We start from the raw sequence: 56742 nt of genomic DNA on the forward strand, positions 1-56742 counted from the left end.
AACAGAAAGGACGGCATAGACAATTATGTTTCTTACTGCTGCAAAGTGAGTTGATACAAGCACAGTGCAAGGTGTGAGCATGTGGATTAAGCTATGAGGAGTTATATAAGAGGTTCACTGTCAGGACATAACTGCTGTGATTGTCGTAAAATGGCAAAAGACTTTTAATTTGATGGTAGATGCAGAACTGTAAACAAACACTTTAAAAAATGAGGCTAAATTAAAAAATGTCAATGAAATGGAAATAAGTGAAAAAAAAAAAAGACAACTGAAAGGTAAACTTTTTTTTTTTTATTCCAAATCATTAATGATACAAATATGAAACAACAAAATGGGAAAAGGAACAAAAGAAAAAGAACAGACTGACAACAGGAACGGGTGATGTAAAGATGTTATCTGATGAATGCGACTGAGTGAGTGTGTGTCAATATGTCTGTCGCCAAAACAAAAAATGTGTATGTATGTAAGTGTGTGTAAGTGTATGTAAGTGTGTGTGTGTGTGTGTGTGTGTGTGTGTGTGTGTGTGTGTGTGTGGGCATCTCAGTTCATCAGTAACTCCATCTGCACCAGTCTTGCGTTTGTGTCTCCGGCCATGTTGTAGGGAATCATACCAGCAAAGGTGATGAGTGCTCTGGCCTGGCTGCGCAGTTGCTGTTGTAAGAAGAAGAAGAAGAGGACATGTGGAACGTTAACACACTGCCGACACACACGATGACCCTGTTACTGTGCATCCTGATGAGATCCAAATGTGCTGGAGAGAATTTATGGTGGAAAGTCGGCCTGTAAATAACAAGCTGCTGCTTCTCTGTGTTTGATTGTGACAACAAAGACTGATGCAAGATCATAGAACTGGTTTCCTTTAATTATCAAGAGACACTGAAAACACCAATGTTGGTAATAATGATCATATATCTATTTATATACCAGCTCAGAGTATGTATATGTCAGCCAGTAAGTAGCAACTAATTACATATAAAAAGACAAAACTATATTTCAGGTATTTATAAAAGTGTCACCATTACATATTTTATGATATCGATGACAACCTTATTTTTTATTAAGAAATGTCCCACTCTGTATGTACAGTATTTTGGTCATTATTCCTAAATTACCTAATTAATGTGTCCTTATTAATAATGTGTTGTTCATTTTATGGGTTTCATTTAAAAAAAGCCCAGATTTAATCAGATTTAAGGGTCAGTGACAAATTAGGTTTGGTAAAATTAGTAATCCAAAAATATCTTTAAAAATAGTTTTAAAAGCAGCATCAGGTTTGTTAAAATGTACATTTAGTCATTTTGTTGGTTTTATATCATTTGAAATGACATTTGCAACATTTTTTTAACCAAAAGTAAGACTGAATGCTCAAATGCTGAAAATGTCAAATGGTGTAACCACAAAAGAATGATAAATATTAAATACTTTATCCACCTACAGTGTATTTAAGTGGACTTATACTAATAATGACTTCATTTTAAAACATCAAATGAAAAGACTTATTTTTTTGAGTATTTCTACATTTAAATTTGAATGTGCTCTGTGAGCATTTACACCTTAGTGTCTAAATAATTGTGACAAATTATGTTAAATGTATTGAAACACAGTGTTGCATTGAAAAAGTGGATTATATTTATTCCATATTTTTGTTCATATTTTTGTTTCTGTATATAATCTGATTTTTATGAAATAATACTAACTAGACTAATTAACACTGGGTTGCATCACGTCATTGACACTTAATATCAATACTGGTGCTGACCTTATAAATAATATCTATTAGGCTTTGCACCTTACCTGTCTTTGCATTTCTTACAGTAGTTTATCTTTTGTGTTGAATGTTTTAGTTCATCCTGCTGTAACCAAAATGATTTCCTCACCATATCTCTGTCCTCTATGGTCCTCTGTGGTCGTCCTGGTGTTCCTGCTGGCGCCCCCTTCAGGCGCTTGTACTGGGTGAACAGGATGTTCATGGTGGCCAGCAGCACCTCTGACAGGTTGTGACGCACCTGAGGACACAAGGGAAGTTTTTTTATTTTTATGACTATATTTTTAGAAAGAGTAAAAGAAATAATAAGGAAGTCTCAAAATCTTGATCGGTGTTGGGAGCTTGATCGTACCTCATCGCTGAAGTTCCTGAAGGCAGCCACTCTCTCCTCCACGCTCTCCTGACTGAGAGGAAGAAGCTTCAGACGCTCCATCACCTGACAGAGAAGCACAGAGAGGGAAAAGGTTAACAGAGGAGCTGTACTACGATCATGACTGACACCTTGACTTGACTTGTACTCACATCGTAGGCTCTGTCCACGTGACCGCCGTGGTACTCGTCAAAGAACGTCATCAGGTCTAACAGCAAGTAGAATGTACTATTAACAGATTTCTCTCCTGCTACACCCTGAGAGCGATACCTGCAGAGGAAAGAGAAAACTATGAGCTTGACTAGGTTTTAAATAGTGCTTGGTGTGTGTTTGTGTTTTTTTAGGGTTTTTTTTTACCTCTCAGCGATGGCCACAGCTGTGTTTTTTAGCCTCTCCTTGTTGGACTGAGGAGCGCTGACCTGAGCGATGACCGGACTCAACAACCTGTTCATCAGCTCCAACACCTTATCTGGGTTCTACACAGAGACGGAGAGCGCAGGGAAAGGGAAACAGATTTTTAAAACCGGACCATCAGATGCAAATTGGAGCAGTCCTTGCAGGGAAACGGTGTGGAAACACAGAGAGAGATCTGCTCACCTTGGCCAGCTCGTAGAGTCTGACTGCTTCCTCAAACAAACCCTTGTTCTCAGCCTCTACAGCCACTTTACTGATGATGGCTCTGGTGTCACCTGCAAATTTATCTATGACTCCAGGCTGGAGAGAGGAGGAGAGAGGAGGAGAGAGGAGGAGAGAGGAGGAGAGAGGAGGAGAGAAGAGGAGAATGAGTGTATTACAGAGCTGATCACCAGATGAGTGAATGACTAAACTTAAGTTGATGGTTTGATTCCAGAAACTTAACATGAGAAACATACAGCAGTGTGGGGGTTTCATGTATTTGACATCCAGACAGTGAAAAGGAAAAGTACTGCATGAATAATGCTATAAATAATGGTAGTGGACATTTTAATACACTGTTTATTCATAAGCGTGAAATGGGATCCTGTTAGCCTTTAGGCAGAATTACATGCTGATGAATTACTGTATGTCAGAGGAAGCATTTACATTAGCTAAGCAATTATAATTGACTTTGAATATACTTGATTTAGTGACTAATAACCCTTTAAGCTTATTTCCTACACATTTTTGTGATAAAAGTAAAACTATTAGAACAACCACCAATATTTTTATGGTTAACAAAAATATGCATTGTTTGAATTATTTGAACCAATCATGATTCTCTCTGTTTCATATAATGTTGGGGTGCAAAATGCATCAGGAAGCTTTATCATAGCACTCAATATTCAGTCTGTCAGTCTCACTGATTGTTTTATTTTGAAGATACATCAAAGCTACCCTTCATGTAGCAGATTATAATCAGAGCACAGACAAAGAATCTGTCATCAGGTTTCTCCCTTTAAACAAAGATTCTGACAAAATATGATTCTTGCTCCATGATTATGCCTATTTTGTCATAATCTATTCAGAAGAATAAATATATATTTTTAAGTTCATCCCAGTTTCTGCATCACCCATTTAACCCAAGAAATATTCAAATATCTTTTATGTAGTTTCTTTCTGTATGAAATTCACTCTTTTTTTAAATCTGTAGTGTTGTAAGCAAGATTATATTCATACTGTAAGTAACCAACACTGTCATATATAATTAACATAGCATGAGCTCAGAAGTTAATATAATGCAGCATTAACTTCACAGTGTGTAGACTTGGACAATGTTACACAGTGTGGCTGCCATGTGGGTGGGAGGAAACATGTAGCAGTGTGAATTTGAAGAGGGGAGGGGTAGGGTGTGTGTGTTTGTGTGTGTGGTGGGTGGGGTTGCAGACACTGTGGGAAACTTCAAGAAACTTTGGAAACTACACTGAAGCGCCGTGGTGAGTGTTTTCTGATCCATAACAGTGGAACAGAGCGCTGCTAAACAGGGGAGGGGAGTGTCAAAACTTGTCTGTGGATGTTTTGAAGGGAGTTCTGACCGTGTCTGGCAGACTGAAACTATCACACTGAGCAGAGAGGAGAAGACAAACAGTGGCTAAGAGAGCCAGAATAAGAATGAGCAGGAGAAACAGAGAGACGTGACTAGAGATGAAACTGGAGCTGAGGAAGCTCAAAGAGTTGCTCGTACCTTCCTGCTGCCGTCCTTCTCTAATCTCCCCAACAACATGTCAAACTGGAAAGAGACAAAATTAAAAATACTACATCAAGAACGCTGGCACACTTGTTATATAATGACAACAACCTTGAAATAAATATAAAACTATCACAATCAATCAAAAAGTACAGACATAGTAGTTTAAGTCCAGTTCAAAAAGATTTCAGATTAAAGTTTTAATAAATCAATGAATTAATTCTGTCCAAAAAGTTAATAATGCAATTTTTAGTTACATGTTTAATGGCTAGCTTTAACTGTTTTATAAGTAGAGGAAAGTTCAGTTTATTTTCTAGTTTCTATCTCGTTAGATGAAAATACAGAATAGGTTTGACATTGATCAGGATCTCTCAGACGAGGTCGCTTCTTAATGATATGATGATATAATGAGGTAATATCAGCTTGATATTAACAGTACCGACAGAAGACGACACAGTCTGTGGAAAATGGGGTCACTCACCTCTCGGCTCTCGATGACGAGTTCACTGACACAACGCATGAACATGTTCTCTCCCTGGCTGTCCTTCTCATTCCTGTAGAAACACATCAACACCAGTTAGTGAATATCAGATATAATATTTGTTATATTCTCTCTCTCTCTGGATCCTAGACTGCAGGGTTTACTCACCGTAAGAAGTAGAAGTACTGCAGGGCTTCTCGTGGATCAGTGGACTCAAACTTGCGAGTGTATAGCATGAGCAGACGGATGAAGTTGAGGCGACGCACCGTTGGAGGATCACCAGGTTCCTGACTCACTGCACACAGAAGAGACCGACACCTTTAAAAACTTAAACCCTCTCCCTGATAGTTTCTCTCCGCAAAACGAAGGAGATCATACTCACGCAGCTGAGCGCTTTGACCGGAAGACTTCAACAGCAGCCGTAGCTCGTACAGGACCAGAGCCACGTGCACGGCGTGACTCCTCAGTCTTTCCACGCGAAACAAGAAAGCCACGGCCGCTTCGAACTGAGCTGTGAGGAACAACACCTGGAAATACAGGAAGGGCTGCTGGCTGGCTGAGAAATGAGACTCTCCTGTTGGATGACAAATGAAAGAAGAGGGGTGGATTAGATGAAACAGTTTGTAGCTTTAAAGTTCAACAAAGTATTTTTTGTATTATTTAAACCTGCAGGGAAATTCAGAATAGAGATCACCTTCCACACATTCCACATATACCTTCCTTATATTTCAGTTTTTAATTCTACACATATTTGACTTCAAGTACATTTGTCCTCTTTAACCCTTAAATACCGTTCATAGTCTGATTCATAATTAGTCTCTACACCAATTCACATTCATAAATTCCCCATCAGTAATTAATAAATAATGAAGTTGTCAGAGAGCAAACTGATTATTTTCTATTTGTTTATGGGTGGAAAACACATTCACCATCATTATTTTATGATCTTTATAGAATATGATGAATTTGAAATCAAATTTGTACATTGTACATTTCCAAATACAGAAATGTGCATCAGCTGCCCAAACATTTTTAAAAATATGCATTTTATTTCCATTTTTGTATACTGTAGTCACATTAGGAATAGTCCAGCTAATAGAAATGTGCATATGGTGTTTTCTCCATCTCTCAAATATAAAAAAAATGGGTCATCTGAACAGTATGTAAGGGTTAATCAATAATGCTACATTGTAAACTATTGGTGAAGAATTTCTGTCATTAAGTGCTTGCTGATGTGGGAATGTTGGGTCTTTTTTAACCCTTTCACACATAGTGGTCACTACAGTGGACAGCTATTCAAAAGCTGTGGTAACTTTTTTGGTTGTAAATCAGTTGATTCATATTATTATAATGTAATGTAGTTCAACATTTTTTTGCCATGTGTAATGAGAAATAAAAACATCATAAATCATGCATCCAGGAGGACGGTCTAGACCTGCTCTATGTGTAAAGTGCCTTGAGATGATTTGACGCTATATAAAAATAAAGATTGATTGACTGAAGCTCTGCAGAGAAAAAATGTACTCTTTAAATATTTTCAAGATTTTTTGTGTGTGTGTCTCTGAGCTGCAGCTGTTTCCTGTGAACTGATCAACCCTGCAGTAGTATAAAGCGTACAGTGCTTATTAAATGTACTGCTATACTGTGGTGTTATGAACAAAAGCTCACCCACACAGGTGTTTCTCGCTGGAATAAACATATTCTAATAAGAATAATAATATGTATAATTTGTCCCACGCAAACAGCGGTGACAAAGCTCACGGGAGAGCTGTCAATCAAACAGTGTGCACGGTTCTGAGTGGACAGTCAAACTAAAGAACTGTGTAAGACTTCCTTATATTCATGTTTAATCAGAAATAAACTGATAAATATTTCATGGTTGACAAAGAAACTTGGGTCACCGGTCAACTTTACCACAGTTGCTATGGCAACGTGCAGGAATTTTTCCAAAAACATTTTGTCGAGCACAGGTACTTAGTCATCAAGTTTACTTTTTAATTATAATCCTTAATCCTCTTGCTGGCTGAAAGTTTGAGGAGTAGAACAGGGTGGACCATGTCAGCCGTTTTATAGCCTTATCTCACACTTACAGCACTTTAGTTCAAAAAGCAAGCGTGTATGAGAGAAGAAAAGAGAGAGAGAGAGAGGGAGAGAGGGAGAGAGGGAGAGAGGGATGAAGAGAAGGAAAAAAGGATGAGGGAGGAGAGATAAGAGTGTGGGTGTGAGGGGGGGGTTGCAAACAAGAAACGAGAAAGAACAAATGCACATGTGACGAGAGGACACGTAAGAAGAAGAAAAAAAGGAGGTTGGAAATCAGTGGGAGGAGGGGAAACAGTGCAGGTGTGAGGAGAGAGAGAGAGAGAGAGACTGAGAAGGAGGATAAAAGAGGAGGATGGAGATGTGGCGAAGGAGTGACGGGGGACAGAGAAACGGAGGGGAGGACAGACAGAGCAGGCAGGAGAGTGCTGGCAGTACGTGAGAGAAAAGAGAGAGAGGGGGGGGGGGGTTTCTGGGCTTTACATCCCGCTGTGAAGCAAGATGGAGGACAACGAGGAGCACTGTGCCAGCCGAGCCGCAGAGAGAGAGAGAGAGAGAGAAAACAGAACGAAGCTTCAGGCTGCACTTCCCCACCGAGAAAGAGAGAGGGGTGAGAGAGGAGAGGAGAGGAGAAGAGAGGAAGAGGAAGAGGAAGAGGAGAGGAGTGCAGCCTTATCTGAACCGAGCAGCATCGGCCTGTGGAGAAGGACACACCCAGGGGAGAAAACTGTGCTTTCTGAACTGTGGGAGAGAAAACCCTAATGCCCCCCATGCCCCCCCCCCCCCTTTTTTGTGTGTGTGTGTGTGCTGTTGCGCATGCTGTTTATTCATTTAGAAATGGGTTTGGGGGGTGATCTGAAATTGATGGAGCAAGCTTTGAAGAGCACACGATAGAAGAATGGTATTGATATTAAAAAAAAACTCTGCTCAGAAATGTTGAACTACTCCTTTAAAATAAGGTCAGCATCATTAAATCATAATCTGATTATAACCATCACCGTCGCTCCTAATTCTGACATGTTTGTATCTGTTGCCATGGGAAACAAATTAATGAATTCAAGCTGCAGCTGTTCTTTTAACTTTGAAGACATTTGATAAATCTTATAGAGACAAAGTGAGAGGCGTTGTTTCATTTTGGGCACAGACAGCAGGTGACTGGCAGGTTTGTAGCGCTTCCAAAGGCTGAGATGGGTGAGAAACTCTCCTGGCTGAATCATCAGTAAAAAAAAAAAAAAAAGAAAAAAAAGATGAGCGACTGTGTTGCTATTTCTACATTTGGCAGCTTTAAAATCAATTCACCTTCAGATTCTGGGTTGGTTTTCCTTCATCTCGTGAACTTTTGTTTCTGCTCACAATGACAAAGTGTTCTGAGCTTGCTTCTGCTTCTGGTCGGTTCTTGTTCATAGCTACAGCTGCTGAGCCTCGTGGGTATTGTAAGTGTTTAAAAGTACCAAAAGCATGATGATCTTAAAGATGAAATATTATATGAAGCTGTTGAATCATCCAGGAGACGTACACACTTCAAACCAGACTTTACTTTAGATGAAATAAAAAAAAAAAAGCAGTTTACAAAAACAACTGTCTGTTTATTAGTGTTACTTTAGATAAAGTAATCCAGTGGGATTACATCAGACATGGTGCACCTGTGAGTGCAGCAATTTCCTCAAACAATTCAGGATTCATGTGAAAATGTGTCAAGTCCCGTGTGGTGAAACACACTAAAAAAATAATTTTAAAAAAGCTTTGAAAAGAAGGATTGATTGTTTGGCTTTTAGAATTGGCTTCTCTGCAGTCCAGCGTAGGTGTGGATAACTTTCCTGTTAGTACAACCACACAATAAAAAGATACAATTTCTATTTAGATCACTACTATGACTTTGCCCAAGAGATACTGCTGTGATTTGTTTGCTAGTTCCCAATAAAAATAATAATAGTAATAATTGTTATGTTCACTTTTCTGCCTGTCAGCAAACAAATATTGCATCTACAAACACTTTGCTGCTTTTTGCAATTCACGACCAAGAAAAATAACTAAGGGATTGACATTTTTATTAAAAAATAAATTAAAAAAAACATCTGACTGGCTTTAATGTGTGTTGGCTCACAGCTGTTTAAACACACACAAAAAAAGACAGCATAGTCCAAAATCTTTGTCACCTTGACCCAGAATCAAGAGCTCAATGTTCATCTCTCAACAATTGCTCTGCTCTGGTGGGACACTAATTGGTGAATGTGTGCAGTCTTTAAGAACGCTCTGATTTCACAGCGGTCCACAGTGGTCCTCAGCCCCCCAGCCCCGCCACCCCCGACAGCTCAGGGTGCTACGCATCAATTCTATCGTATGAATAACTGGTTTTCCTTTTTCGGTAAAAACTCATTAACTCCTGCTGTTTTCGGAGGTTCCTTTTTTTAATCAAGCGCTGACATGAGATATTCTAATAAATGGCCTTCATCCAATCACGGTAGAAAATCTGATCAATCAGTGCTGACGCTCGTCTTCGGTTGTCTCTCTCTTAGTTTACAGTAAGTAGGACAATGGATGATGGAAAAATACAAGGTCAGAGCACATTTTGGAAAAAAGGTTTCAAAACTGTTTTCTCAAGTACTACAGGGGAAAAGAGGTGGGATGGGGAGATGAAGGGTTTTTTAATATATCCAAAATTAGAGTTGGGAGAGACAGAGACAGATAGATAAAGACAGGCAGGTACACACCATAGTCCTCCAGCAGCTGTTTCTGTAGCTGTGGCAGGGTCAGTCTGTCCTGGGGAGAGCTGCTGCCGTCATCATCAAAACACACCTGGTTCAACTGCAGAGAACAGATGAAAACAAGGAACGCAGGATGTTAAAATAATGACAAGAAATTCAATGGCTTTGACCAGTGTTTGTAATCATGGGTTTCTAAATTGGGAGAAAAGACCAGCTTCTAATACCAAATAAAAGCTACAAAAGAAAAGCATCAAAAAGGAATATATATATATACCTTAAGCCAAAGGTAGTCTTCGGTCTTGTCCGCCACCTCTCCGTGATTATCGCTGATGTCGCATTTCCCGATCAGGCAGTAGACGGCTCTCTTGTAGGGGTCAGCGCTGTTCCTCAGCACTCTGCGGTAGTGGAGGCGAAGTTTGTTCTCTGAAATTGGGGAGAGGCTGAAGGGAAGAGACGGAAAAAAAAGACGAAGCGGATTACGACGATTACGATACGGTTTATAACTTCCTTAACTTATTTGGAAGTCTCAGCAGAATAAATATGGGGGGGCTTCTCACCGTCTGTCGGGGCTGTTCATGTACTCCTGAAACCATGTTTTGAAGTCTCCGAGCTGGTGCTGCACTCTGTTCACCACCTGCATGGCTGCGTTCAGGTCTCCACAGCGAAGGCAGTAATAGATCACAGCCCACACTGGGTGGCCCTCTATCTCACCGTCCTGTCACACACACACACACACACATTTGAAAACACTGTGGGTTTTTTTGGGGCTGTGTGTAGTCAATGTCGATTATCATAACATCAGTCACACGCTTTGGTAAGTCACGTGATCATAGTGATTACCTGCATGCCAGGCAGCGGCCCTGGTAGTTTGATGTTGAGGAAGCTGCGGACTAGTTGGTACGTTCCTGGCACCCCTCCTAGATGAGCCTGATGGAGGTTTCCAAACACGGTCACCATGGTGTAGTTTTTATAACTGTGAGAGAGGACAAAAACATAGGAGTTCATCACCATTAGCTCAGATCTAATATGCTTTCCTTAGATCCAGTAAAAGTTGAATCCTAAAAGAGTAAATCCTTCTAAATGCAGACTTGGCATTGGATGCTTACCTGTTCTCAAGGAAGCTGAGCCCCTGACGCACAAAGGCCATCTGCATTTCTACAGAAGTGCGACTCTTGAGGGTGTCTTTGGCTGGAACCAGCAAAACATCTGTCATCTGCTTCACCATCAGCCACATGTCTGATACATTCTGGTGGAAAGAGAGAGACAGTGATGGAAATTGATATAGAAAACAGGATGTATATGAGCAGTCACAGGGAGTAAAATAAACTAAACACTTGAGAATGATGCTAGCACATATGATATTAATGTTCTTACCTTGTCATCCAGGCTTTCTGCTACTGAAGCACATAAGTCTCCTAGATTAGGGTGAATGTGTCCATTCACTATCTTCTCATTGAAAATATAGATCTGACAGAGGAAGAGGTGGTTGTAAAGGGAGAGAAAGAGAAAAAAAGGAAGAAAAAAAGGTTATAAACTCTCCAAATGTACAAAAGCTATTACATTTGTATTAAGAAAAAATGTAAATCTGCCTACAACTCCATCCTCAACTCCATCACCAGTAAAAGCAAAACACTACGCCCACCGAGTGAAATGGTTCACGACGAAAAACAACAAAAAAAGAAGCAAAATATTTAGGAGGTCGTCGAAAAAGATGAAAAAAACTAGACAGATGACTCCGCATGCAATGTGTCGACACATGGTCGGACCAAATGCGTCATACAGCAGATCAGACAAAACAAACAAAGAGGGAAAGAGAGAAGGTCACACAGGATGATGAGGGAGGAGGGATGGTGGAGAGACATAGAGACAAAGGGAGAGAGCGAGAATTACCCAGAATCCCCCTCTACCGACACCGATCAATCGATATGTTTGATCTGCCTGCTGTGACCTAATTTTAACTGAATGATCAGGCATCACAGACTCAAACTGCATTCATGTTAGAATTCACACATCTGAGTTCAATTCACTTTAACTACAGTCAGGTCAGAAAGAGAAGTATTAAAACAGTCAAAACTTTATGTTCAGTAGAAACATTTGATTATTGTACAGCCAATTCATTTCATAGATGAAAGAGAATCTATCACAGGCAGACATATAATCCCTACATATAGCTACATAAACAATGGTAAGGTCTTCCCTCAATATCAGCCTTTTATTGCAGAATTGGAACTAAAATTATTATTTTTTGAGTTAGTTGTAATAGTGGACTGATAAACAGGCAGGTCAATATTAGCGGCTGATATTAACTTACTGGTTGACATGTGTGCTGATGCCAATATACGTCTACAAAGTTAGAAGAAATTGCGATATAGAAATACCAAAAACATGCATACAATAATTTAGAATGTGTCTCTATTACACAGTTTGTCCAGCAGGGGGATCTGAAAAAACTAATATAATCATCCAAAAATGTTTCTTTATGTGTTTATGTTAAATATATAAATATTTGCAGATATTTGTTTGACTCTTAATATTGATATCATCATCAGAAACCCAACATGGTTCAGGCTTTAGTTCATATTTATTCAAGTTTATTTTATACTTACATTTTAGGCATTTTAAGCCAAAATAAACTTTTTAGCACTTTTTAAAACTAGGATTAAAAAAACAGCAAAACAAAACATGGTTACAGACCAATGCTACAAACAAAGGCCACTTCGACCCCCCCGCCCCCTCCCTCCCCATTTGAGTATAATGAAAAGCCAGTGTGATACTACTATGATTACACTCATTATGACTCACCTGTCGTCCGTAGGCCACCTCCACGCTGTCGAGGGCGCTCCTTCCTGGAGCGGTCACTTCACTCACAAAGCTCGGCTACAACACACACGGAGGACACAAATGACTTCATACGTTGCACACGAGAAAGAGTGTTTTTAAAAGAAATGCTAATCATGTACCACTGATATTGTCATTGTGACTAATGTGATATTATCAGTTAACATCTCATATAAATGCTCTTTTATTCATGCTGAATATTCTGTGTTTCGAGGACCTTTCAACCCATAACAGACTGACAACCTGACCACATTCCTCTCCCTTGATGAAAGTCTTAGGATATTATACAGTTATTCTAGTTAGTGGGTGGACAGCTAAAATATATTAAAATATAGAAGTTTTTTTTTACTGCGTTTGCTTTCTTCAGTTCCTTTCCTGTTATAGTTCTTCAGGTCATTAGTCATTGTGTCCTTGTACAGTCTGTAGTGAAGTGTAGAGAAGACTGGAGCATTGCTAAGATACCACTGGGTTTTCACTTGAACTCATGTTGTGACTCATTAGCTGAAGCTCTGCTTGGGTAAACACTTTTTGTTCATAATTGTACTTGCAACTGAAAAATTGCCCGCTGTGTTATCGTGTTGTCGCTCATGGTAAGACTTCTCAAGACTTCACAATGTTAGCAGCAGAGATAATCAATGTAGCCTAAAAATCTTCTTTAATCTACCTATAAAAAGCACAGTTAGATGAAATATATTCTGGATTTATATTCCGAGCATCTCTTTGTTTGAATCATATTCACAGCGGAAAATAAAAATGTTTGCCTACTTTGGCCTTATTCGCTTTTCTGTGTTGTCTTTTTAGATCAGGAACACACATTATTGACTAGATTGACCTTTCGAGTAGAAGGAGGCGGGTGCGTAACAGGAGGCCTGTAGCCTTTGTGGTGTGTTCAAGTGCAGCATTTAACAGCAGACGAGGCGATGCATCCTTGTGTCTTTGTTCTGGTTCTTTATTGTCAGTGTGCAGGAGGAGATGCGCTCTGATCCATGTGTGAGGATTTCTTTCTCTACACACATCTTTATTAACAAAGAGCATAGTATGTGAACATTTCTAATGGCTAATAGAATATGTTGTAATCTTGATCTGGTGTAATAAAAGAAAACAGTGCTATAATATTCCAGACGTCTGCTGTTGAATTTTTTGTATAGTCACAAATAAACTGAAACTGGTGTTAAATTATATAGAATTGAATTCTTTAACTGTAAAATATCAGATGAGTGAGTTGAGAGCGGACTGGCTTTAGGAATGAATTCTACCAAACACTGACAGAGGCCAAAAATAGACATTTCTTCTGACTTCTTCATTATTAAAAAGCAACAGCAGTGGACCTGCCGTTTTCTTTCAGCCTTGTATTCATTTTTTATGACAGATCTTGTCAAACAGAGGGGCCAGTGCAGAGTTGGGTGAATTCCACAACCTCAAATTAACCTATACAACATATACTGTCAGTGACATACTTTTAACTTCACCATGAGCAAAGGATTTCACTCTCGATAGTGTCAGCGCTAAGTGCTTTGCAAAATTGAAAAGCTCCTTGCCTTTAAGGAAGTATTACACTAGCATCTGATGTGTGTAGCAGGCTTTTTTCTGTTAAAGCAGCTGTGTTGTGTGTTTTTGTACCTCCACGTCTTGACTGAAGTCCAGAGCGTCCTCTCCTGCTCCGAGCAGTGTGTGCAGGACTCTCTGCTTCACCTGCTCCCATTGGACCAGCATGGACTCACGATGGTACTCTTCAGCCAACAGGAAAGTCTGAAACATACATTATTACCAATGTTAACAGCGTCGGTAGAACATTACAGTAGATTTATTCAGTATAGCCTAAGAAACACATTCATTGTACATGTAAAGAACATAAAGATGAGCCCAACAAGGGCACACACACACCCACACACACATACCCACACACACCTTGACTCATGTGGAGATTGTGCTGCTCCACCAGGACAAGCTGCCGTCTATTTTAACTCTCCACAGAGACTCAAAGTGAGATAATGGGAACATGAGATAATTGAATCCTTCCAGCTCAGGGAGATGCAAATCTAGACTAGAGTCACCATTTACTGGTTAAAATTGGTCACTGCCTGGATTCCCTAAGCTCTTACTTTTTAACATTTTGAAATGTATTCCCGTTAATATGTCAGTACAGCTGAGAGATTTGAGGTTATTTAGAAATAGTGTCTCCGTTATTTATGCAGTTTTATTCACCAGAGAGCACTGACAAGTTTATTTTGTAACTGATAAAATGTGCTGCTTGGTACTCATGATTCTTTATAGACAATAATGAATTTTAAAAAGATCCTCATCTAAAAAGGTTTGAGTATTATGTAATCACAAAAATATAAAATGAATTGCCTCAAAAATGGAGCATCATTTGAGCTCTACTGAAAATGTAAAGAAGAAGCAGTAAAAAAATAAACAGGCACAAATTGACATGAGATCATACTCATGTTAAGCAGTTGATGTTGACTGGACAAGGAGAGTGAAGTGTCATTTAACAGCCTGTTAGCACACATTTATTATAATGCAGAGCTATAGAAATCACACCTGTCAATCAAACCTGCAAGAACATTTTAACATCTGTGCTCTTTTTAATCTTTAGTGTATTTGGTTTTTTCCATCCTTGCGCACGAGTCCTTTATTTCCTCCCTCTCTCTCTCCCTCTCTCTCTCCCTCTCTCCCTCTCTCTCTCTCTCAGGGAGCAGAGAAGATAATGGGAACAGCAGCTAATTAAACGCAGGCCCTATTAGCTCCGCACAACAGGGAAGCCATTTCGAAAGCATTCCCTAAAGGTTCACACCAGAAGGACTTTTAGATCACAGCGAGCAGAAATTAAGAAAATTTAGTTTTTTAAAAGTGCTCTCGTATTGTGATGTAAATGCTCGAGTGCTGAAAACTCGTTTGATTTTTGTTAACTGAGCCACTTGTCTCCGTCAAGGGTGAGACAAGGACAGATTTAGAGATGAGACAGAAGAAAAATAATCAACGTGATAATACATTATGTCAAAAGATAAAAGCTGGTATAATGAAAGTTATTGTTTCTATGACTACAGAGTCTAATTATGTGTATCCTGTGCTTTAAAAGTGATACTACTTCACTGATAGAGAATGGAAAATAATGGAACTAATACTGAGATACTGAGCATGTCTGATTCTGGAGATGCTTTTAAACCGGTTTCCCACACTGCTGGATCATCCATGTGTAGCTCGTTTTTTTTTTTTTGGACCTGAGAAGCAGTCAGACACTGCTGGACAGATACTGACCCTGCGGCGTGATTCCTCGATGGCTGACAGGAGAGCGTTGTCCCTCTCGTTCTTCAAGAAGCCCTGTAGAGAGACACCAAAAAAGAGACGGACAGACACAGAGAGAGAGAGAGAGAGAGGATGAGAGAGAAAAGAGAGAAACAGGGAGAGATATTAGCTGGACTGGACAAAATGAGGCTTGAGATATATATAAAAAAAAAGAATGCAGAGTTCTAAGGGGACAGATTTAACAGGCGCACCATCATTTGCTCTACGGGAAATAGAAGCTGCAGCTCAATTTTTCCATCCTAATTTGTCTGCCCCTCTCTCATGTGCGCTCTCATGCGCTGCCAAGATTAGTGAAACGTACGCTGGCACTTTCATACAGACGCACAGAGAAGAGAAGCGTACGCACTTTAACTTTATCCTGATTCTTCACACGTCATCTTGCTATGACACAGCAGGCAGCGCAGCCTCCATTTTGGTGTCATCTCAAGATGGCTGCCCCTGCATACATCTATCCATCCATCCATCCATCCATTCCCCCCTCCTACCGACTCTCCCTATGAAAACGCTAATTACTCACATCCCACTCAAATATAACAAAACTACTTATCTTATACGCAGAATCGGAGCAATCAAGTGATGAAGCGCTACTTATGTAACGACTGGGGAGTGCGGGAGTGTGTGTGTGCGTGACGGCAGCCATCTTGAGAAAACACAGCAAAATGGCAGCTGTGCTTTATGTGCTTTGTCCTCTAAAAAGCAAAAGACGAGAGAGGCTCACCGTCTGAGTTGCTGTTATGATAAATGTGAGTTTACAGAGGAAAAGCTTCTTCTTTCCTCAGCAGAATGATTGTGATAGAGGTTTTTCATTGCGAGCGTATTAAGCAGTAAATGAGTCCCGAAACCAATGACAAACATTCTCTGGTCTCTTTATTTAGAAATAGTGAGGGAAGAGCTTTTCCTGCTGTCAGACTGGAGATGTGACAATGCTCCTGGTTATGTATTTATAGCTGTGTCTGGTGTCATAGCCAGGAGGAGACATCAATGACATGGTCAAACTAAAACTTTCCAAAAAGCTGAAATAAAGACACGACTGATTGTCTTGTATCATAAGCCGTCAATCAGACTTACCTAACACAATGACATGATCGGCATGATGAGTCATTGTAAGAAAAAGTGCCGTACTGTTTAGTGATTTAGTACCATTTAAACCATTTTAGTCTCAAGTGGGCCAAACCAGTAAAAACATTGCATAATAACCTAGAACTAATATACAACATATATAATAATAAAGCAGATAAACAGCCTGAGATGTCTGAAGAAGAATGAGTGCAATTTCAACAGTATTAAATCTGTATCTAAGTCTGTTACAGATGATTTTGCACAGAAACTACTGATTGATGTTCAATATGTGAATGATGACCACAATATGTAATAACTGTTATTTTCAGAGGACTGTATTGTGGTCAGGGTGGGAGAGAGTTAGTTATCCTGTAGGCCAGATTGGACTCATTGGCTGGTCAGTTCTGTCCTGCGGGCCATATGTTTGACATCCCTAATCTAAACAAACAGATTCATCTATTCTGGGGTTTTTCTTCCAATTAACCATCAAATCCATAATATGTCAAAAATACTCCATATAATATGCAACTACTAGTAGCTTTCGGTATTTACCAGAGCCTTAATGGATGTGTTAGTGACTTATCAACACAAAAAACAACTTGTTTAATTTACAATATGAGCTAGAAGAAACCAATAATAGAACCAAGAAATGATTGTTTATCAATTAGCTAAATTTTCTTTTTTTGCCATCATCTAAATCTTAAAATGAATAAACATATAAATGTTCTCTACTGTGGCGCAAAGAGCAACAGCATCATTTAGGGCTGGGTGATATGGCCAGAATCAAATATCACCATATTTTTGACCAAATACCATATTTTGAAATTGGTGCTTTCACAAAATATTTGGATATAAATGACTAAGTGGATAAAGGCAGATAATAAAACAGTCTTTTAAGCTCAGAAAATGATGATTTTTTTTGTAATGAAGTCTTTAAATTCCATATCACCATATTACGATATTCAAAATCTAAGATGATATCTATAAAATATCATGAAAAGAATATATCGATTTATTTCCCAAACATAGCATCATTTTATTTTAAGTTTACAGGGTTACTCTCAACTCTCTACAATTATTTGGAGGGTTAGGGTTATTTGGAGGGGTAGGGTTATTTGGAGGGTTAGGGTTAGGGTTATTTGGAGGGGTTAGGGTTATTTGGAGGGTTAGTGTTATTTGGAGGGTTAGGGTTATTTGGAGGGTTAGGGTTATTTGGAGGGTTGGGGTTATTTGGAGTCAGTCGTTGGTTATAAAAATCAAGTGGGTTAGCCATTTTAAAAAGAACAATCACTGAGGAAAACGTTGACTTTTCAGTTCACCTTATCAATGAAAGTTTCAATTAACTTCAATATTGATCCGTCATCATTCTTCTTAATTATTAAAAATAGCAGAAGTGAGGAGACAATCTGTACATGCTGAAATCATTTGAGTGTCTATGCTCGACCTCCATTCTTTATCAGTTGTGTTGCCTTGGAGGTCAATACATCTGCAGCTGAGATGTGCTGGGTGGAACATTTGCATTCCTGGGATGTAAAGTAGTGCTGCTTATTATTTATGCCTTGAACATCATGAGAAAAGGCTGCGTTCTCACCCTTTATGTAACCACAGGCCTTACTTCTCTGACATAACAGCATCTCAAGTTGGTGGAACGTTGCTTCACCTCCGTCAGATAATGGCATATTCATTTGCTGATGACATTTTTTGGCTCTATCTGCTTTCATCTCAGTGCACCTGGTGAGAGAAAGTGCTTTTTTTTTCAAAGCCGGCTAGAGATTATTCTTCTGTATGAGGATGTGGGTGCTCTTGGCTTCCCTCCATCTTTTCTTTCCTTTCCTCTCTCTCTCATCACCTCTCTTGTGTCCCCTATAACCCCCATCTGCTGGCTGCCTTTCCTACTCCTTCCTCATTTCTTTCTTTCCGAGCTCTCTCTCTCTCTCTCTCTCTCTGGCAATGTATTCCTCTCCTCCTCCTTTCTCACTCTCATCCCTCTGTTCTTACGAAAGACAGCACGTTGGAAGCACAATAGTTCGTGCTGCGAGTGAAAAACTTGAAACCATGTCAATACCAAAATTCAATAGAGTGACTGATAATGACTGCATCAAAAACTCATTCTTTCTTCCTAATGACGCAGCAGAGCTAGAAAAGAGAAGATGGGTCCTGGTTGACTAACATGGCCTCCATGTATCGTGCTATTACTATGGTAATTAAAAAGTTGTTCAGCGATGAAATAATGAAGGTTTAAATACTGTGGTGCTTACCAAAGAAAATCTATCCTAACATGCTTTACTTAGCAGGAAGCAATGTGTTAAATCTAAACCATATTGCTGCTGCAGTGGCAGAAACCGGTGAAGAGGTCTGATCAGAATATTAAACGCAGTGTAATGAAGTAAAGTGGCTCCTTGGCCTTTTGTGTGTTATTTCACTTGATTAAAACAACTGAAGAGGATGTCACTACTCTTTTTTAATACTATATAATAAAAAAAGGTAGGACTGTGGCTCGTACTGGTCCAGCAAGGTGATTTTTTTTTTTTTAAATCTCAAGGATGAGTTCAAGCTTGGTCTGTCGCTTGACAAGAGAAGAAGTCAAAGTACAGTGGCTGGGATGTGCCACACAAAAGAAGGGGAAGCAGACAGAAGTCCTCTTCGGAAAATAGGACAGAGGTATATTTTGTTGCGGCACGGCTGCTGCAGGTGTGTGTGTGTGTGTGGGGGGGGGGGGGTTTACATGGAAAATAACTGGAGGCTGTTTTGTGTGTTTAAGAGCAGCATCATTTAACTTTAAAACCATGACATAGGGGGGTGCAAAACTTTAAACTTCAACGTTGATTCATGTTTCAATCAGCTTTTTCTAAATGGGTCAGTAATTAAAGTAACAGCGATCATTCAGGTCACTAAGCAGCGTTAACAGTGGAGAGATGGGTAAACATGTTTTTGCTTGTAAACCAAAGCAGAATATGTCATTATATGCAATAAGCTAATCCTTCCAGTGTCCTTACACATGATCTGTTTCCTGGTGAGCTGCTGACGACACGGCAGAAACCGAGAAATGTCTCGTGAATGGTTTACGTTCAGTTGTGTGGGTTTTGCGTTGAGTGACATCATCTGGTATTATGCAGCTAAAAAACTAAAAAAGGTCTGATACCAAGAGTCTATTTGAATCCATTACGGAGGAAAATAAGTTCCTCTCGCCCCACCCTGCCCGTTTACCCTCCTGCTCCTTTCTCCATGCCCTTGGTTTCTCCACGCTCCCTCCCTCCCTTGCCTTCCCTCTCTCCTTTCTTTCTTTCTCCATCTCACTTTTTTCCCCCAGGAGAGGCTGAGAATAGATCTATATTTAACAACTCTAACCAGACCACACAATAGAAGAGAAGATAATAGAAATAATAAAATAGAGTAGTTTTAACAGGGTTTATTGGATATAGAGACTATATTGTTCATAGTGAAAAATGAGACGGACATCTTTTCCAAAAAACGGGCAGGGCTTCTCTTTCCAAAAGCATCTTAAACAACGGTGACACATTGGGCAACTCTGGATGACTGCCGGGCAGTCGCCTCAGCATTTTTTTTTTTTTTTTTTGCCTCAGCTGAAATACGGCAGCAGGCGAAGATGTTTCATTGCTGTCATTCTGTTGCCTGTTGCCAGCTGCGCTCGCTCTGCCAAGCACTTTGCCTATATGACAGTTTTTGTGCCAAATGTAAATTGACATCTTAGGCTACAGTTGGGGCCAACATCATCCCCCTTGAAGAGAAAGTCTTTTTAACTCAAAATGTGTCTGGATGACATTACTAATAATAAAACATTATATAGACACAGTAGAAAAGCTTATTAGTTTTACTACATTTTGAGAAGATTTCACAGCTTTACCAAGGACAGCCACCATTGTAGCTAAAATCACTACTGCTCATTCTGATTGGTTGTAGATGGCTGAAAGAGTTGCCGTGTTATTCAGTCTGAGACACGCTGTACCCGGCACTTCACACAGACTAAACACTGCCAACGCTTCAATTCCTCCTCACACTCATTCCCAAATGATAAAAATACATAACAGGAGAGAAAAAACCTGAAAACTGAGGCGACGTGCACACACATTAAGAGCCATAGAGTAAACAAAGACATTTTAACTTTACTGCTTGCTTCGATGGAATGAGTTACTGGGTTATAGGTGTTTCCAAAAGATGTACAGTATGGTTTCTGTTGCCCCACCCCTGTATTGTGTATCCTGAGAGATCTGCAACCCACTGTGAACACTCACAGCCTGCTGGCCAGACAGCTCAGAAGCTTCTAGAGGAACAGAACCAGCCCCGGAAAAGAATTTCACAACTGGAAGATAAATAAGGAAATACTCCATCGCTGTTAAAACGCTAAAAGGGAGGCGTGTGTTCGAGAAATAGGATGCAGGTAGAACTGAGGATTCATCTGATGGAAGCTTTTCTGCTAAGATGCGCAGATGTTAAGAAAGATCAGTGGACGTGCGTCTCTAAAAATACACCTTATTGTAAACCGAGGAACAAACATGTTTTTTTGGGAATCGTATGACAAAGCACTCCTTTAACTGCATGTATGTGATGAGCCTGTGTCTTTAAATACGCATGTTAACATGCACACATGGGCCGGCACACACAAGGCCCTCTGTATGAGCCTCAGTCATGATAGTCACACTGTCTGCGCCTGAGTGAAAAGCCTCACTGCGTGTTTGGGGCGAAATCAGCCGGCCCCGATTTTTCACTGGCTTCATGCTTATCACACACACTGAGATGTGTTGCAGGGATATATATGGACTGGAGATATCTATTAAGATACATACAGACACGATCAAAGAGCAGTTAAAGGGGAAATGAGCCTCGCTCTCTGTGCCAGGCATCGTGAAAGTAAGAGTAGGAGGTTTTCTGTCCTCGTTTGCCATGACACAATGAGCAGACCAGTGCCCGAGTGTGTGTGTGTCTGTGTGTGTCTGTGTGTGCGTGCGTAAGTAGCCCCACCCTTCACTCCTTCACTTCCTGTGTAGAAAAAATATATACATTAAAAACTACTGCATATATTCACATATATGTATTCGAGACGATAACAATTGCTTCCTATAATTAAAAATCGGTTTATACGATCATCGTCGTCATTTCATGTTCTCCTTACAGCCATGGACGATGTAGAATGACAAGAGAGGACATGGAGAAAGACAGACAGATGACAAAAGTGTGACAGACAAAGCACATGCCTGTCTGATACAGTTATGTGTGTGAGTATAATGTGTGTGCGTGTGCATATAGGTAATACTCACTCATGCTCAGCACCTGCCTGTTTTTTCAGACGGACAAGAAGACAGGATGAGATGAAGAAGAGTAAAAAAAATAGTTTTTGGTTTCTTTGTCTAGCCAGGTATCTGAGCTTTGACAGCCCAGACCGACCTGTGTTGCACCCCTCCACCTCTCTCCATCCCTCTGTGTCGCTGTGCCAGGGCAGCAGCAGCAGCAGTGGCCGCCATGCTGGGGCGTGTTCCCTGTGCCCCTGTCGAGCCGGCACGGCGGTCCGCTTGCAGCCTTCGCCCCCCCCATTTCGAAAAAAGCAGGCCAGTGACTGTTGCGCGTGAGCCGGAGAACCGAGTGGAAGTGCCACATCAAGACTCACTGGAGGTGGTTTTATTGTCGGAGGGACGTACCAACTGAGCATTCAGAAACGGGGGGGGATCCACGAGAAGGAGCTATGGATTCATATAGAGACTCAGTTCCCACCATCAGCTGACACCCCCCCCCCCCCCCTCTCTCTCTCTCAGCCCTTCTCCTCCATCCTCCCTCTCTCCCTCTCTCTCTCTCCTTCACTTCATCCCAGCATCTCTGATGGCCCTCCGCCTCCTCCCTCCCTCTCTCCCTCCCTCAGTCCCACTCATTTTCTTCCTTTTTATCCATCTATGCATCCTTTCTTCCATCCCTCTCTCCTCCCTCCCTCAGCTCAATGCAATTATAGTAATGGATTTTTTCCCCCTCAGTTGATGGCTTCCGACATCCTGTCTTGAAATGAGGCTAATCATGTTCTTAAGGGTCATGTTTAGTTAATGAAGGGTTTGGGAAGCACATGGGGCGAGGGGTGGTGGGGGGGGGGCATTCCCATTCCTATATGCAGGCTGACTACCACAGCACGCACAAAGCACACACACACACACACCTCCACTAGTGTAGTCTTGTGCAGATGGCACACACTCATTTACACACGGCCACATGACATACACCCACCGTCATATGTGCAAGCCGGCTCAGACGAGAGTGAAAATGCCTGCGCCCACGTGCTGCTAAATCTACGTTACACACACACACACACAGAGACTGTATACGCAATTGATTGCGACTGACACAGATACAGGCATGCAAACACAGCACACAGACCCTGTGCATAATACACATACACACACACACACCCTGTGAAGCGATGTCAGTAGTGTTCGTCTATCTCAGCAGATGCTCTGGGCTTAGCCAACTGCATCCACTGAACGCATGCCATCACTGCTGAAGGATATGTGTATGTGTATGTGTGTGTGTGTGTGTGTGTGTGTGTGTGTGTGTGAATGTAAGGGGTTGGGGAGGGCAGAGGAAGAGAAAAGATGTAAATGGGAGAGGGAAGAGAAGAGGGGGGGGGAAGAAATCAGAGAGCAGACAAGGTGAAGTAAAAGAAGAGTAAGCAGAAGGAGCATGTGAAAGAGAGTAAAAGAGGTAAAGAAAAGGAGAGACAGAGCCCTGGCAGAGAAAGATGGAACATGGGGGGAAAAAAGTGCCATGAGGACACAGAGACAGGAAGGAAAAAAAAAAAAAAAAAATGCAGCCGGTCGCCATTTTTCCCACCGGCACCGCTCTTCGCCTTCCACTTCTTATGTTTCATGTTTGTGTCCATTGTTTGTGAGATCTCCATGTTACTCTCCCTCCTCCTTTCTCTTGTGTATACATTAGAGTTTGTCTCCCTCCTTTGTTTACCGTTGTGTGCGTTATTTGATGGCGCAGAGGACAAAATACCCCCAAAATGCTAAATACCGACCGACCCACAGCAGTTCATTGTTAATCATGACAATTGCCAACACACACAGCGTACAGTGCAAACACCACACTGAGATCATGAAACAAGGATTTCATTGTAAAGACGGCTATTATGTGACAGGCTGCTGCTGAACCTGTATGTGTCTGTATGTAACATTCAAACTGAGTGATCAGACAATCAGCTCCGATTTGTTAAGAAACATGACTTTTATTTACATGTTCAGATTCTTGATGTTGGGACATTCTCATTAATGTATGCATCCAAGTGTGTGTGTGTACTAGAGCACACTAGAGACATATATATCGGTCCGCTGATATTGACCTATCACAGATATATCAGTATCGGTGTATATGTTGTCCAATATGGGTCAATATTTTAAAAAATTCTTTAAAGTTATATAGGCGGAATTTTATATATATTTGATTTTTCTTCTTAATTCAAGTTTGATATATGTATGCAATCTAAAAATATCTTTAAAAATAGTTTTAAAGCAGCATCAGGTTTGTTAAAATGTACATTTAGTATTTTTGTTGGTTTTATATCATTTGAAATGATATTTACACCATTTTTTTTACCAGAAGTAAGACTGAATGCTCCTGAAAATGTCAAATGGTGTAACCACAAAAGAATGATAAATATTAAATATTTATCCACCTACAGTATATTTAAGTGTAATTTTTTTGGGGAGTATTTCTACATTTCAATATTGAGCAGGACATATCCTCAAAACAACCTTTTTTTTCCTAAATAACACATTTTGGTTCACATTTATTTTCCTTGACACTGGCTTACACCACGTCATTGACCCATATACGTAGGCTGTTTATAATTATTGGTAATTATTAAATTCTCTGTTTATCATAATAATAATAATAATAATAATAATAATAATAAGGTTTATGTTTCCATTACATATCTTTGTCACAATTGATAACCACACTTGATGGATCGTTCAAAAAATGTGTATTCATGAACATATTCCATAAGTATATATCAGCCAACATATCCATATTGGAATTGTTTTACTCCCTAATTTTGGTATCAGCATTGGTCTCAACAATCCGTTATCAGTCAGGCCCTAGTGTGCACTATAACAACCTATAAGTATAATCCAATCAGTCAAACCTACTCAACCATACAGTATATGGCATTCTGCACAAAAGAGCCCAACAAACAGAACATCTGCCAATAATGATAGTTCCATCTCTTTGCACACCTTTGCATGTAATGTTAATAATTACAACATAATTGTGATATCATGATTAGTTAGATTTGCAAAAATCCTATGAAATTACAGCTGCAGATGAGAGACAATCACACTACATTTTACATTTTCTAATATTAAATGGAAAGTTTGTGCTTCAGTATCATGGAATCAACTCTGTTTCTTCTTTGCTTGCACAGAATAATCTGAATATCTGATTTAGTAATAGACTGAGAGGGAAAATGATGCTACATTAACAAACCAAAATCCATCTTGTTAAATCTGAGGAAGCCCACTACACATGGCCCACATTTATTAAGCCCTAAATCTAGGACTCTGTCTATAGGCATCTATAGTGAAGTCCTTACTGATGTGTGTTCAGCCATACATGCAGACACATCATTCACACACCAATTCCCTCGATATCTGTGTGTGTGTGTGTGTGTGTGTGTGTGTGTGTGTGTGTGTGTGTGTGTGTATGCCACACAAGAACCACAGAGGCATGCTCGTTCAAAGCTCGCTAATGCTAAACACACACACACACATTTATAGACACACATTCACATAAACTGACAGTTTCCATTGCCTTTGTGTCCCATATATCAACCTTCAGCGCTTCCTCCAATCCCAAGGCACTGTTATGTTAAAAGCAAAATTCAACCATTATAAATCTGTTTTTTTCATTATTCCAGTGATCTTAGATGCACCTCAGAATCTGTCAATCTTTCATCAGACACACCCTGGAGCTGCTACACACTCTTTCACTGCAGATAATGTATGGATTCAGATCATTTTCTCCTCCATTTCTGCGTTTCACAGATGAATAACGCTCTCAGACATCATGCTACATTGTGCCTGCAGGTGCTCCATTTTTTAGTGTTGTGAAGTATGTAATGCTGAGCTGTCTTTCAGCCCTGAGGCCCTACATCTAAACACCAGAATCTGTACCGCTGCACCTTTGATAAGCAGCAATGTCATTGGAGACATCTGGAGGACAGTCAACACAAATAGATGAGAATGAAATCCATTAAAGAGTGTGGAGCATGTGGATGTATGTATTGGTTAAAAGACCAAGATTAGAATGAAAGTCATTTCAAAGATGGTAACAATGAGCCTCTACCTCTTTTTTTGACTAGATATTTATTCATATCCGATTACTTTCCAACTAGCATTAATCAGTATGATACACTGCATGCATTTCCTTTGATGTCAACTATTTAGATAGATGAAATAATCTTACAATGTCTAACGTTAAGTCTACTGTTTTTAAGTGATGCTGTTGCCTGGGTCTTACACTGATTATGTGAATCCTGTGTTGTGTTAATGTTTTCTTATATCTTAGCACCAATTAACCTGCTTTCTTCACATTGTATTTGGTGAAGTGAGGTGTCTGCAAGTGTCACAGCAGGATGTTAAATCATGATCCGTAGGAGGAGGAAAAGTGGGCTGCAGTGCAGCTTGATGCTGATCAGAACTTGGCTCTGTTTTCTTTCAGCAGTTTTACTTTGAAACCACAAGCTTTCCTCTGTTGTTTTGTTATTTCTGGCTGAACGTGCCTCCTGAGTCTGCTTAATTTTTGTTGGCTCGTTGTCACGGAGCCAAACACACCCAGTTAGATTAGAGTCATTAGTCACAATTTGAAATTAGAATCAAGTGTGCATATGCTCTCATGATCCGAGTCGAAACACAAGTTGTACCAGCAGCTGGCTACATGGTCGACTGCTCACCTCTGTGTGGTCAACACACAAATCTCTGTACTTTTGTAATGCAGCCTACTACAACTACCAAAACTATTATTTTTTATTTGTTGTTGACGGCGTGCCACAAGATTGTCGGCTCAACTCCGAGGTCCTTTTTGGAGGATGTAGTTTGTGGAATTGTTTTAATGGAGTATGGTTTTTAAAATACAAAGTGAAGCCACAGAACTGAACTTTTATATTTTAAAGACCGTGTAAAGTGAATTCAAACATTTTCTTCTAAACACATTAAATAGCTCATAAATGTATTTCTAAAAAATGTGTAAAAAGCATTTCAACCATTTAGATTTGAATTGTGGAGCTAGGCTTCAGGGTTTAGTGGGCAGGTCTGAAAATGATTAGCATAAACCCGCCCCTGCTGCTGTAGAGGTATAAATACATTCAGCACACACACTACTACTACTACTACTACAGTCTACAGTTAGCCAGTTAGCTCAGTTAGCCAGTTAGCCGCCAAGTTATCTGCCAAGCTAGCCACCTAGCTAGCAGCTGAGTTATTAGCAGAAAGCTCTCAGACGTAGGGTCCATGTTTCTGGTAGAGGTGGTGACTTTGATTGACAGGCGACACTTGGTAGGGGGCGGGGTTTCAGTGAACTCGGTGGGCACTCCCACAGCGTTTGGGAGCAGAGAAAGAGACTATAGTTGGCGATTTTTTTAATCATTCAAATTTGGCAGAGTGGTTAACAACACACTTTTCTGTGGTATGTCAAACTCAGAACATATATTTATTCTTACTTTACACAGACAGAAGGAATACTGTTCTGCACTGTTTTTTGTACATTAAATTCGTATTGTTTGAGTTACTAGAGGTGGATATCTACCTACTGATTGATAGTAAGACAATGTGATGTTACTCAGATTTACAGTTCTGTGCAAAGGTTTTAGGCATTTTAGATATTAAGATGTCTGATCAGTCCCAAATTTATTCTGCAGCATGAAAACGACCAGAAGCATCCAACCAGAGTCATAAAGAACCATCTTCACTGACAAGAAGAACAAGGCTGCTGTTTTTAAAGGCAAAGCACCAAATATTGATTTCATCTAGGTCTTTGTCTGTTTACTGAACTTTGTATGAAAGTGATAAATAAAAACTGTTCATGGCATTATTCTTTTGAAAGCATCCTCACTTTACTTTTAGTGCCTAAAACTTTCCCATTGTACTGCACATGTGATCCAATGAAGAGTTAATTTGTTACAACAGATAAAAGCCGTTCTTAAAAATGAATAAACAAACACCTGTGTGACTGATACTCCCTGGAGCACACACACACACACACACACAAAAACATGTTTTAGGATAATAAATGCATTCATTAATAATAAATGCATTTATTACCCTAAATCATTGTTTGTGTGTGTGTGTGTGTGTGTGTGTGTGTGTGTGTGTGTGTGTGTGTGTGTGTGTGTGTGTGTGTGTGAAGGCACTCCAGGGAGTATCAGTCACACAGGTGTTTGTTTATTCATTTTTAAGAACGCCTTTCATCCGTTTTTGCAAATTAACACTTCATTCTTAACATTGCATTTCAATCCAAGCTGCTACATTACATTCATTTGGCAGACATGGTTTTCCAGGTGTCGCTTGGTAATTAGTGTCTTTGCTCAGCGACACTGACATGAGGACAGGATTGAGCTGCAGATGCTTTGATTAATGGCCAACCCGCTCTACAACTTAAGCTACTGCTAACCTGTTAACTGATTAAAGTTTAAACTAGTTTGATAAACCAACCCGTACTTCATTTACTGCTCACTACAATCACAGAGAGAGAGAGAAGAAGGAGAGAAGAAAGAGGGAAGAAGGAGGAGGGAGATTTTGGATGGCATGCAAAAACGCTCCTTTATGTAGCTGTTATTGAATATTGCTGAGTAAGCCTAGTGTGTAAGTAGTTCTTTTTAAAAGTCAAATATTATTTGTCACATACACAATCATACACAGCACAATACACAGTGAAATGATCTATTTCACAAGAGTAAGAGCCTCATTTATTAGTTAGGTTTTTGCCTACTTATCCACTCCACTAGCCTAAGAAACATTCAAATTAAATATTATATACTGGTCTTTATATGACTGCTAATACAATGTTAACACTAATGTTCAGCACCTTCTTGGAATCGAGCTGTAGTTAGTCTCTGACACAGAGGAGGAATTATTCCACTGAAGTGAAACTTTATAACTTTTTAATGCAATGCTTTCTTATAAACCAATAAAGGGGAAAGTGCAAGAACAGTGTGTGTGTGTGTGTGTGTGTGTGTGTGTGTGTGTGTGTGTGTGTGTGTGTGTGTGTGTGCGTGTGCACCCCCACGCTGCCAGAAGCTAAGTGCTCTTCCAGTTAGTCAGTCAAACCCACCCAGGCTAGCACACATCCGGCTGGCCGAGAAAGAATCAAAGACATTTAGATTTTTAAAAAGTCCAGTTCATGTGAAAGACTGAAAACTGATCGGAGGGGGCGGGAAAAAAAGAAGAGAAGATGAATAAGCAGGTGTAAAAGAGTGAGTTAGACTAGACTGCAGTCGCATCTACAGCTGAACAAGCTTAGAGAGAACAGAGGTGGTGGAGAGAGATAAATGAACAGAGGATGAAGAAGGATGGAGGGACGGAGAGACAGATGGAGCTCAGAAAAAGGCAGCAACTTCCCATACAACCTGGAAAATAAAATATTCAAAGGAAATACTAGTGTGTATCAATCTTTATATACACTGTAGCTGATCATAACTGCAACTGCCTCTAATGGAGTCTACTTATTTACTATAAAAAGGTAAAATAACATTGCCAACACAAATTATTAAATGCTTAAACTGCAATCCCAAAACCAATTTGGGAAGCTACGACTCGATTGTTGAATTTTATGACAATATGATGCAAAATGATTCCTCTCAGAAATATACTGTACAGCTAATAGAAGCCATATAACAGTGTAGAGTATAAGCACATTTTACAACTGTACTTCCATGTCGTTATGGCTTTACTGCCTCCTGCAGCTGAGTACTCTAAAGAGTCTCATTGATTGTGGTTCTAAATCAACTCTTGCTTCACATTCTCTGTATATTATTAAAGCCAGAGACCAAAATATGTTGAAAGCAAATGCCACCTCGCCAGGGTTACACGTTACAGTGTGAGTGTTTCTCCTGCCGCATCTCCACCCAGCACCCATTTACCTCCATCAGTAACCAGATAATATGACCACAGCAAAACTCAGTATCTTCCCACTCTGTAGTGAAGATGGGGCAGTTAAGCTTCTGTTAATGGAAAAATGACTTCTGCTTCACCATTTCAGACTTTTTGCAGATCCATTCTGAACCAATTCTCAATGTTCAACTGAATACATGGGACAAAGTACAATGCACGCACCCACAACAAATACTCCAGATTTTTGTTTTTTTCTCTTCATGTAAACAGGGGTGTCAAACATGCGGCCCGTGGGCCAGAACCGGCCCACAGAGGGGTCCAATCCGGTCCACTTTCCTTCCTGTCTTCTTTTCCTTCCTTTTTTCATTCCTCTCTTCCTTCCTTCCATCTCTCTTTCCTTTCTTCTTGTCCTTTTTCCGTCCTTCCTTCCTTCCTTCCTCCTCCCTCCCTCCCTCCCTTCCATCTATCTTTCCTGTTTTCTTTACCTTTTTCCATCCTTCCTTCCTGTCTTATTTTCCTTTCTTCCGTCCTCCCTTCCTTCCTTCCTTTCGTTTGTCCCTCCTTCCTTCCTTCCTTCTATTCGTCTATCCTTCCTTCCTTCCATCTTTCCTTCCTTCCTTTCCTCTTTTTAATGATCCGGCCCACATGAGATCAAATCGGGCTATATGTGGCCCTTGAATGAAATAAGTTTGACACCCCTGATGTATATACTGATTATGGTCTGCAGTCTTACACTCTCCTACAGGTGTAAGCAGAGATCACCTTGCTTGAATATTTTCCCGTCATTGACTGAATTTTTTAAATAATGACGGAAAAATCTGAAGGCCGTCCATCATTTTGAGAGATTACACTGAGGGTTATGAACCATAACTAAGTTATTCACACCCCTGTCCAGTTGGTGGGTTATTATCTAGTCTTGTCTATTGTCTCAAGTGCAAGACCTGATTGCTAGGTCAAAATTTGGTATAGACACTTTATGATGGGATTCTTAGAGCAGGTCAAAATTCACCTGGAAAATACTGCGATGGTGTAGAATATGAATGGTATGTAAGGGTTAAGAAGCCCAAAAATCACTGATAAACGAGGTGAAAAAGAGGGACTGATGTGGTGGAGGATAAATGCAAGAACTTGTAACATGTGGCCAGAGAGGACTAGATGAATGTTCTGGTGCTGACAGCATGTTGAAAAGTACAGTAGCAGACATGATGCTTACGTAAGTGTTTTTTTACTACTGTGGCTCACAGAGGGATGCAGCTGTACCGACTATTACAAAATGAACATGGATGAAGGAAAACAAAAGCTAATAAATATGTCTTATCATCATTAAAAAATTAAAATGAAGATGATGGGTAATATTAAATGATGACGGAATATCTATGAGCCTGTCTAAATCACGGACAATGAGAAAGTCTAACGCAACCACTGGGTGTTAAGTAGGGATCGACCAATATGGTTTTTTAAGGGCCGATACCGATACCGATTATTAGTAATCAAGGAAACCGATAACCGATATTTAGAACCGATATTAATTTGCAGTAAAAATTTAAATTTTGGTGTCAAAATGTAGAATAACACACTTGGGATTAGACTGAATACAGTATACTGTTTGTTTGTTTTTGTACACTGTGAAAATCTGTTATAAAAAAAACTTTTGTAGAATAACACAACTCTGATGCAAATCTGGGTTGAAATGGTTCAAGCAATTGTTTTATTATATAAAAACAAAAAGTGCAGAGATCTCTTGAAGTTCAACAGGTTCAGCTCTCTTAATCTGTAGGCTACTTGCTGTACCCATATGTTGCTATGTCTTCTTTTTATTAAATAAAGGAGCTCCAGGTCATGTTCACTTGATCATTCTTTTTTTCTTTTTTTTTTTTTGCAGTGGTGCTATTTATTTTTAGAAGCGTTTCATTTAAGCTATTTGCAAAATCGTGTCGCACTTGATTTTACAGCTGTAGTTAATTAACATTACAGGCCCAAAAACTAATTTAAATCGTTGTTTGTTATCTGGTCAATCTGGTCTCTGCATGGCAGTGTTTAAACACCACAGCCAAAGATGTTCTCTTAGACAAAGATTCATCACTCTGTATTGTTATGATATCTGAAACAGTGGACTGTGTTTTTTTGCAGTTCACAAAAAACGTCACACAAAAGTCTTTCTCTAGTGAAACAACCTATATATGTGTCACATGAGTGCATTAGCAGCTAGCCGGACTCATGGCCTGATGTCGTTCATACCTGTATGTCTGTGTCTTTGACTGGCTCCAGGGGCTCGAAGGTGGTGGCGGCGCTTAGACTTTCCAACCTCTGAGAAATGTGGAAGATGTCTAAACCTCTGGAACCGAGGAGGATTGACCTATGAGTGCAACAGAGTGGTGAATGAATGAATGGGATGGAGGAATTCAACTGTAGTTTTACTTTATATCCACTAGAGGGCACAAGAGATGTTGCTATAATGACAGTGCTATCCAGTGGTTAAAGATCACATCCGGTCAGTTCTCATGATTTGTTGTTTGTAAGGGGGAAAAAAGAACAAATAATACAATAAATGGCACTTATAATACATTTAATTTTTTAAATGGACACGGCCCAATTAAACATGCTTACAAATTTCTTACAAGAATAATCCTAGAATAGTATCTAGATCTTTTTTATGGGCTCAGTGAAAATTTTCAAAGTGCTTTTGCATTTAATGTTTTACAAAAAGTAGTTATATTGACAATTTGGCCAATTTGTACACTACGTACTACATTTTATATAGTTACTTTAAGGTTCTAAAGATCAAGGCTGTGTCCAGAATCACTCCCTTAGTCACCCATTCACTACACCCTATGTAATAAACACTAAATCGTTCACTCAGTAGTGAGCAGCAAATCAAGATTTCATACACTAACTATACAGTGGATATATTGACACACTCAGCATTCAGACACTGAAATAAAATAGAGGAGGGTAAATGTATGCACTGTATAGTAAATACGGAGTGATTTTGGACACGGCATAAGTCTTCAAACAATAAACAGGAGCTAGGTGAAAATTGGAAAGCTTTAAGAAATATCTGGAAGAGATTATCATTAATGCATTAAATCAAATGGTGTTGAATATCATCACTTTAAAGATACAAGTTACTAAAGTAAAGATCGTATCAAAGTGTCAGGTGAAGAGAATCTGAAATTGCAGAAATCTAATGAGATATTTTTATGCTTATGTAAACACGGGGCATATTCCTTACGCTTTTACGTCAGCAGCATCTTGCGAGGTACGGGTCAGGGTACGAGATCGAAGTCTCTCTCCCGCCTGCTGGATCTCCTGAAGGTTCCTCTCAACGTGTGGCAGCTCTGACACTGCCTCTGTCTCTGCAGCTAGCTGCTCAGCCTGCTGCAGAAGCTCCCCGAAACCCTCTGCATCCATACCTGTAGAAAGAGAGAGAGGGTGATTATGAGTGAATATAAAGACAGTATATGTCAGGGGTATTCAGTTAAAATTCACTGAAAATGTAGCTTTATGTTCATTCCTGATTAAAAGCCCTACTTTCATTGTCCACTTTACTTTTCTTCAAGCACACCATGTGAAATAGCTTCCTCTTATCTGCCACCTCTCTGTCTCTCCTCTTTTCCCCGTGTGTATCTCACTGACAGTCATGTCTCTCCGTGTGTCCGAATGTACGGATTTGACTGGCTGATTAGCCTCACACTCCACTTTCATCATAATAGCTGGAGAAGCTGTGTCCATTAAAATAGAAACGCTCAGACAAAATTTAACAATCCTCAATATGTCATAAGTTACAGGTCTGGGTCTGGATAGAACAGCATCTAGGTTCGGATCTGGATCCCGGTCTGCCTATTAGTGACCTCTGGTGCTATCCACTAAATATAAGTGTAAGGCAATGTTGACCAATGTTCCTGATCCACAGGCAGGAGACCTTTATGGAAATGTGGTATTTTACAGGATTATTACATCAATGTGTTACATGATTTGTCAGATATCTAATTCCCTGGATTAATTGTTTTTTTTTCTGTCAATTGTTTTTCAGTTGAATTTGGCAGACACTTTATTGCACACAATATATAGCTGCTGCAACATTACATACAGTATAGTGTGATATGAAAGAGTTATCCTTATTTCATTCAGCGTTTATTTGGTTTGTCAAAGTCCATGATTTGGCACAATGTAAGCCAAGAACACAACAGAGCTCAGAAATTGTGAACAATCTGGTATACTAAGATAACTGTGTAGTAAATAACTTGGATAGTTGATCATGCAACAGCACAAAGACATGAAAACAAACAGCCACTGGATTTTAGGGTTAAAAAGTGCAACGTTCTTAACAGGTCAAGTGACTTCAATCCAAATGATTAATTACACCAGAATGAAGGCAAAAAGCCCTGAAAACAAACCAAGTGAAGGTGGCTGCAGTACACAGTTACATTACTCTAAACAAACTGTTAATAGTTAACACAACACCCCAGAAAGAGAAAATGTGCTTGGATACATAAGACAGAACACAACTTCACATGTGTATTTTAATCAAAAGGAACATTGATTAATTGAGTTTAATAGCTGTTTTTATCTAACTCAATCATCCCCATTCCATCTTCAGTTTCATTTCAAGTTTTACAATTTCTCTAATTTACTGCCACAAATCTTCAACGTATTAAACAGAGCTCATGTCATACAGACTGTGACTAACATAACATTTATAAAACACATACACAAGCCTGCCAAACATCTTCTGACAGCTGACACCAACAGACTGAACCCATGGTGTGGTTGTCAAGTTAGCTCAATGTTAACACGATGCTAACCTCCTGGCCAGCTAGTTTGTAAAAAAGAGACAGCTGGAGCGGTTATTAAACTACCTATGAAGGCAAACTAGATACCAAATATACATTAATGATAAAAACCTCGTGTTAACCTCGTGTTTGTTAGTATGCTACTTTAACCTGGCTAGCTTCATGTCAAAATGAATGGCGCTCTACGGCAGCTAACAGGCTAAGCGGCTAACATACGCTGGCAGTTCAGTTAACTTTAAAACATCAATATTGAGAATAACTATACGTTGTTACAGACAGCTTCATACCTGCTGTGTAGGATGAATGTAGGTGCAGAACTGTCTGTACTCCTCAGTTAATTAGCGCTGGTAGAGTTTAGCTCAGAGGTGCAACATGAACACAAATGTGTTGTTTCGCATATTTTCCCCGGCTCTTCTGAGGAGCACGCTGATTGGATGACACGCTGCTCCGTACAGGATATGACATCATGCTTGCTCGCTCTCCTCAGGATGTGATGCGCGCTGCTGTGCCAACAGGTCAGGAGGACTTTGACAGAGGCTGACAGACAAAAACTGGTTAAAATTGACTGAAAAACAGTCCAGTGTCACTATCAAACCTAAAAGAAAAAACATCAATCAACACAAAGTTGCCCATATTAACTCACCTAGAGCTCTACTGGTTCTTTAAAGTATAAATTCAGGACAAGGCATGTTTTATTTAAGTGGTTTAATCCTTCAACTCTTCTTTTCATTGCCAATGCCTTAAATGACAGGTTCACAATTTTTCACGTCTGTCTTAAAACAACAGTCAAGTGTCCTTATGAACACTGAATTGCTCACTGTAATCATTCCTCCTGTTCATACTGACTATTAAAAGTCTGCTTCAAATGTGCTTTTAATGAAAGTGATGGAGGACAAAATCCCCACACACAGTCTTTTTGTTCAAAAATGCACTTGAAGCTTCAGAACGCTGAGTTAGTCATATCAACTGTATATTCACTACATTTACAGTCTTTTTAGCATTACATTCTCTCTTTCTGTTTCCTCAGACAGTGTTTCCATGTAGTCAAACATGCATTTAATTTATGCAAAAATGCATTAATGAAATAAAAAGAGGGACTTCAACACTAAAAAGACATATAACATTTAACAACACCTAGTTGATTTGACACTTTTTGCACAGAAGGAGGACTGTGGATTCTGTCAATTGTAATTTTGATTTAATTTAGACAGGGACAGTGCACAATAAAACATTAACTTTGTATAAAACAAGGAGAGATGCATTGCACCTTGCAAGTTGCTATTTTCTGCTCGTAGACCCTGGAGCAAGTTTCGGGACAATCCGCCACCCTTCGTTGTTTTGCCCATTTTTGGTCACCAGGTGGAACAATAGATCCACACACACAGTCCATGTACGTGGATTATGGCCCCCATCACTTGATTGTGAGTGCATAATGAAGGAATCTTCTAATGGTCAGTATGAACAGGAGGAATAATTATGGGAATAAAAACCTATTTACCAACTCTGTCTTAAAACTGCTGTTTTAAGACAGAGTTGAAAATTGTGAACCTGTCCCTTAAACATCCAGTCAGCACAAACCACATCTCATTTTACTTCCACTTTATATGGTTTAATAATACTCATCTTCTCACTGCTGACACCTTATGTAAAAGTAGGTTACACATGAGAAAGTCAGGTGACAGGTTTACTAGGTAAAATACACTTTGCCTTAAGGATTGATTACAAGCACATGGGTAATATTGTCCATATGAGTAACATCATTGGTTTTAAATGTTTTTCATCCATCCTCTACAGCTGACCAGCATTCAGTGGTCTAGAGTTAGGAAAAATGACGGTCTGTTTGCACACTCACTTTTAACTGTAAAAAATGACAGAATCTCATCTGTTTTGAAATTTAATGGGGACAAAGGGCATGTAAGTCAGTAAATAAGTAAACTGACTATCTATGTTTAACTTGTTGACTGCTGACAAACAGCAACCTTCATTGATTAAAAATGTTATATCATCATCTGAGAATAATCTAGAACAATTTATATTGCCTATGTCCTTCTATAAATATCAGTTTGACTGCTGTCTGAAATCTGCATAGCTCATAATGAATCGATACATTTGCTTTTTACACATACACACAAATTAAATCATATATTATATTTATGGATGTCTCTTTTATCTTTGTTGGTGTCATTTAAAAGTGATCACTGTTTTAACACTCTAGAAACATTTTAACAGGTCATTTATTCTTTTAAAGGACTGATTCAACATTTTTACTTCAGTCTAATATAGTCTGTGAAGCACCTCAAAATGATTTACTGCTATGTCACCAAAGTGTCTCCCACCCAGTCACCCCACATGGAGAAAAGGCCAGTCATACCATGATCAGGCCTGAATTAAAAAATGTTAACGTCCTTTACTTTTGTTTCGTTTGTCGATTTGACCCTTGCCGTTGCCTCCTGAGAAGAACCCACTGGCTATAACTTGAATCACAAAGCTGAGATGTTTAATGAATGGCTGTATCCAGGCTAGTCTGCTGCTTTCTTGGGACAGATCTGGTCATGTGAAGTAACAAACAAAACAAAAAACAACCCAGAGCTACGTCATTATATAATGAAATATGCACAACTGTTTCTCTATTTTACAACACAGACAGTACAGCAGTGTTTCTAAGACCGTTTACTACAAAACACATATTTAACCTGACCTGAGTGGATCTCTGTTTCCAGGGCCTCTGTGATGATCATTATCAGGTGACCTTTGATACTGGAGGCGTATATATGGGGTTGTTATTGTGGTGTAAAATCAGAGAAGAAAATACACTTGAACATGCCAAAAGATATAAAAGTGTCTAATTCAATATAATAATTAAAAAAGAAAGCAGCAAATTTGTAACCCACATGCATTTCATTTTAGTATCTCAACTTGAATCATTTTGTAATTAGACCTATACATCTCAATGAAATGAAAATGATCATTTTGCTCTCCTAAGCAAAAAGTACATGAATAAATAATAACATTTCTAATTGCAATCAGGTTTTATGACACTGCTATTGTGCATTACTGTGCATTAGTGCAGTTTCCTGTGACACACTTCCATGGAACTGAGCCATCGCTAATGTTATTATTTCCACCTGGGCGTTTCATGTCTTCGTCATTTAAAATGTCATGACAGGAAGGAGGTCGCACCATCATTTACTGTGTATTAATGGATTTAAACTGAACACGCATCCTGTACATTTTTTTCTAAATTAACTTAATATTATTAACTCACTTAGACATTTTTGGACGATCACCTACTTATGTTAGTGTTCACCTGTAATGTACCGTGAATCTAGAGTAAACAACACATTTGGTAATTGCATTTTTGCATCTCATTAAACCTTTCTAACAAATGTTTGTTCTTCATTAAGACAAAAGGGAAGCCTAGTTGTGATCCAGTCTATAAAACACATTGTTCTCAATTTGCCCTGGTTTTTTTGTGTGTGACCCAATTAAAAGTAGAGACCTGCCAGTTCGACACTGGCCTACATTTATCCATCCTCTCTTTGATGACAGTCTGACACAGAAACCTCAAATGTCTGACAGATATTTTACAAATAATAAACACTAGTATCTAATGGTAAAACCAAATTTAATGTGCATTTAAAATTGTCTTGGTATGGTTAATATCCCAATAAGTACTATGCAAATTTGATGTATATTTATGGATAGTTTAAAATAGTTTGATGAACAAAAATGAGTCTACAGCTACACTAGCAGCTCTGAGACAGTGCCTGAGTTCACTACTTTGAGCTAAATATCGTGTAGTTTACAATGATCACCATCTCAGCCAAGCATGTCACAATGCTAATATCTGAAAATCTAAATACAAAGTACAGCTGTGGTTGATGAGAATGTGATAAGTTTTGCATGGACTAAACTCAGCACCATGGGTGATGGAGCCTTCTCTTCTGCTGCCACACGTCTTTGGAACGCTCTTCCTGACCAACTGAGGGTTGACTGCTGAGAGTTTTGGAGAAAGACTTGGGACATTTGTTTTGTAGCACCAAGAGATTTGTTTTCAAATGTAAAGCGTGTTACATATAAAATGTATTGTTATTATTATTATAAACCGAATTATTGACCTGATTGTGAAAAGTCAGGTCATCACCACTGTCATGAGGATTCATTGTCAAGGCACCAAAGTATCAACTGCAATTCATCCATCAGTTGTTGACATATTTTATTAAAAGAAACATGAATGTCAAGTCCTCTTGCTGTGTATGAGGAAATGAAATACCTAGGTCATGTCATATCTGATGACTGGACGGATGACAAAGACATCCATCGACAGCGCTGTAAAATGTATTCTCAAGCTAACATGCTCATAAGGAAGTTTTCTATGTGCTCTGACTCTGTGAAGTGTTATCACTCCATGTTATACTGCCAAATGTGGTCTAACTATAAGAAAAAGAGTATGTAGAGGCTCAAGGTAGCATACAATGATGCAATGAGGCTGCTGCTCTGTGTTCTTAGGTGGTATAGTGCCAGTCAATTGTTTGTGTCCACTACAGTGCCAACTTGTGAGGCACTCTTAAGACAGCTGATATTTAGTTTTATGCGTCGCCCTAGTCAGCCATCTGAAAAGCTGTTACACGTCTAGGCTAAGACGGCATTGGTGCAATAGCTTGTATATCTTATAATATGCATATTTCTTTGTATTCTATGTTTTTACTGTATGTTGTGTTATATGGACCTGTGTCTACAATAAGTTTATTATTATCATTATTATTATTAACCTCATGAAGGCACTTAACAAAACTGGGATCGTCTAAGTCAGTAGGATTTGTCCTCTGTGGAACATTAATGTTTGGACAAAACGTCATGGAGATCCATCACGTTCAGATATTAGTCTGCACCAAAATGATGGACTGACTGACAGACATTGCCAGTCCTAAAGGCTTCTCATGTGATCAGAATAGGACATTTTAAAATAATATTCTTGAAAACTACTGAACAAACCTGTGAGCATGAGAGAATATAAAATCTAGATTTGTTGCTGTGGATAGTCAGACTGGTAGTGAGTTTGCATCCGGATCACTGATTAAACTTTTAAATACACTTTTAGAAAGTGTCTCATTGATTAATCTAATCTGGCATGTGCTCTCACCACTCCACCACTAAGACGCTCTAGGAGATTTGACACATTTCTCTTGAAAAGATCTGCTCAATCTTGTCAAATGTCATTTTGTTAGACTCTTTAACTATGATGCACATTTCAAGACAGCATTTGACACTACTTTGTAAATATATATTCAAAATTGTAAGTCCCTTGTACTTTACTGTTAGTACTTGAAGCTTTGGAGCAGATTTTAATGTGTTACACTTTTTAGTTGCACTATTGTGGTTGATGTTATTTTTCATTTTGTTTTCTACATCACTGCGGGTGTGAGAGAAACATAATTTCAATCCTCTACATACATAATAAAACTGACTTTGAACAGCTGAACAAATCTGCAGGACATGCAAGATAACACCACGCAAAAAAATATTTGACAAAGTAACAAACCGATTTATTGGACCTTGAATGTTTGTACAAAATAACACTTTAAAATAAAAAAAATATGTTTACATCATCAGCCAAGTCCACATATTGTCCCCTCTTTCTCTACTGATGCTGTGCTGACCACAAACTTTTCAGGCCAGTCCTGTACAGATGAGGATCTCCAGTAGACAGCAGCCACAGTGTTTGTGTCCCCTCTCTGGATACACTCCTCTACTTAAACTGATTGTCAATCAGTGTACCCTTCATCTTGGCCTTCTTAGCCTCCAGCTCTGCCAGCTCCTGCAGCCTCCTCTTGCTCATCCCCTTCCTCTCCAGCTGCTTCTCGATCACTTTGGCGTTTTGAGCGTAGGAATCCGCCACTTCCCTAGCCTCGATCTCCTCCTCCTCCTCGTCGATGGTGGACACGGTGACAGAGCTGAACTTGCCCATGTCTTTGGTCCTCTTGGTCATCATGACTCGGACCTTCTTGGGAGCTTCCGGTTGCTTCTGGCTGTAGACGCTGGTGTTACCGAAGCCCTGTCCGAATTTGACGACGGCTCCTTCCACGATAAAGGTGGCGGGAGTGTTCTTGTCCTGGTGCTGGTAAAAGAGCAGCAGGCCGCACTTGCCGCACTTCTTTCGGTACTGCCTCTCGATGCCGTCGGGTCTCTTCAGATAGGCGCTTTCGTCTTGCTCCACGTTGCAGAACTTGTGAGCGTGTTTAGCGGCGTCTATCACCCTGGCTCGGTCTCTGGGTCTCATAGGTAGCTTCTCCAGCTGGCAGTCCAGCACCAGCACCATCTGCCCGCACAGGCAGTAGTAGACATGGAGGGGCTTCTCTCCGTCGTCGTACTCCTCCCTGTCTCTGGTGTCAGAGCACACAACACTTCTAGACACGACCTTCGGCATGTTTCTTAAATGTGTTCTAATAACAGTACATTAACTAATTAAACGCTACTGCCGGAACGCCATAGCGACGGTATCAATATACGCAGTAAAATGTCAGCTCTAAACACAGAAACGACGAACCGTTTCCGGTGTGCATCACTCACGCTCCTAATTCCGATGAGAAACCAGAGTGTCTCACTTTGGTTCCGCCTTGTTTAAATGTTCCGCAGAAGACAAGGCCAAAATAATAAATCTTCTTGTTGCAGCCATGCGAAAACATTGTTTTACCCTTACAAAAAGATCAATTTCAAAGCCAATTATGGTCCAAAATAAATCTGAGGTCACAAGGTTGTTTTTTTAAAAGGATGAAAAATATGTTTTCTCCAAACCTATACTGAATGTTTGCTCATTGTTTTGTTCAGTGTGCTCCATGTAAAAAATGTTTAATTTTAAAGAGTGAGAATGAATATTCTTTTCTGGTGGACCTGGAAGCTGTTTGTCATCCTCTTCATCACATTCTCATATTGTAAATCTATTATAATTGTTACTGTTCCATGCTGTATTTCTGTAATTTAGCCATGGTGTATTTCATCTTAATTTTTTTATTGAGTGTCTAATAGAGGATGTTTTATTGCTGGAAAACTCTGGAGGTGAGTTTTGTAATACTTATACAATAAATGACTAGAGAATTTAAGTCTTTAGGACTGTTCATGCCTTTACTTTCTGGAATAACTTCTAAAGACTTGAACCAGTTAACTGCCTTGTTTTTAAATTAAGTGATGAGGGAATAACCACCTTTAGAGTACCATTTTGGCCCCATAAACTAGGTTGACAACATTCCAAGATTGTTCTTAATCTGTCTTATCCCAGTTTACCTGGTAACACCAATAAACCCTTTTCAATTGGCTTGTCACAGCAGGACAAGTGAATTCCATTAAGTCACTTCAGTTTCAAGGTCCTGGTGTATTATCCATACTGGTTCACTGTACTGTAATTCACTTGATCTGAAAGCAATTTATGTTTAAGAGGAACTAAAAAGCAAGTCAGGTCTTTCAAAAAGGCCTTGACTTACTGCTTCAGCTTTATACACTGCCTACATATTGTGACCTTAGTTTCATGACCTTGTTAACCCACTTTAAGCAAAACGAGTACAACGTAGCCACGTTACAGATTTATTTCATTATTGAAAGACAAGTACAAAAACAAAAAAAACCAAACAAGTGATGACAATTTTCAGTTGTTGCAACAACTGAGATTCACAGATTGTTCATACAGGCTCCATCACATGGACATGGAGTGCTGCTGATGCAGGCTCTTCACTGACAGCAGCCGGTATCACATGTCTTCCCTTTGCACACGCAGCCAGAGGCACACTTGCTGCAGCCAGATGGACAGCATGAGCAGCAGCCTGCAATAAGAAACAGTTAGAAAATCCTATCAATAATCTGTTGCCAAAACAAGCAGCAGTTGAAGCTACCCTGTAAGTCCAAGGTGAGGACAATACACAACTAGTGGTGAGGTGGATTAGACAAGACCCCCCCTGATGTAGCCAATTACAGCCACCTGGTTTTCTACATCTTTAGCAGAGAGGCAGCATTAAAAGCATGCCAAACTATACATTTAGACGACTCAGTCTTATAGAAAAATTAAGACTAAAATTATATTTGGTGACTCGGTTAAAAAAATAAAAAAAAAAGGGGGGGGCACATATTGCATCAAGAGTCACCTTGAGTGGATTCACACAACAGCTGACAGTTACATGTCTGAGATGTAATCTGACTTACTCTTCTTGCAGGAGGTGCAGGAGCAGTTTGTGCAGGTGCAGGATCCGGCACAGCTGCAGGTTCCAGCTGAAAATAAGAAGAGAGGTTAAGCTTTAGGAATATATAGCCTACGACAACTAGTCTCAAAACAACATCAAGCATTAAAACCAATTACATCATTCAGTTTAACTTACTCTTGGCGCATTCACAAGGGTCCATTTTTCTCAGTAGGTGTAGTTCGCTTGTTCAGAGTGTGGGGCAGTGATGTCTCTTCTCGTTGGAAGTGGTGTTGTGACTGGGAGAAGAGGAGGCGGCGCTTTTATACCGTCCCGGTGACAACAGGACCGGGTGCAAAACTGGCATGTCACGCTGTACGCAGGCACGTAGGTAATCATTACAAAGAGGTTTGTGCACACGACCTTAACTACTCTGCAGATTCCCAAGCGACGAGGTGGCGTGTGCTCTGAGAATTACGTAAGAACACGTTACCCCGTGTGCTCCCTGAATGTGGGGCCGAATCAAACCTATGTTTACATGTAGGAAAACAACATTATTATTATTATTAATAATAATAAAGTGGGTTACAGAGTAGAACACATAGTTGCTGTTGTTTCTCTACTATATTGTAAATGAAGATTCCTCTTCAATGGGCTTTCGAGGTATTTTAAGGTTCATAATAATAATATTGATAATAGTAAAATATAGGTTATGTTCATTTTTAAGTAAATGGAAATGTGTCTAAGGAGCTGTTGGCTGTTGGCCTGTCTAGCTCTGGAGAGATGAAAGGATCAACTAAAAAGAAAAGAAAGAAAGAAAGAAAGACAAAGACTTTGTTTAAAACTTTTTAATGTATGCACTGCTGTGATTTGTTTGTTTCTGCCAGATTGGGGGATAATTTATTCACTTCATTTGTTAAAATCTTCATGTTTAAAGACCCTCAATAAAAATGTGTTTTTAAAAAAATGGAAATGTGTCTACTATCAAACATCCTCTTTAATTTGTGTGGTTGCTATTGATCTTATATGGAGCCCTATGTATAGGCATTTTCATATGTAGGCTAATTCATGCACTCACAATCAACCAATTGCAGGATATCACAGTAGATTCACATTATAGCTTTTTAATACCATCTGCCTTTAATTAAATACTGCATTACATCACTTTAAAACACCTCTTTTCATTTTTTCTAGCAGAATTATGTATTTCCTCTATTATTAATATAAAAGACAGCTTTATTCTCAAAACATGAACCTGGCTTATTAAATAAATATGAATTAATGGTTTGCTTGACTAGATAAAAGAAATGTCAGTGTCATGATTAGTTTGAGGTCTATAATATAGCTCTAGGCATTATTAATTGACTCGTCACATGTTTTTCTCTCCTTTTTTGCATCACTCATAACCTCTCTCTGTGCACACGGCCCGCTTCACCCGGCGCTCGAGAGCAAACTAAACAGCCTGTTGTAATGGTGATGCTTTCCAGTGCCGTGTGCTGTCGGAAAAACCCCAATTCACGACGAGTCGGGTGCACACGACCGAAATGTCTACATGTTTTCGGACGATGATTCGGGGCAGCGTACAGTACGCCTTATTACCTACCTAAAGCATTACTCACAGTTTACACTGAAATTAGGACATTAACGGTTGTAGGACAATCTATTTTACTGTTGTTCGCAATTCTGTGGACATAGTCAAAACTCTCTGCTCATGTCGACAAAGCACGCTTGAATAACTGAGTGTTCATATTGTCGTTTTATATATTTAGCCTGCACATATTTCCACATATTTTGACATGTATTGACAACTGTATGAGGTTGCTGTGATACTTGGGAGTCGACTGTTGTGTAAGGAGCTTGAAGGCAACACTCCTTTTTTTTTGCACTCGCCACGCAGCGTTTCTACACCTCATTGACAATAATGTCAGTGTGTAATCAGCTGACTCATTAAGTGACCAATGCAAACCAAACAGCGGACCGAGTGAAAATTAGAGCCGAGTGCTGTGTCTCTTAAAGGCAGAGATAAGAGACATTATAAAAATGATATGGATCAACCATTAAGCTTTTCACTGATGGGTTAGGGTTTAAGAGTTAAACCTAGCCATTTATGAGCAGTAAACAGAAACAGATAAGACTAAACTTAAACTTTTTAGCATTGTTAGTTATTTACAATGTGAAAGGCTTCATTTTTCTTTTCTTCTACTTCCTCCTCATTTTTCCCTACATTTCATTTGTTTCTCTCCTTCGTCCTTTTTTGTATCTCTCCCCTCCTCTCCTTTCTCACCTCAAGCTCCTCTCATTTCCCCCTCTCCTTCTCTTTCCTTTCCATCTTCAATCTCCATTTTCTGCCTCCTTCTTTGCCTTCCTTTCCTTTCCTTTTTTTATTATTGTTCTTTTTTAATCTTTGCTCTCTGTTTGTGACTTTTTGGCACGCACATGAATATAGAACAACATCCTGTATTCTTTCAGTTTAAGGCAAATCTGGAACAAGCTTTAATAAACAACAATTGCTTAAAATGAAAATGATCAGCTGAAGTGACTCTGACCTCGACTGAGCCTCCAGAGCTTTGTCTTTTGTCTTTCGCTCCGGATGATCCGCCTTTCCTTCTCGCTCAGTTGGGCTAGGCTTTGCAAATTCTCCTCTTTTTTTCTTTTCTTATCATTTTGGTGACAAAAGACACACACACACACAAATACAACATAGCCAGTTACATCTGACTTCAGTCTATCACATGAGTCTAGCCAGACTTAGACCGCCCAATTAAGATATATCTTTTCTCTTTCAGTAAAAGCTGTTTTTCTTGCTGTAATGATTCCTCCTGTTCATACTGACCATTAGAAGATCCCTTCATAATACACTTACAATGGAAGTGATGGAGGACTAAATCCACAGTCCTCCTTCTGTGTAAACATGTATATAAAGTTGATGTGAAGCTAATATGAAGCTTCAGCGTCCAAATGAGTCAAATCTTCATCTTCTATGTTTCAACGTTACAGTGTTTTTAGTAGCAAAGTCTTTTTGTTACTATACTTCCACCACAGCTCAACAGGAAACACTAAGAGGGAATCTGATGGTAAAAAGACTGTAAATGTGTCAGATATCACTTGATATGACTAACTCACACTGATGAAGCTCAATAGAAGCTGATCATCTTTCAAGACACACCTGAAAAATTGTGAACCTGTCCTTTAATTGGGCATTCATCTAGTTCTATAGTTAATAAATTCAGTGTCTCAAGTTGAATATAAATATTTGAATATGTAAATTGCATTACATTCATTACAGCTGTTACTTTGGGATATCTGAGGAGGGAACCAAAAAGCAACGATGTGTAACTTCAGAGAAAGACATGCTGGTACTGGTGCTGTTTGTATCAAGACCACTAGAGGGAGACATTGACACCGAGAGAGAGAAACACAGAGAGAGAGAGAGAGCTTTCCTTGTAGGACAGTTTTGAACTGATTTCAAAATGTCCTACTTCAACTCATTTTTATTTCATGTGCACATTTTAAACAGGAAATCCACATTTTAATTTGATTCATTTTCATCTTTTAAAAACCCCATATGTTTCACAAGCTGGTAGTCACAATTTAGAAAACAATACACTGTAGAAACTTGAATGGAGATATTTAAAGTGATATACATGATCAAGGATGAAAATAACACTGGCAACAGAAAGGTGAAAATATGAGCTCTATGAATGCAGGTCTCATCCTAACTCTAAGAAGAGATCACATCATCTTCTAGTGTGACTTGCTCAGTGACAGCAGGCATGTCGCTGCGTGTGAGAAGTGTGTGTTAGTTTGTGTGTGTGTGTGTGTGTGTGTGTGTGTGTGTGTGTGTGTGTGTGTGTGTGTGTGTGTGTGTGTGTGTGTGTGTGTGTGTGTGTACTGTAAGTGTATATGTGTTTAAAAAAAAGACACTTAAAAAGGGTAGACAGTTCAGGGGGAAATTTAATCCTGCTGCCCAGCATGGTGCAGCGCATTTAAACAGGCATATCGAGGGTGCATCAAATGTAAAGTCCACGGTTTAACAGCTATAATTCAATGATTGATCACTTATTTGAGTTTAATTATATATAAAGACTTGAGATTGGTGGTTATTTAATTTGTTTCATATAAATGACTAACTCTGATGAGACATTACGAGACTTGGAATCAAATTAGTGAGCTCATTTAGCTAAAATTGCGCTTTAATGAGCAGACATTGAAAGATCAAGTCTCTTGCTGTCACTGAGCTACTTGTTATTTGCTGAGCATGCTGGGATCTTGTTCCACCAGGACCAACACGTCTGCATGTGCTCGGATCCCTACAACATACTTACTGCCTGAGTCAAAGAAAGCAAAGAAGAGTGTTCTTCTGAATCTCGACCAGCCTCTAAAGAAAATAGTTGTACTAACATTTATGAAAAACGTTACTGGAATCCACGATGAATTCACATCAGGAGTTTGTAGTTCATCGGTCATTAAGCAGTTTGCTACAGTAGGACACGTGTTATCTGTCACAGATCATTTGCAGTTGGACTGTGTGGTGGAGGAAGGACTCATCCACTTTCTAGGAAGCTCAGACACATTTGAAGTCTGGCCCCGGTCCTAAAGCAGGTCAGTTGAGCAGAAATAACCACTAACCAGCAGTTATATGAGATTTCTTGGAATGACTGCACAGATTTGCACAGAAATATTATCAATTTACTGAAGAATATATTTTTTGTTTTCAGTGAAGGCAGCTCTCTGTACTTGCTGAGTCATAAATAATAATAATAATACATTTTATTTATATTGCACTTTACATTTCAGCAACATCAAAGTGCTACAGAGCAGAACATTTAAAAGAAAAAGGTTAAAAGGAGAACCAATAAAGTTTTCCTCATATAGAGTATGTTGCTGCTTAACTACTAACTCTTTGATTTACAGCTTCCCTGTTTTCACACTGATAAGCATCTTAAGGCAATCTAGCAAAAGAGGTGTTGAGGAATCACTTCAGGATAGCATCAGTGGCTCTGAGAAAAGTTCATCAGTGAAGTTAAATAGAACACATCAGGAGCAGCTTTTGATGATAATAGCAAGCTTCAGACTTTGGTTTGATATAATCAGAAAAGCGATGTGGTCTTCTACCTTCAGTCGGTGAATAGTGGAGGACCAACAGCAGCCGGGGTAAAGACTTCAGTTGATTGTCTCTATGAAGTACAGTTATATTAATAAAGGGCTCAGGAAATGTGAAACTTTTGAGTTTTTATGACACAAATATAGTGGCTTGCAGCAGGACAGTAGCCATTAATACAGCACAGGTTTGGAGATACAACTTTTCTGTGCAGCACAATATATTGAATAATATCCCACTTATTTCAGATAACTGCACATATTTTACTTCTTTTTTAACACATAACTTTACAAGGTTGTTATTGTGCTTTGATTGGTAGATTGATAATGTTTTCCTCCCTCTTCACAGATTGTGCCATGGATCATGTGCTGAACATTTCTGACTATTACTTCTTCACTCCATATGTTTATCCGGCCTCATGGCCTGAAGATGGGACTCTGCGTCAGATCATCAGCCTGTGGCTGGTGACTACCCTTGGAGCAGAGCTGATTTACCTGGGCTTTGGTGCTCTTAGCTTCTACTGTGTCTTTGACCACAAGCTCATGAAACATCCACAGTTCATTAAGGTAGGCTGTTTAACCCTTACATACTGTTCAGGGCCAAATTGGACTAATTTAAACTGTAAAAAAAAAAACCCTAATGTACAGAAGAGGATTAGGGCCACTGTGGGAAAAAACATGAGTTCTGACTTGTTTCTCAGAATTCTGACTTTAAACTCAGAATTCTGAGAAACAAGTCAGAATTCACTTTTTTTCCCCCACAGTGGCCTTAACCCTCTTCCGTACTATGTGACCCACAGAATACAAAAATGAAAAACAAAATGCATCATTTTTGTGTGTGTGCAAATGTTTAAAAAAAGTTTGATCTGTGTTTATTTAAAAGAAATCAAAAATCAGCATTCAGACATGTTATATTTATCATATTCTATATAATATTCTCCTGCACCATAAAAAATTGATTGTGAATGTCTTTTCCACTTAAGATTAATCAAACATTTATTGATGACTGATGGGGGAGTTTATGAATGTGAATTGGTGTAGAGACTAATTATGAGTCAGATATGAACAGTATGTGAGGTTTAATGGACCAAACCTTGTATTCACATCTGTAGTCTACATAGCTGTCAGTGACTGGACTGGAGGGTTTAGACTATTTGTGCCTCTTTGGTTTTAAAGTTAACAGCAGAATAACATAGTTAGGATTTATGCATTGCTTCAAAAGTCATTACGGTGGTAAAGTATACTAAACAAACTTCTCACGAATCCTAACTGTGTGTCTTTTATCATTTGGCAGAACCAGGTAAGAAAAGAGATACAATTGGGAACTGCCTCCATCTTCTGGATGAGCTTCCCCACAGTGGCCTTTTTCTTCTGGGAGGTCAGGGGACACAGCAAACTTTTTGACAACATCAGTGAATCTTCCCTGGGTAAGAGAACAGTTACTTGAAACCTCTGGGTTCATGTCAGAAAATGTGTTTTTTTTTCTCCAAAGTTTGTCTAAAACTGGAAGAAACTGTGATTGACTGACTGATGGAGAAGTGAATTGAGCAGAAAAAGGTTGCAGTGGTTTGTTTGTATGTTTCAGGCTGGCCCGGAGTTTTCCTGAGCATCTCTGGCTTCTTATTCTTTACTGACATGTGTATCTACTGGATACACCGATGCATGCATCATAAAAGCATTTATAAGGTAAGTTTCAGCATGTTTATGGCTGATGTAAAGAATCATCATCATCATCTGCTATCGAGTACTTTAACATCTTTCAGCTTAGTGTCTTGGCTTCAAAGCTCACAACTTTACTGCTTAGCAACAAGGCGATAAACATCATGGAGGCTATGTAGAAGTCATGTTTATGGTCTATTTAGTGGTAGGGGTATTTTAATTTTGGCCCTTCAGGGATGAATTTTTCTTAATCTGGATATTGTTTCTTTTGTGTCATACTTTCAGATAATGGTTTTTCTATGGATCTTTGTGAGTTTTGTATACTCGCTGTGTATATCACACACTCCTAACATCCAGTCCATTTGTGTTTCACCCCCTCAGCACTTACATAAGCAGCACCATACATTCAAGATCCCCACGCCGTTCGCCAGCCATGCCTTCCACCCACTCGACGGCTTTCTGCAGAGCTTACCTTACCACGTCTATCCTTTCATCTTCCCCCTTCACAAGGTGCTGGTCACACTTTTCACTCCTCACTGAACATTTCTGATGTCAGGTCATGAGGATTAATAATATTTGAAATAACTACAGAATGCTTCACTGCATGCTTCAAAATGCAACCGAGTTCTCTGAAATTCCATGAATTCAGGTTGTCTAAAGGCTTTATAAGCATGTTTTAACCTTGATTACATACTGTTTAGGGTCAAATTTGACCTATTTTTACATTTGAGAGATGTAAGAACATCCTATACACATTTCTGCCAGGTGGACCTTTACTAATGTGACCCAGAATATACAAAAATGTAGATAAAATGAATCAGTTTGGTTGATGTTTGTGCAGCTGATGTCCAAATATGACCTGTGTTCATTACAAAATTTAAAAAATCTATTGTATTCTTCATATTCTATAAAATGTTCTCCTGGACCATAAAATAGTAAAGCAAAAGTAAGCATAAATAGAATTCAGTCGTTTAACATGTATTAATGACTGATGGGGAATATATGAATGTGAACTGGTGTAGAAACTAATTATGAGTCAGAATATGAACAATACGTGAGGGTTAAATGACATTTGATATATTTACATCACAGGTAATCTACCTCTCACTCTTCGTCTTCGTCAACATCTGGACCATTTCCATACATGACGGAGACTACCGCATCCCTGGACCCTTGATATGTCTAATCAACGGCGCTGCCCACCACGTTGACCATCACCTCTTCTTCAACTACAACTACGGACAATACTTCACCCTCTGGGATCGTCTGGGGGGCTCCTACCGATATCCTTCAGCCCTCCTGGGGAAGGGGCCGCACGACCACATCCGAAAACTCATGGCAGACATTCCGAAGACAGAGTGATGACGGAGACACAGTCAGGATGTTCTATTCAGGTTCAAACCATTCAGGGGGGTTTCTACAGAGATGCTCAGCCTGAGTCATGATGCGAGAGATATCTACAATACCAGCTACCTGAAGATGGATGGATGTTAAATTCAAAAATAGAAAGACATTTTTTTTTAGTCTTAAACTGTTTAGATTGCTGGTAGAGTGCACTGCATTTGGGAGGTAGTGAATCCAGGAAAAGACGAAAAGTTGAATTCTTTCAAAAACATTATGATTCCTTTTGGCTTAACAGTCTGTCTGTGGCCAAATGACCTTTGACCTAAAGGTGTAAGAATGTCAAGGAACCCTTGGACAGGACTTAAAAAGCCCCGCCTTCAAACCAACAACAATTTTGTTTTTCTTTTCATATAGTCGGCCCAGAAGGAGTGAAAACTATCCTCCCTCTTTCTGTGAGCCTATCTCTTAAGTTGTATACATCTTAAATACCGTGTAAAGTGAATTCAGCACATTAGTCATAAATGTATTTCCAAAAAATGTGTAAAAAGCATTTCAACCATTTAGATTTGAATTGTGGAGCTAGGCTTCACAAACTGTGTTTCAACTTTTCTGTGTTCAGGATTTAGTGGGCGGGTCTGAAAAATCATAAACCCACCCCTGCTGCTGTAGAAGTACATACAGAATACATTCAGCTACTACTACTACAGTCTACAGTTAGCTGCTGAGCTAGTGGAAGAAAGCTCTCAGACGTAGTGTCCTTCTTTCGGGACTTTGATTGATAGGTGACACTTGGTTGGGGGCGGGGTGGCAGGGTGGTTAACAACACACTTTTCTGTGGTATGTCAAACTCAGAACACATATTTATTCTTACTTTACACAGACTTTAAGGAAGCCCACATTCCTCCCTTCTCCTCTCTTTTTCTCTTATACACAATAAATGTCTGAATTGGTCAGAAATTCAACTAAATATGTGTAAAAATGTATCTGGACTAATCCAACCAATGTTCACTTTTACTATGTTGTTACTGTGTTTTAAACCATGAATTAGACTGATGTTATGGAAACTATGAGTCACATTATTGCATTTGATAACAACCAGTGTACAGTAAGTGTATTATTTAGCTATGGTTAATTTGCTAGGATAATGCTTTCTTAATAGCTTTAATTACAGATTTGGAAATGGAAGGTTTATTCATTTCATCCTGTTTCATTTGAGGACTCAATATTCTAATTTCTAGATGTTTCTCACTAGTCCTCATGATGTGTCAACAGCAAAATGAGTTAGTATTCAATCCGCAAGCACACACAGTCTTCAAGTATTCTATGAAAGTAAAACTACTCCCTTTTATTTGAAGTTTTCACTCCACACAAAGGGATTCATTAGTAATCGATGCAAATCCTCAAAAGAGTGCCATGGATCCTCTTTCTCCTCAAACAAACCTCCAAGACTATAGAAACGTTCTCCACTCTTCGCCTTCTTCTGTTTCTTGCCTCGCTGGCCACTGCTGCTTCTACAGTGTTCCTCTCACCCCTGCAGCCGGGACTGCCCCTGTATTTCGAGTGAATTTTGCATATTTGTGACTTGTATGAGCTTTTTCCCCCCACAAGTATTTCAGTAGCTTTTTATCCTAGAGCGATTTGTGGGTCTGAATTAAATGTACATTTCTATTTTCAGTGATGAGATCGATGAAGAGTTGACACATGACAGGTTTGAAGTAACAGGATTTGTTTTAGTGAGCAAAGAACACTTTAAACACACAGTTTTCTTGTGTCGACTAGCCCCCTAACCTTCAGAGCACAACATAACGCATAAACACCATCAGTTAAAAGTGAGGAAGTGTTGCTGTAAACATGTACAATGACTGCTTCCTAGATTATTTGGATGAGACTAATTCCCAATGAGAGGCCTCAGAAATGGAAGGAGTCTCGTTTAATGTTATTCAAAGCTGCAAAAGTAATCACATTCAAACCAATTATCAAAATACATTTCTATGTCATTTCCGCTCAGCTGGAACGTGGTGAAAAATCCTTTCAAAAGACGCAATCCAATGTGGCTGAAGTGTGCGTGTGTGTGTGTGTGTGCATGTTTGTTCTACAGTCTGATTGCAGATGAGTCTTTCAGCTCCCGGTGCTCGGTGTGTTTTCGTGCAGGCTCTGCAGGGCGAGGTCTGTCCACTTCATCTCCTGCTCCTTTACCGACTCTGTGGATCCTCCGTTGTCCTGCTCAGCCTCAGGCAGTTCACTCTGACAGGTGAGGAGGACAGAGAAGACAAGAAGATATGATTTACGGTTTATGTAAATTGTTCTAGGGTTGTGAGAAAGGTACTTCAAATGTTTTATTTAAATTAAATGTATTCATATCAGGGACCATGTACAAAAAAACATTCATCTCAAAAAAGAGAAAAGATGCTCTACACCAGATAAGCCAACATACTATTCATACCCATACACCCTCACACACACATATAGGAATAAACATATAACAGAATATAAATATATAGAGAGAATATATCATTTTTAAAAACTATTATATGAATGAGAGACACAGGAGCTTGTTCTACCATTTTATATCTGTTGTATCTAAATGGACGTTGGGAAACATGTAAGAGATAAGAAAAATATAAATAATAACAATAATATTTTCTGTGACATATTTAAGCAGGATATCATAGATGTGCATCATTGACACGCTTTCAAATTGCCAAAGAAGCTGAATGAAGTGTAGTTTATTAAATATGAACTGTAGCATGTACCAGAGGAATGGTAACATCTTCATACGGCAGTTTGTCTTCCCTCCAGGCATCATCAGTGAGGTCCAGGACTCTCCCATCTCTCTGAATTTCACTGTCCATCCTGAGAGCAGCAGCGGGCCCGGCTGTGGCTCCTCCGGCAGACGGTGACACAAAGTAGAGATATACAGTGAAGCTCTGCGGCTGCTGTAACACATACACCAGTTACACAGTAGAAAGCAACATTAACATTAGCATTAGCAGCACGCGGTCTACCAACGACTGACAACAACACAGTGTGACAGTGGATATTTTAAAAGATTAGCTTCTCTGTTTTGTTTTGAGCTGTTGTTTGAGGACTAGAGACGCGGTTAATGTACGTAATCATCTGACGCACTGTGATGACGTAGACAACAAAATGACGCCTTCACGTGCTAGAGGAAACCAACTGAAGCCAACAAATGCTGGAAGCCAATAAGGATGTAAACATTATACTATGAAAAAGAATAAAAGCAAAAGCTTCAACGGATTGTTAGTCACATCCATAAATTCAAGCTTTCGAGGTCTCGCCCGTCGTTTGAAAGTATTTTGAGACTTATCCGACTTCTAAACAATAATAAGAATTGTGCACATAGTGTGTTCCATTTTTTAAAGAAATCTTTACATTTTTAAAGAAAATGTTAGAGTCTGCCTTTTTGCTGTCTATTTAATTTGCGTTATTACTTTAAGCCTTTGCCCTGTTACCATGTTGACTCTATGCTCTATATCAACAAAAAGTGAAAATGAAGTCATGTCATCTTTTTTCATTATGATCAAAAAAGATGACATAATTGTTGCCTGTTACTGCATTATGTTTATTATATATTACACTGTTTAATCTACTTTCTTTTTTATACATCCCACATAGTTTACGGAATGATCTCACCACTATTTTGCCGCAATAATCTCAACTAATTGATTCCATGACAGCTGAGCAAATGTCATCCTCTGATGAATACTGTGAGATGCGGTTGAGAGCTCCGGGAAACAGCAAGATTTTCATAAACCACTAAAGCTGACGTCATGAGTTTAATGGTAACCATGGTAACGAGACTCCAAGCCTCTGTCTCAACGGAATCACATCGAGATAACGCCGAGCTGCAATTGAAGGTAATTATAATAAATGAATGACTGTTTCAAGTCAGTAAAGACAGACAGCTACATAAATGAATTTCTAGGTAGATGTCACCATGTGTGTCTTTTGATGTAGATACCTTTGAAGTGGATCATATCCCAGCAGAAAGATCGACTCAAAGTTAATATTTGGTACCCTTATAAAACTTCAAATATGTTTTGAAACATCAAAAACACTGAGCTTGTGAATTCTTTCTTTGAATTCTACCATGATAAGTTGTCAAATCCTCCCTAAATATTAGAATCTTCTAGACTATTTCATCATTCTGACTCTGATGTTACTGTAGATTTCAAAGGTGGCAATAGAACCAGTAACCCCTCAAAAATGACATTTTCAGAGTTTTTAGAAGAAGAAAAAAGGGGATCATTCTATCACATGACATTAAAGAAGTTTGTGTGTTGTTGCATGTTGACACATTTGCATCCTTAACTTAGAAATACTGTAGGTCAACAAAAAAAGACAGAATAGAATAGAATAGAATAGAATAGAACATAATAGAATAGATTAGAATAGAACATAATAGAATAGAACAGAATAGAATAGAGTAAGGCTTTTTTTGTCATTGTACAAAGCACAATGTAGTATAAAATGATGATCTCTTGATGTGTTGATGGAAAAGAAGGAAACCACCACTGATACGTCTCACTTGTATATTTAAAGATTTTATTACAAAGGGGAACAGTGTCAAACATCCAATCTTGAGAGAGTCCCTGGTGCCGATCTGAGTCTCTCTCCCTACTCCAGTTTTGGAAACACTATATATATTTCCCTATCTCTAAAAACTCCACCTTCTGAACAAGTCAGTCAGGAAAAACAGCCTCTAGGCACCATAAACTATACCTGACTTTTAACCTTTAACCTAAGAAAAACATGTGTTCGAATGTCACAGGATGTCACAGGACAAAAGCAGAACAGATACCACAACAACGAAATTGAGATGCCGTCCTTAAAGAGACAATAATAAATAAATAATTACTTTTTTAAAAAAGCCATTATTTAATGCAGTTTAGTGCATTTATGGCTTTAGCATAAAAGCTGTTTTGTAATCTATTAGTGCGTACTCCCAATGTCCTGAAGTGTCTCAAAAAGCTAGTGTCCTTGGATGAGATGTGTACCTGAGGATATGGAGATCTTTCCTGAAACAGCAGGGGAACTGTACATATCTTCCAGGGAGGGGAGGGGGCAGCTGATAAACTTCTGGGCTGTTGACCATCTGGAGCGCTATCCTCTCTGCAGCTGTGCAGCTGGAGAACCACACACACATGCAGTAGGTCAAAATGCTCTCTATGGAGCATTGATAAAAGGACACAAGCAGTTTTTGTGTGAGGTGGTTATTCCTGAGTACTCTCAGGAAGTACAGTCTCTGCCGTGCCTTCTTAATGATAGCGGAGGAGTTGATGCTCCAGGTCAGGTCATCCTCTATGTGAACGCCCAGAAACCGGAAGTCTTTGAGTCTCTCCACACAGTCCCTGCTGATGAACAGGGGCGGAGTGTCTGTTTTATTTCTCCTGTAGTCTATGACCAGCTCCTTAGTCTTGGTAGTGTTCAGTGCCATGTTGTGTACTGTGCACCACCCTGCTGTGTAGCCATGAATTAAAGTTGAGCTTTTTTAAGTTGAGCTTTTTTAAATTTCTTTTCACAGGTACTGCAATTATGTCATCCTCTCAACAACAGCAGGTAGAAAATACAAAAACATCCGCCAACCCTGGAAACCCAGTTTTCACCTGCATGATGACTCCAGCAGTTAAAGATGTACCGGCAGCACCATGGGCAAAGCCGCAGAATCTACTGTACAGGACCACCTCCAATGAATATGGTCTACGCTCTCCAACCTTTGAAAGCTCACCGTGTACTTTCCACCCTAGATCACAAAGATTCTCTGAAGACCTGAGCAAGAGTGGCATGTATTGTGACAACTCCTTCAATACTGCCATAGACCGAAGCAGAGTGCACAACTGTCCCAATTTA

General features: G+C 39.3%; 5 protein-coding genes across 6 annotated transcripts; 1 reads left to right on the forward strand and 4 right to left on the reverse strand.

Annotated features, from left to right (window-relative positions):
- Positions 1–271: 271 nt before the first annotated feature.
- nup93 (nucleoporin 93) lies at positions 272–37316 on the reverse strand. 2 transcript variants are annotated; one of them, XM_053318778.1, is made up of 22 exons: positions 37302–37316; positions 33043–33223; positions 32049–32166; positions 15601–15663; positions 13960–14088; positions 12304–12378; positions 10876–10968; positions 10608–10747; positions 10342–10474; positions 10059–10216; positions 9776–9941; positions 9508–9601; positions 5142–5333; positions 4928–5054; positions 4760–4832; positions 4276–4320; positions 2733–2849; positions 2493–2611; positions 2288–2405; positions 2118–2201; positions 1878–2006; positions 272–651 (listed from the first exon to the last, which is right to left on the reverse strand). In XM_053318778.1, the coding sequence occupies exons 2-22, from the start codon at positions 33219–33221 to the stop codon at positions 541–543; spliced, it is 2463 nt and encodes an 820-aa protein (XP_053174753.1). In that variant the 5' UTR covers positions 33222–33223; positions 37302–37316; the 3' UTR covers positions 272–540. The 2 variants fall into 2 exon arrangements, with proteins under 2 accessions (XP_053174753.1, XP_053174752.1); XM_053318777.1 differs by lacking the exon at positions 37302–37316 and adding an exon at positions 34891–35008.
- A 2815-nt stretch (positions 37317–40131) lies between these two features.
- steep1 (STING1 ER exit protein 1) lies at positions 40132–41150 on the reverse strand. Its single transcript, XM_053319213.1, has one exon. The coding sequence runs from the start codon at positions 41028–41030 to the stop codon at positions 40353–40355; it is 678 nt and encodes a 225-aa protein (XP_053175188.1). The 5' UTR covers positions 41031–41150; the 3' UTR covers positions 40132–40352.
- A 1018-nt stretch (positions 41151–42168) lies between these two features.
- Positions 42169–43071, reverse strand: mt2 (metallothionein 2). The gene is made up of 3 exons (XM_053318735.1): positions 42967–43071; positions 42794–42859; positions 42169–42417 (listed from the first exon to the last, which is right to left on the reverse strand). The coding sequence occupies exons 1-3, from the start codon at positions 42989–42991 to the stop codon at positions 42326–42328; spliced, it is 183 nt and encodes a 60-aa protein (XP_053174710.1). The 5' UTR covers positions 42992–43071; the 3' UTR covers positions 42169–42325.
- A 5154-nt stretch (positions 43072–48225) lies between these two features.
- On the forward strand, positions 48226–50986 carry LOC128359104 (lathosterol oxidase-like). Its single transcript, XM_053319528.1, has 5 exons — positions 48226–48435; positions 49163–49295; positions 49454–49554; positions 49909–50037; positions 50620–50986. Exons 1-5 carry the CDS (start codon positions 48226–48228, stop codon positions 50887–50889), a joined length of 843 nt encoding a protein of 280 aa, XP_053175503.1. The 3' UTR covers positions 50890–50986.
- Positions 50987–52786: 1800 nt separating this feature from the next.
- anapc13 (anaphase promoting complex subunit 13) lies at positions 52787–53952 on the reverse strand. The gene is made up of 2 exons (XM_053319466.1): positions 53625–53952; positions 52787–53115 (listed from the first exon to the last, which is right to left on the reverse strand). The coding sequence occupies exons 1-2, from the start codon at positions 53721–53723 to the stop codon at positions 52990–52992; spliced, it is 225 nt and encodes a 74-aa protein (XP_053175441.1). The 5' UTR covers positions 53724–53952; the 3' UTR covers positions 52787–52989.
- Positions 53953–56742: the final 2790 nt, after the last annotated feature.

This window comes from Scomber japonicus, chromosome 5, assembly GCF_027409825.1.
Source record: "Scomber japonicus isolate fScoJap1 chromosome 5, fScoJap1.pri, whole genome shotgun sequence".
In the NCBI taxonomy this organism is placed as follows: Eukaryota; Metazoa; Chordata; class Actinopteri; order Scombriformes; family Scombridae; genus Scomber; species Scomber japonicus.

Excerpts from the sequence above, each read along its gene's own strand:
- nup93 (XM_053318778.1), bottom strand. The coding sequence starts at position 33,221 with ATGGATGCAGAGGGTTTCGGGGAGCTTCTGCAGCAGGCTGAGCAGCTA. Across the intron at positions 9,942-10,058 it reads ATGAACAGCCCCGACAGACG|CCTCTCCCCAATTTCAGAGA; the intron begins GTGAGAAGCCCC and ends TCTTCCCTTCAG. Across the intron at positions 4,321-4,759 it reads TCGTCATCGAGAGCCGAGAG|TTTGACATGTTGTTGGGGAG; the intron begins GTGAGTGACCCC and ends GTCTCTTTCCAG.
- steep1 (XM_053319213.1), bottom strand. The coding sequence starts at position 41,030 with ATGCCGAAGGTCGTGTCTAGAAGTGTTGTGTGCTCTGACACCAGAGAC.
- mt2 (XM_053318735.1), bottom strand. The coding sequence starts at position 42,991 with ATGGACCCTTGTGAATGCGCCAAGA. Across the intron at positions 42,860-42,966 it reads CCCTTGTGAATGCGCCAAGA|CTGGAACCTGCAGCTGTGCC; the intron begins GTAAGTTAAACT and ends TCTTATTTTCAG. Across the intron at positions 42,418-42,793 it reads CTGCACCTCCTGCAAGAAGA|GCTGCTGCTCATGCTGTCCA; the intron begins GTAAGTCAGATT and ends TTCTTATTGCAG.
- LOC128359104 (XM_053319528.1), top strand. The coding sequence starts at position 48,226 with ATGGATCATGTGCTGAACATTTCTGACTATTACTTCTTCACTCCATAT. Across the intron at positions 49,296-49,453 it reads CATCAGTGAATCTTCCCTGG|GCTGGCCCGGAGTTTTCCTG; the intron begins GTAAGAGAACAG and ends TGTATGTTTCAG. Across the intron at positions 50,038-50,619 it reads TCATCTTCCCCCTTCACAAG|GTAATCTACCTCTCACTCTT; the intron begins GTGCTGGTCACA and ends TTTACATCACAG.
- anapc13 (XM_053319466.1), bottom strand. The coding sequence starts at position 53,723 with ATGGACAGTGAAATTCAGAGAGATGGGAGAGTCCTGGACCTCACTGAT. Across the intron at positions 53,116-53,624 it reads AAGATGTTACCATTCCTCTG|AGTGAACTGCCTGAGGCTGA; the intron begins GTACATGCTACA and ends CTCACCTGTCAG.